The sequence below is a fragment of the Urocitellus parryii genome, chromosome Y (assembly GCF_045843805.1).
Source record: "Urocitellus parryii isolate mUroPar1 chromosome Y, mUroPar1.hap1, whole genome shotgun sequence".
NCBI lineage: Eukaryota > Metazoa > Chordata > Mammalia > Rodentia > Sciuridae > Urocitellus > Urocitellus parryii.
The window spans coordinates 16,098,742-16,170,830 of NC_135548.1; the positions used below are offsets into that span (position 1 = coordinate 16,098,742).

Below are 72,089 nucleotides of genomic sequence, written 5' to 3' on the forward strand. Positions count from 1 at the left end.
ACTGTATTTATGTGGGTTAGTCTCTGCATCCTATATTCTGTACTATTTGTCTACCAGTATATTTGGTGCCAATACCATGCTGTTTTTGTTAATATTGCTCTGTAGTATAGTTTAATGTCTATTATACTGATGCCACCTGCTTTACTCTTCTTGCTAAGGATTGCTTTTGCAATTAATGACATGCAAATCAAAACTACCCTAATATTTCATCTCACTCCAGTCAGAATGGCAGCTATTAAGAAAACAAACAACAAATAAGTGTTGGTGAGGATGTGGGGGAAAAGGAATAGTCATATATTGCTGGTGAGACTGCAAAATGGCGAAGCCAATATGGAAAGCAGTATGGAGATTCCTTGGAAAACTGGGAATGGAACTACCTTGTGTGGCCCAGCTATCCCACTCGTTGGTTTATACCCAAAGGACTTAAAAAACAGCCATATCAATGTTTACAGCAGCACAATTCACAATAGTTAAACTGTGGAACCAACCTAGATGCCCTTCAGTAGATGAATAGATAAACAAAATGTGGTATATATACACAATGGAATATTACAAGGAATGAAAGAGAACAAAATCATGGCATTCTCAGGTAAATGGATGGAGTTGTAGAATATAATGCTAAGTGAAGTAAGCCAATCCCAAAAAACCAAATGCCGAATGTTTTCTCTGATATAAGGAGGCTGATTCATAGTAGGGTTGAGATGGGGAGCATGGGAAGATTAGACAAAATGTAGATAGGGCAAAGGGGAGGGAGGGAGCAAGGGAGTAAAAAAAAGATGGTGGAATGCGATGGACATCCCTACCCTAAGTACATGTATGAAGAAGATATGAATGGTGTGACTATAATTTGTATACAAGCAGAGAGATGAAAAATTGTGCTCTGTATATGTAATGTGAAGTGTAATGCATTCTGCTGTCATATATAACAAATTAGAATTTAAAAAAAATAAAAAAGAAATTCTTATGTTAACCAAATTAGACATATTATATAGTCTCATAGAAGATCTTTTGGTTATATTCAATATGTAATTATAAAGAGGTTTCAAATAAATCCATTTAATCATCACATATTTTAAGTTCTGTAAGGAAATGTCCTGATGATGTTTAACATTTAGTAGTTCTTTATAAGATTGCTGCTTCTGCCCCAACGACAGAAAAGGTACTGGGGCTGATCTTCCTGAATCACTAAAAATGCTACAGAAAATATACTTTAAAACTCCACGAATGTATCAACAAATGAAAGAAGTCTCAAAAATAATATGTATGGCTGAGAAAATGAGAACATCCAGAGAGATGAACAGAAGGCCAAAGTCAGCTTTCAGCTAAGGACCTCTGTCCAGCCTACTTGGCAGGACTATTGGATTCCATTGTCCTATAGGTCTCAAAGGACAGAAGACAAAGTCTAAGGTATGCCAAAGCTGGGAAGTCCAATATAATAACTCCTCAGAAAACTGGGAATCCAATGTATAAGAAAAAATGAAAAACTCACACCACTTTTTCGTGGACAAAAAGTAAAATGGAAGCTTGAAGCTTAATAGACAGAAGAAAAGCAAATATTTTCCGAAACCTCATTAGCAAAAGTCATTCTCCAAGTAGGTTTGTGTTCTGCATTGATGTTATTATGACAGCCAAATATATTCAAGCAGGGAATTTAGTTTAAAATGGTCCTAATAGAAGGGAAGAAAATCCTCTTAAATTCATTAAGAAAACAATTAATTCCAACCATCAACAAATATTCCCAAGTATATATGAGGCTAACATAACTCTGATACTGAAACATAACCAAAAGAGTAAAAGAAAGAAAATTTTGAGTCAATTTAACTGATGGTGAACATAAAAACAAAAATCACAAAGTATCAATAAATAGAATTTAGCAATACAAAGAAAAAAATATATTATGTTCATCCCAGGAATACAAAATGGTTAATATTAGCAAATAAATTATTGCAACTGGCCACATTAAAAGCTTTTTAAAAAGGATGATTGTATGATCTTATTTAATGTGGAGTTTTTTAATCTGAAAAAAGCTATCTATATTTTCATGATATCAAATTTATCATAACTGATAAATAACTGAAAGCATACTCTTTCAAATTGGGAACAGAGCAAGCTAAGCTTCAACTATCATCATTTTTATGCAACATTGGAAGATTCTCAATAAAGCAAGTAAAGTAAAATTTTAAATTAATTAAAAGCAGAGGGATTGAAAAAGAAGAAACAAAACTATGTATTTATTTGCAGATGACCAGGCTGCCTATGTGAAGAATATATAAATTATTAAAATTAATAAGGGATTTTCAAAGATTCAAATAATAGGTAAAAATGTCAAAATCAAATGAATTTGTTCATAACATCAATAAAGGCTTAAAAGGAAAGATTTTAAAGGGTGTATTATGTCATCAAAAAGCACAAATAAATTAATAAAATATCAAAACGTGTCAAAAATTTCCAGATAGAAATATTCAAAATTTATTGAATAGTTTTAAAGAAGGCCTAAACAAGTGTAGATGTATACCATATTCATGGATTAGAAGGTTAAATATCATAAATATATTTCAAAAGTAATCCACATATTCAGTGTGATTCCAATCAATATCTGAATGGTGAGACCTCGAAAACTGTGTTTAAATCAATATGGAACCAAAGTCCAAATATAACCAATACACTCCTGTAAAACAAACATGAGGGGACATTATGAACATCGATAATGAACATCAGTATGTTCATTATTATGTTCATCAATATGTTCATCATATGAAAATCAATGTGTTCATATGATGTTCATCAATATTATGAGCATCAATAATTACGTGCAAACCAGTGAGATCTGAAAAACAATTTCATTTGCTTCACAAAAACACAAACTGGGTTTTTTATTCCATGTTTCTGATCTTGCTCATTTGGATCACTTTCTATGCAATTACTAAAGTATGGAGTCACTAAGAAGTTCTCTTTGACTCCTCCTTTGCTTTTATTCTCTTAACCATCCCCAGTGTCCATTCAGATAGTCTCTGGTTTCTTAAATGACTCTTTTCTACTGACTCAGTCTAAATACAAGCACTCACAGGTGCTTGCCTCTGCCTTACTGTAAACTAACAGAACCCCTGCTCCCACTAGCTCATCACTTCCTTTACCACCTACTCCAAAGCATCCTCTACATCCTCATGTCTTTATAAAATAAGACTCATTGAGCCAATGGTGTGCTTTGAAATTTTGATAAACCCTCTTCTCGCTGCCACAGGATCAAGTTCATAACCTGGACATTAAAGATTCTTTACAAAGTCTTTTCTGGAATCACTTCTTGCCAAAACATAAAATTTTACACATCCTCTGTTCTGTCCACATTAAACTAATTACCACTTCCTGCACTCTCATAAAAGTCATGAACTTTCACAGTTTTAACTTTTATCTTAGTTACTGGACTCTAAAGTCTTAGCCCATCTTTACAGCAGTAAAAACATTTACAGAACTTCAAGATCCAATTCAATCATCTCTTTCTGTAACGTGCTTTCTCTATCCCAAATATAATTAATGCTATCATAATATTTTGCTTATGAACTTTCATATTGATAAAGTATTTGCTGCTTTTTTTCCTTGTAGATATTGAAATCATTACAGAAAAGGGCACACCTCATGTGTATCCTTCAAGTATATTCCTGAAACATATCAGGTGCAAAATATTGTTTATATTTGTTTATATCAGTTCATCAAACCTTGTGCTTTTAATTCTTACATGTTTTATAAACAAGGTATCATTATTCCTATGTTACAAGTGAAAGGATTTATGATAAAAAGTGATACAGGTATATTAAGTCAATATAATTAAAGACCAAGAGCCAAGAGCATATCTAGGTCTCCTACACAAGATTCAGGGCCCAAGTTAAATTGTACCACCTAGATTCATGCTACTCATTTTAATTGAACTTTGTTCTTTACACTATAAAAAAACAACTCAGGAATAAAACATCCTTTGGCAATGCTTTATTTGAGAATTTGACTCTTCACTTAAATGGCATATTATACACAAAATAAGTAAAAATGACAAAAGAATAATTCCTTATTAGATAATTCAGATATACTGAAGGTTTATGGAGATAATTAAACATATACACTTGTGTTAAGTGGAAGAATGTTTTCAATGTTATATACAAATAAGTAGCTGGTATAAGAATATATTTTAATGTGTCATATATCTGGTAAAAATGTTTTAAGCCAGAAAAAAATTTCCTTACAATTTCTTTACCTATAGCTCTTATTCTCTCCATTATGAACACTGACCTCACCCTGGAGAAAACTGGATTTTTCCCATCACTATGTCCTGCTAACCTAGCATACAAATCATCTTCCAATTGAGCAAACTTCAACCCTGATGGTAATATGATACTAACATGCTCAAAAATAGGTTATAGCCACATCCCTTGGCACTGTGGGCAGATTTTTTTTTAAACTGCTGAATTGAGGTGGGAAAAGAAAAATAGGAAATTAGCCATAAGTAGTTTTTCAGGCTAATTTTGACAAAGGGAAGTCAGGGAACTACAGGGTGTTTTGCAGTTCCAGCCTGGTCACTGCCATGATTTGCTTGGAACATTAGGACCTGAGAGCTTAGCAAGAGTGACTTCAGGAGAGGGGTGGACACCTTCCCTTTCCTCTCAGCAAAGGTGTAGCCCATTGGTCCTGCAACATCCTGGTACTACTTCAGGGAAGCTGTGCTTCAGAGAAGCTATGCTTGCAATGTCAGAGACACCAGCAGTTTAGAGAGCTTTAGGACTTTTGAATAGCCTTAGAGATTTCCAATGCCCAGCAAAACTAAGACGTATCCCCAGGGTTACACACAAATACAGCATCAGAGCCAGTACTGGAATTTATATTTCTTGACTACCAGTCCAGTTTGTTTTCCAGTTGCCATATCACCACACAAATTGGTTTATTTAAAGAAAGTAAAACTAATATTTGCTTTTCAAAGCCACAGTCCAACAATGCAAGGAAAAGAACATTCTTTCGTTTAATTTATCATTTATTCTGCTCTTCCTGTCCCATAAATATAGAGAACCACAAATCTTTAACCATATTTAAGGATAAGGATACAGTGTGGAGAACAGAAATGTACTCTTAGTAGATAATATGAGAAAATATGGCAATTTTAAATTTCAAAATCAAGCTATTTGAGAAAAAAATAAGTGGAAATCATAATTGCTAATCCAGAGTACTTCTAAATAATTTCATAAGTAATTATTGGTAACATCCCATCCCAGGTTACTGCCAAATATCAAAATCCACAAAATGCTTACTTAAGAGTTGCTATGCTTCCTACAAAGTTTTATTCTTCATAAATGTTGAGTAAAGAAAGACTCAGGAAAAATTTATAAGAACACATAATCTAGTTATCATAATTTATTACAGTATTGATTTTCAAATATCAAATTTGAATAACTTCAGCATACAACTTTGTGATTAGTATATAAACAACCATTATACATAAGTCATTATCTACTAGCAAAAGGTAAGGTAAAGACTACAATATTGAACCTTATTTCATGCTTATGAAATCCCAAAGATTAATCTGTTTTGTTCATAGTAAGTGTTCCATAAATATTTAATGAATTAATGAATATTTGCAGCTTAGAGCCATGTGCTCAAACTTGGTTCTCTGTAAACACGGGTTGTGAGTATGTAAGCTCTTTGAGTCAATCCAGATGGCAGATGAAATCTCAACATTTCAAATTGTGAACATTTCAGAAATTACTGAAAGACTGTATAGCTAAGATTCTATTCACACTTTAGTCAATGTGAACAGAAAATTCTCAATATATTTTATATAAGCTGTATGAGCTCACAGTCAAGAATAACACATAAAAAAATTTTTCATGGGTTACTTCTGATATCTTTCCAAACAAAAGGCCTTATTCAGGGGTTTAATTCTTTCACAATTGCAAGTTTTTAGAGTACTTGAGAATGAATGTGTTTTTATACATGGCAAGAAAAAAAAAGACCTTTATCCCATAAACTTTTTATAAAGATCATCTTCCCACAAATAAGCAATTGTGATTTTAAAAAATCCTCTACATCTTATGTATTTATGCTACTCTAAAACAAAAATAAAAGTGTTTGCTAAGTTCCAGACAAAGTTATGTGCACTTTACATTCATTTAAATCTTAGAATTACATCATAAAGGTTATAATATTAGCTCCATTTTATAGATCAGAAAACTGAGCATGAAAGTGTTAAATAATTCACCCAAGTAACAGTTATTCTGTGGGGGAGGGAGGTTGTTCAGTGCTAGTTTGGTATTAGAGTTCACATCCATCTCACTCCAAAGCCCAAGTTCTTCATAAATCATTATTCTATGTCTCTGAAACACTAAAATAATTTTTGAAGCCAACTCCAATTTTTGCCAAAGTGTATCCATATGAAAAAAGGAAGAAAGAAAACTGTGGCAGCACCTGGAATCCAAAATTGTGGATTCAAACTCTGATCTATCGGGGTGATCTAAAAACACTTAGCTACAAGTGTCTTTCAATAAGAAAATAAGATGTATTATAGGATGCTTGCTTTTGAAGTAAACAGTTTTACATATGAAGCCCCACTCCATGTCAGAGTTCCATTACGTGTGCTAAATATCATTCCCATGACAAATATTTGAATCCTAAGATACACTGGAGGTGTTCCCTTTGTTCAATATCTTATTTCTGTGTGTTAATTCTTGGTCACTAGTTTACCAAGCAAACTGCTCCAAAGAAATCTCTTTCTAAACAGAAACATAAGGTAACAGGAGGCCCCTGATTTAGTTCATTCCATCCGTTACCCATTCCAGATGGCAAATCCCAATTATTCCAACCTTGATGACTGATAGCTTGCCAGCCACACTCCACTCAGGTCTGGATATGTACTACCTGTTCTTCTGAAATGGGAGGAAAAAATAAAATGAAAAATTTCCCTGGTTGTTAGATTTAGAAAAGGGACAAGAAAGAAAAGGCTTGTTTTACCAGATTTGTGTCTTATCCACTTGTTAGATAACAAGTATAAGCAGGAATTCTTACTCCTAGAAAGCATGGTAATTCGCTAAAAGCAATATATTTTTTTTCAAAGAAATTATAATATAGTCAACATTACAGATAGTACGTATTTTGAATATTCCAGACTGCCTACTCTTAGGAAATCATACTAGAGTTTCAAGAAGTTTACTTGACCCATTATTCCTAAAAGTTTTCAAGCATTTGCTCTTAAGACTTTTAGGTAAGGCAGACTTTTAGATAAGATTCACAAAGACGAAGTTGTTTGAGAACCTTTACACAACATATTTGTTTTCTCAAAGGCATTCACACATCATTTACATACATAATGTACACTGTAAACCATGTTCTTGAATCGCCTGCAGTTGAAAAAATATTCTTCACACTCTTCATGGGCTCAAAATCACGAATTCAATGAACATTCAAAGAGCAAATCTAAAGTGTGAAACAACTTCACACTTTACCACGCAAAATGTCAGAGCCTGTGCCAGCAACACACCAATACCGAAAACCATTGCAATCCAATTAAATCACTGCCTTAATGGACATGGAAAGCCTGCTGTCACAGTTTATATACTAGGAGCAACACGTAGCAGTGTCTCCTCCACATTATTGAGCACTTAAATATTTTCACGTCTATTAGAACTAGCCATATGCATTTTTATTTGTTTCATACATAACTAGAGTATTTCATTTATAATTCTCTACACTTAAAGAATACCCTCTTAAAAGAGAGGAGGGCCCATCTATAATTTACTCCATGCAATTGAAAAGTACTGGTCTTATTCTGACAACACAGTATATGGCTTATAAAATACAAAGATGTTGATGGTAAGATATATTCTCTGTAAAGAAAATCACAATGGATGGGTTCCTATGGCACAAACACCATCACTTCAACTGACAGTCATACTATATATATGTTGGCTGAAGAACGAGCGTATGGGATCTAACAGAGAAAGGCATCTGGAACATACAAACCTACGTTCAAGTTCTCACCGCCTTCCCACTGTGATAACAGCCCTGACACTGGGCTCTTCTGATTCCCAATTTCTGTGCATGCCCCAAAGAGATGATTATGTTACTTGAAGGGGATACAGTGAAGATAGGAGACTCTAGATTTTCCTTGATTTTAAAATGTTACCCACATTAATATGACATGAATCTTGGAGATGATTTCTGGATAAAGGGAGGTACATGGAATTTCAGGACACATTATCTTGGGTGTTACCCCCTTTCTATTTTCTAGTGATTCAGGGTGTCCCTCCTGGGGTATATTAAAGGTTTTAGCTTCTGTGCCATGAGGTGCAATCATGTGTCACTTAAAAATGGGAATATGGTTTGGATAAATGAGTCACCATGTGATTTTGTGGTGCAGACATCATGAAGGGTACTTATGCAAATGATATAGCTACTACACCTTATTATAAGAGATATAGATTATAGAGAATGTAATCTATGGGACCTCTGTCAAATACGTGGTCCATCACTGACTGAAATGTTATACTTATATATGTACATTCATTATGCTGTTGTAATTACATATGACCACATATACTTCATTGTCTTAAAATGCAATAATCTGAGTACAAAACACAAAATAACCATAAACCCTCAACTATTAGGCATTTGTGGTCAAAAAAAAATAGGGAAAAGGAACAGAGTTCTATCTTTCCAGGGTGGTCAATCAACTGCTATACTGACATGGAGGTTTCTAACACTGCATGAGAACCTGAGATTATCCTATTGAAACTACTCATGGCCAGAGAAAGAACTCAGAAGACATTGATACCAACAGCCAGGCCAGGAGCCAGTAGAGGTGACTCTGTAGTACACAACCCACGTGTTGACAGTTCAACATGGATGAGAAATGTAAGGAATGAGCAAACTATTCTACCCTGTTACACTTCCATCTCAGCTCTCCCAAAACATCAATTAAGTGGTATCGGGAGAAAACTCAACAAGATGGAAGACATCAATGCTGATAGTAAATATATGGCTTTATCTCAGTATCCATAATGAATCCTCTCACCAGTAAAATGACACAGAATGTTTTAAACTGTTGGAATTTTTTTAAACAGAGTTGAACGTTTTGCACAGCGTAGTAACACATAAAGTTAGATCTGGTGGGGGGATAACATATTTGGAGGTGCTTCTGACCTACTTAATGCAAGGTTTTGCTTTTTTATAACTATCATTTTAAAAATTTTTAAATTAAATTAAATTTTAAATTTTTAAAATTTTTAAAAATTCAATACTATCTACCTGGTTCCAGAAGAATTAAAGGCTCTTTCCAATAAATTACTATTTCAGTACCACAAAGACTGAGGGGACTACAGGATTATTAATGTAACTACAGGCAAGTGAGTTTCAAGTTTACATCAAGAAAAATTGCTAAGGTATTCAAAAATAGGATTAATATATACACCATGTGGAAAAGAATATGGTTTCTGTGGAAGAAATCATATATATGTGAGTGTGTGTGTGTGTGTGTGTGTGTGTGTATAGAGAGAGTATGTGTTTATATTAGACTTTTACGAGATTTTCATAGAAAAGCAAGCTATCATGAGGAGAAGAAGAAAACATATTTAATTATATGTCAACTGTTTGAAATAGTTACATGTCAGCTCTTTCAAAAAGTTTTGCATATTTTTTCATTGTTTCACTGTGGACTCAGGAAGCCTAAACAGAGAAGGTAGGTTTAAATAGGCATGCACTTTAACAGGAACCACAAAGATTCCATGCACTATTACATGAAGTAGCTAAGAGGAGGAATGAAACATCTCTACAATAAATTGCAGTAAAACACTGATGAGAGAAATTGAAGAGGACACAAATAAATGGAAAGACATTCATGTTCATGATTGGAACAATTAATAGTTAAAATGTTCATACTACCCAAAGCAATCTACACATTTAATGAAATCTCTACCAAAACACCAATGAATATTTCTCTGAAACAGAAAAAAGAAATCCTAAAACTTGTATGAAACTACAAAATACCCAGAATAAGAAAGACATCACAGTATCACACATGAAAATATACTAAAAAGCTCAAGAAACAAAAACAGCATGCATAAAATTAGACACACTGGCCAAAAACACAGAGAATTTAATAAAAAAACCACACACACACACACACACACACACAAATTATTGACAACAAAAACTTCAAGAACAAACATTTGGGTAAGAACATGCTCAACAAATGGTGCAGAGAAAAGTGGAAGTCCACATGTGGAAAATGAGACTAGACCACTCTCTCTCAGCATACAGAATCCACTCAAAATGGATGAAAGACCTAAATGTAAAACCCAAAGCTATACAACTACTAGAAGAAGCTGAGTGTGGTAGATCATGCCTGTAATCCTTACACAGTAGGCTGAGGCAGGAGGATCTCAAGTTCAAGACCAGCATGAGCATCTTAGCAAGACTGTTTCAAAATAAAATAAAAAGGGATGAGTATGTGCAGTGTAGCTCAGAGCACTTGCCTAGCATGTGTGAAGACTTGGGTCCAATCCCCAGTACTGTAAAAAAAAAAAAAAAAAGAAGAAGAAGAAGAACGACTAGAGAGAAACATAGTAGAAACATAAATGACATATATTGATCTAAGCAAGGATTTTCTTTTTTAAATCAAAAGCACAGGGCTGGGGATGTGGCTCAAGCGGTAGCACGATCATCTGGCATGCATGCGGCCCGGGTTCGATCCTCAGCACCACATACAAAACAACGATGTTGTGTCCGCCAATAACTAAAAAATAAATATTAAAAAAATTCTCTCTCTCTCTCTCTCCACCTCTATCACTATCTCTTTAAAAAAAAGCACAGATAACAAAGAAAAAAATAAACATAATAACCAACTAAATAGCTTCTACACAGCAAAGAAAATAATTAACCAAGTGAAGATATAACCTTGAGAATGGGAAAAAATACTCATAGACTCTACATCTGATAAGTGGTGAATATATAGAACATATAAAGAATGTAAACAACTCAACAGAATATATATATATATATATATATATATATATATATATACATATATATATACATATGTATATATATATATATATGTGTGTGTGTGTATACAAAACAAACAATCCAATTATGTGTTGAATTATTAGCAAATCACACAATTCTCTTCAGAGACAAAAAGTGAGAACAGATCAGGAGTCTATGTTATGGAGAGGAGAGGAGAGGAGAGGAGAGAAGAGGAGAGGAGGCAGGGAAGAGGAGGGGGGGAATGGGAGGGGAGGAGAGGAGAGGAGACTTTAGTACTGGCCTATCCTGAGGGAATATATTTTTTAAAATTATTTATCTTTTCCATACCTATAACAGTAATTGCCATTGGTGAACAGAAACATCCCTCAAGACTAGGGCTACAGAGTTACTGCTGGCAAGTGAAGAACAGAGTTGAAGTATACAGAATATAATGCCTTATCCATCCCTTTTGCAAAAACTATATTTTGGCCACTTCTGAGTTGGCACGAGAGGCAGAAAGAAAAAAAATATTCAAGATCTGAGGAATGAAAACTAAAACAGAAGTGACTGGTTAGGAGTAGCAGCTCTATGAAATGCATTTTTTAAATGAGAGCTTGGCAGTCTGAAGAGGCGAGATGGAGGAATAAATGTTTGGATACTTAAAATCATGATGGCATAAAGTAGACAGGGAGTTGAGCATCAAGTTCTGAAATGTCGTATCCAAGAGGTTGCCAGCCCAGCCAGAAAATACAACATAGAGGACCAAAAGGACAAACCATCCTACCTAGAAACTATAAACATAGCAAAATTATCCCAGATCTAGCATAGTAGGATGCTAGGGCACTGGTTGAAACAAAAGCAGAAAGAATCACTAGGATGCCAAGAGCCTATTGGGCAAATAGAACCTTGCATTTACTGACCCTTAATCAAGCTTGGATTTTTTTCCAAGAGGAAAAAAGAAATCATTTAACCTGAAGCTTCGAAGTGAAAAGTCCTTTTTTCAGGGTACTCACATATGTCTATGAGGAGGAGGAAGAGGAGAAGAAGAGGGGGATGAGGAGGGGTGAGGGGGAGAAGGGAGAAGGGGAAGGGGGAAGGAGGGAGAGGACCCCCCTTTCTGGTCAAACATTTCACTTCATCAATTATCTAAACTTCTAAGCTTTCAAAACACAAATTTAATCAATCCACTACTAGATATTATATTTCAACTGCCTGAGATTTCCTAATATCACCTTGACTCCAAAAAGGAAAGATAGAAAGAAGGAAGAGAGGGAGGAAATGTATTCATGCAGAGTTCAGTTCATCAGGCCTCTGTTTTTCTAGGTAATCTCTACACAGATTTGGCAACTTGTAAACTAAATTTACCCAGACTCTTCACAGATATTAATCCTCAGATTAACATTTATTGCTATAGTACAACAATGAAACAAACCACCTCAATCCCTGCTCTAAAATGAACTTCTGCAGCATCAGCTTCTTTAATGTCCCTTGGGACCCTTCTAAACCTGAGAGAAAAAGAGAATATGATTGCATATTCAGATGACCCTGTACTGCATTGAAGAACGTCTGCCAGACTTTCCTTAGAAGTATTTCCGTCTTTGTGTACAGATACTTATATATAATGAAGTACCTATGTTCTGTACCAATGGATTTGGTTATATCCGTATATCTGAAGTTATGGCATACTTTAACTTATACCAAAAATAACTAAATTAAAGCTCATCCAAGTTAATACAAGGCTAACTTTCTGTTCTATAGCTTTATGGATTTAAACTCAGAATTCTGATAGGTATATAATTTCATTCTACTTCACAAATATATTAAGGATGGCACAATTTTTGACAAATTATAATTAGCCATACTTCTTTCTGGATAATGTGTACTTGATCTTGTTTGGAATAGGAGTCTTTGGGTGGGACTATTAACGGTTTATAGATAATGAGAATGTTTTGAGAACATACTAGATTCCTAAAAGTGGTAATAGAGTAATCCGCCCCTCTGACAAACATGAAAAATGTGTTATGATCTCTGTCCTCAAAGATTTAGGTTTGGAAAATGTTAAACTATGTTCTTAAGTTACTTCACTCATACCAGATATGAAAGTAACTGCAGTCTATTAGGACTCCAGGAAAATCTGGACAGATTTCTACTTTTACATCTCAAGGAAGGCCTCCAAAAATCTAGATATGAATGCAATTCTGAATGTTAAATGCAGTCAGACTGTGCTGTCAAGAATTAAATTCTGAATAATATTAACAAAGGCATTCACTCTCACACATAATCTATGGTTCTATCTGTATAATGGGAAGATTGATAAATTCAACCATACTGGGTTTCTGTGAACTCCAGCTGAAACAATGTACCCAGAAGTGTTTTGAAACCATAAAACTATTTTTGACAGGATGACAACACACCACTGTGTAGTTTAAGGAATACTGGGGTTCCCTATGAGAGAAATTCAGAAAGGGCCCTGTATTGCATGAGTCATGCCCTGGAATTTGCTATATGACCCAAGGCAGACCCAAGGTGCCCCAATCACCTAGAAAGTACCTCTCTTTTGCTTTAGCATCACTACCTTTCAGACACCCATCCCCACCTTGCTGATTTCAGTGAACTTCTTTTGACTCTTGTTTGGGATTTCAATGTACTAATATTATTCCTATTATTTCAACTTTGATTTTATACAGTACCAAAAGTGAAGCACTGAGATTTTGCCATTCTTCAGCCAACAGAGTAAATTAAACCCTTTCATTTAACTAAATTTAAATACAAGGTAGATCACCTTTAAAGGAATCTCGGGTTCTGCACATATTTTTTAGCCTTCCACTTGGGCCATTTTATTTTCTCCCTCACCACACACACAAATAGAACACACATACACTCATAGGTATACCTCTAACCAAAAGATAGGGAAGAAGAATAATTATCTACTCAAAGTTGTTGTTTGTGTTGCTTTGATTTCAATAGCTATATTCAAAATAAACTTGTACCTAAAGTAAATAAAAAGTAAATGCTTTGAAAGTTCTTTTTCACTGCCTTAGATGTTTATTTCCCGAGGAAAATAAACATCTATGCTTGAGGTATGTTTAAATATACTTGGTGCAGGATAGGGATGTACCTCAATGTTTATTCACTTGTCTAGCATTCAAGATGTCCTGGGTGTTCCATCTCCAGTAAACACACACACACACACACACACACACACACTCACACACACACACACACACCATATGTATATATGATATATATGAGCTCCTATTGAGAGCGGGTTGAATCTTTCACACAACAGATCATCAAAAAGCTGTCTTCCTAGACAATCTCAGGAGGACTAGTTGGAATTGAACTGACTTCATATTTTTTGGGAAACTGGGGCTTTCTCTGAGACCACTGCAATCATGATCTCCTTTCTGTAGATCTTAAACTTTTAACCCCAGGATACAGAGCAGACAGCAGATTAAAAAAAAATGTTCAATGAGCAGGTGGAGGCATTGGATTTGAAATCTCTTGCTGAGTCATTCTCAGATTCTTTTACCCATCCAAAAAATGTTTGCATAATTAATAATAGTGTTGCTCTGGTGCAGGGCTAAACAAGAATGTGTCCTGCTTAGCCCACTGAGAGCTCAGAAATTGAAAATTTCCTTTAGAGAAGCCCTGCTCTTGAGCTGCTGACAGTATCTCCACTTGCTACCCCAGACCCTAAAAGTGTCACTTATTATTTTAAATGTCTGTAAATATCTCCTTAGACTCTTTTATCATATGTAACTTTCCAAAAATTTGTACCTGGAGTTTGCATAAATATCACTCACTCTGTCAGGAATGAATACATTTTATTCATTTATTCTGAGGACAATGGTACCATATAGGAACATCTGCTTTATTATATAATGATATATATTATGCTTTCCTTATAGATTCATCATTGCTTACCTTTACAACTTATAAATTTGCAATCCAAAAAGTTAGAATGATTTACCTATTAGAACTTCAGAGCAAAATATAGAACTGTTTCTTTATGACTAAAATGCTTACAGAGAATATTTATTTATCATCACAATATCCTAGGCCTCAAACCCTGATTTATTTTTAATATTTTAATATTAAATCTAAGTCTGTTTATAATAATAAAATTATAGACATTTAAAATTCATTTGTTTCCTTAGATGCTATGATTATAAATTAAAACTAGATTTTTCCCTGTTCATAACAAAAAAAATTTTCAAGAATATGCCTATGATTAGGAAGTTGAGTGTTCTATTAGAGTGTAGCCACTGACATAAGCAGTATATGAATCCAATCTCCTCATGAAAATGAAAATGAGAAATTCATTCCCTCAGTAAGATGTACTGATGTCACCTTGTCTTTAGGTGGGAACCACTCTTGCCCACCCCGCACATGCAACAGGAACTCATCAGCTTCCAAAAACAGTAAAGAATAAAGTCACCCAACATTGCCAGAGCAAGAGGCAAACTTTATGCCAAATGGTATATCCAGTTTGTTATCACAGTAATTAAAATAAAGTTGACTTTTAGATATAGGTAATGAGAAATGTCTTTTATTTTGGGGGGAAAGCAGACATTACTGGGTATTGAATCCAGGAGTGATTTACCACTGACTTACATGCCCAGTTCTTTTCTTTTTTTTTTTCTTTTTTGCTCTGAGACAGGGTCTTACTGAGGGTCTCCCTAAATTGCTGAGGCTGGCCTCCAAGTTTCAACCTCCTGCTTCAGCCTCCCAAATTGCTAGGATTACAGGCATATGACACCTCACCATGCAGAAATGTCTATTTTCTAATCTGGTCAATTTGTGAAAAGCTAGATATGACTGTTAATGATACCAAGTAATAAATGAAGATATTCCCTTCATATCCCTTATAAATAAGAATTACTCAGAAAAATAATAACTTCATTCAGAGTTAATGAATGAAGAATATTCATTCCTGCAAAGCAAATGATGTCTAGGCAAACTCAAAGTAGAAACTCTTCCAAACTTTCATATGGAATCAAATGTGAGTTTCCCTCCCTCACCTGGATCTCACGTTTTCCTCTGAACTAAAAACTGTTAACCAAGTAGTATGTATATAGATTGACTCCTATGAAATTATCTAATCTGTGGATCAAATACAGCAAATACTGACAATTTCACATTACTTTAAAGCTTTTAAAAAAATCTTGTTTGTACTCATTGTTCTTCTGAATGCAATTAGGTACATCTGGTTCACATACTCTTACAAGAAGGAATGATTCTCTGAGCATCCATGAACTTTGACTTCTACAATTTCTTCTTTTTAAATTTTATACTATGGCTTTTTGATTGATACATTATTTTATGTATCACCGCTGCAGGATACTTCCAAATCTTGCTAATTAGTATGACCCTATATTCAAAATCTGTCCTTATCACTATTTCTTAAGAAACAAATAGAGTGTCACTTATGAATAAAATGAGCAGATGGCAATGTTTGCTTCACCACGAATATTTTAAAGAAAGTTTTTGTTTGCATGTTAAAGAAGACACATATATGCCTCCTGGGATGGAAATAAGAGCCATGGAAAAAAATCTAGATTTTTTTTTTTGAGTGGGGGCCACTAATGGAAGTGTCTGCTAAATCAACTTCGCTGCCATGCCCTCACTATGGGGGACAGAGATGCCCACTTTCTTATGGCTTCATTTCATTCTGCTTCATGGATTAAAAAAAAAAATTAGACACTGAAACCCTCAATAAACATACCATGCAATGAGAATAACTGAATTTTTTAAATATTACAAAAAAGTAGTATCAACTTCTTATGAGAAAGGAAGACCCAACTCCACAAGACCAATTCTGAAGACCAATCACTTGCCAAAGTTTTTTATTATTTTGTGCTCTGCTAAAGATGGAGAATACATGTTAAATGTTAAAATGAGTAAGCTATTCATGAACACTGTACTATCACCTCATAATATATAACCTTCTACTGACTCTTTCAGTTGCCCACTGATTGAGGGGACTGCACTTCTGTTCATATTGCTGACAAGTTTTGATCAGTAGAGTATTTATTTTAGGTATAGATGGACACAACACAATGCCTTTATTTTTATGTAGTGCTGAGGATCAAACCGGGTCCCACCCGAGTGAGGCGAGCTCTCTACCCCTGAGCCACAATCCCAGCCCCAGCAGCCATTTTTAAGCAAGGCCATATGCTAAGGGAGGATCATTAAGCCTGTTGAGTTTATTTTAATGACTCTAGAAAAACTTCACAAGTGACACAACTTCTTTTTGTTTTTGTTTTTTGATACTACCACTGATCTACATCCCCAGCCCTTCTTATTTTTTATTTACAGACAGGGTCTTGCTAAATTGCTTAGGGTCTTGCTAAGTTGCTGAGGGTGGCTTTGAACTTGCGGTCCTCCTGCCTTGGCCTGCCTGGTTGCTGGGATTACAGGCATGGGCCACTACACCCAGTGTGACATGACTTATTAAAGAGAATGAGGCTCATTAGTCAGTCCCTCCTGTGGGTGAGAAGATCACTCAAGATGGCTGACTGCATTTGATCATCAGAATAAGCTTAATAAGATCAAGAAGAGGGTTTTTTCTTTAGTGAGGACACAGAATTATAGAATAGATTCGCTCCTTCAGAAGCCCCTCTTGTATCAAGTGTCGCTGCAGCAATGGTGTTAAGAGGTGGGACCTGGAGAAGTGACTGGGGGAAGGTGCCCTTAGAGGAGCTCGGTGCAGGGAACGTGCCTTTCCCGCCCTCCTGCCTTCCCCACATGGGCCCCAGCATTCCTCTTCTACAGAGGAGCGACACAGTAAGAAGCCGGATACCAATTGCTGGTGCCTTGCCTGTGGACCCCAAGGACTCCTCCTCCAGAGCTGTCGGAGGTGACCTGCTGCTGTTGCAGGAGTCGCCGGGCTCAGGCACCAGACAGCAGCAGGGACATTAGGCCACAGTGCATGGGGCCTTGGCCAGCTCCCTCCTGTGCCACCCTCCTGTGGGCCATCGGTGCTGTGGTGCTGTCCTACGTGTCTGTAGCCGTGGGGCCAGGCCCTCCAGTTCTGGATCCTTCCAGTTTCACCCACCACCACCCACTGGCACCTATCCAAGGCTGGGGTCCTTCCCAGGGGCTGGAGTCACCCTGAGCAGCGGCTCCCCCTCCTTCCCCTGGCATTTCCTGGCTCCTGCCCGCCCTCCGGGAGCAAGGCTACCTAACTGGAAGTTCCTCTTGCCAGGCCACCCTCATAGGAGGAAGGGGTGGAAATGTGAAAGAAACCCCAGGAGAAGAAATAAACTTCCCAGCCTCCCTATTGAGAGCCCAGTGACCCGCACCTTAGCAGGAATCGCTTTAAACTCCCTGAAACAGGACAAGGGGGTCGGGGGCACCGCGTTGAGCCTCCTGGAGGTCAAGGTGTGTGGCGGGTGTTAACAAATCATTTGGCCCAATCATTTAATGTGAGTGTTTTTAAATGCAGGGCAGAGAGGTGCATTGAATCTGTGCTGTGTCTTTCAGATCTGATTAGTCACCCTATGCTGGCCACCTTCCCCCAGCTCCTGGAGCAGCCTGACGTGATGGACGCCCTCAGGTGAGTAGACAGTGCCCATGCACCTGCTGGCCAGCTGGGTGCAGCCAATTAGGCCACAAGCTGTGCCACGGAGCACACACGGAGAAAGCCATGCAGTCTGTTGCGACATAAAGGAAAAGCACCTCGTTTGGGACACACTGGGTATGTGTAGGTGGTGTATCCATGGAGAGAGCTGCATGCGTGTGTGCACGTTCTTGTGCAGGTGTGGGTACATGTGATCACGTGTTACTTACACACGGGGGAGGTCTGTGAGAACATCCGGAAGATGATGCTCCAGGAAACTACCGGTGATGGCCTCTGGGTCATGGGTCATTTTAATCTGTATTTTCTTAATTTTTCCATAGTGAATCTTTGATAAATAATAGAAATGGCAGAGTGTTTGCACCACACTCTCCAGCCTTCTGCCCTGACCTGTTAGTGTGACAGGACAAGCAAGGCTTCGCCAGCCGCCCACATGGGCCTGGCTGGCTTCTCACTCATGGACCCTGCCCAGCTTGGGTCAGCGAAGACCCTGCTCCATGGTCCCCCAAGAGTGCGGGCTGGCAGAAGCCCACCCTGAGGGCATCATCCAGAACTATAACAAGCAGCCTCCTCTGCTGCCCATTGTCCCTGCAGGAACAGGGAGAGGACGAAAGGAGGTTTGTCCTTGGGATGTTCACAGCCTTCGCCCTGAGGGTGCCTGGGCCAGCAGTAGTTCTGTGGGCTACCCGACTTGAAGGGAGCAGGGGCAGGGGCTTCTGTCTGCTGCAGAGAGGAAAAAGGGGCCTGGTGCAGAGCAGGGCTGCGGGAAAGAGCTGACCACTGGCTGCTGCTCAGTGAAAGATGGCACAGGATGTCACCAACAATTGGCAGAGTTTACCACAGAGTCAGTCTAATGCTGCTCAGTGATATTCACATTAACCCATATTGTCTTCAGATTTACATGATGAAGTGTGTGTCCCTCTTGATGTATTTAAATAAGTGCAGTTTTGATAGTTTTTTTTTTTTTTTTTTTTTGAGATGGGGTCTCACTAAGTTGCTTAGGGCCTCAAACTTGCAATCCCCTTGCCTCAGCCTCCTGAATCCTGGGATTACAGCTGTGCACCACTATGCTCAGCATGTGATTAGCTTTTAATAATAAGAATGGTGCCTGGCCTGATTAGTAAAGTATTATGGCTCTTTAAGGGGCCTCTTCAGGCCTTTGAGGACCTCCAGGCAATGGTGAATAGTCAGTAGTGTGGGGAACCATGGTCCGATGAGGCAGTGAAAACTGAGCACTCCAGAACCTTCTCACAGTGGCTTCATCTGTGATCACCCCTGGAGCAGCCTCTCTGTCCTGGAGACTCTCTTTCCTGGCACCCGTGTCCATGAGCACCCCAGAGTCTCCCTCCCGAGAATGGGGTGCTGCCTGCAGGTGTACCACAAACCAGGTCCCGGCAGGGGAAGCCTCCTGCACCCAGGCCGGGAGGCAGTCCTGAGGCTGGCCGTGCTCCATCCAGGCTCACCAGCTGCCAGGACCGGGGCTGGGAACTCCAGTCCATACCCCATGGGATGAGTTACCCCGGGGTTTCCTATTTCTCTAAAGGAGCTTTTGTGAAGCCTGTGGGCAGGCTGGGAATATAGCAAAACTGCTTCACTCCATCTCCCCCATCCATGGGCATCTCATGGCAGCAGGACTGTGGCATCTGGCAGTGTTTTACCTTGGAAGCTCAATGCTAGCTCATAGCCCTAGCCTGTGGCAGTGCAGACCGCACAGCATGTGGCTGCCGCTGGTTCTCTTAAGTTGGTTCTGACCTATGAGAACTGAGCTCCTGGGGCACCTTGCACACCTCTGCCGTGTGGGTCTGGTACCTGGTGATTAGCAGCAGGTGCATTGGGTCATTCCGTCACTCCATACTGTTCTTAACCCTGCCCGTAGGTTCCCTCAGAGACAAGCTGCAGAAGTGCTGTGGGGACACGGGACTGACCTCTTTCTATTCGTTTTTCTAGAGTTCGTGGGCTGAGAGAGAAAGCATGTTGAAAAGATCGGAGAAGGCAATGTGGTTTTTACACTGACACTTACTTGCAGCGCTGTTGTTTGCATTCAAGTAATGCCTCCTCTTTTTTTTCCCTATATTTGATTAGTTGTCAGTAGACTCCATTTGTTTGTATGTGCTGCTGGGGTGGAACCCAGTGCCTCTTGCATGCCAAGCAAGCGCTCTGCCACTGAGCCCCGCCCAGCCCCATAATGGCTCTTCTCCAGCCAAGTGGCCACAGTGGTGCTTGCTGTCCATCAGGGAAACTGTGTCACTGTGGTCACAGTGCACATTCCAAGAAGGGTGTGCATGATCGGGTCTGAATGTGCAAAGGCATCTCAGGTCACTGAGGCTCATTGAAATGAAAGAGTTTCTGAACCAGCCCTTCTGGCTGGCTCTCCAATGTTCCTTACTTTTAAAACTTCCTCTAGCTCTCAATACCCATAGCAGAGAAAGAGAAGGAGAAAGGAAGCCAGCCTAAACTGCGTCACGTATCGGAAATAGTACTTGCTCTGCCTTCTGTTGAGTGGTAATCAGCACGTGGAACTTGCAGTGTACAGTGGACCATGGTGGGGTTTGACTTCTGTAATCCAGGATTTGGCAGCCTTTTTCTTTGGGGGATTGGATGGAACCCAGGGACTTAACCACTGAGCACATCCCCAGCCCTTTTTATTTAGAGACAGGATTTCACTTAAGTCCTTATGGCCTCGCCAAGTTGCTGAGGCTGGCCTCACATTCGCAATCCTCCTGCCTCAGCCTCCAAAGCCATTGAGGTTACAGGTGTGCACCGCTGCGCCTGGCAACAAACTTTGTGTAAATGGCCAGATAGTAAATATTTCTGGCTTTGTAGGTGTCATTGCCTCTGTCAGGACTGCTCAACTCTGGGTGGGGGTGAAGCTCATTTGTAGAGCACAAATTTAGCACATGTGAGGCCCTGGACTCAAAGCAGCTGCTCTGCTGTGCTGCAGAAGTGGCCGCAGACAGGGCACATGTGGCTGAGTTCCCTGTGTCCCTGTGAAGAGCGAGAATGCTGCTCGGACCTGCAGTCCACGGTGGCCAGTTCCTGAATGGAGGTGGTGTTCACCTGCAAGGAAGCTAATGCCCCTAAACCCAGGGGTCGGGGTCGAGACACTGTCCTGAGTCCCATAGGACGACCCCAGTGCTCGCATGGGCACAGCTGGGGACACATCGTGGGCTCTGCTGCATGTGACAGCTCTGCCCTGGGCCTGCTGGGCCCTCTGAGACCCACCGCAGCTGGTGCTGGTACGCATCACTCTTGTCACTGGGAGCTTTGGACACCCTCAGGACTGAGGGCCCCCACCCCACCTAGGCATGGCTGCAAATCTTGTCCTGGGGTCTCCTTTCTCTGGCCCCCATACAGGACATGGCCATCCCCAACACCAGGGCATGACCATGGCTCTGATAGGCTGTGGTGGAGCCGAATCAACAGCTTTGCTGTGTTTGGTTGTCTAGCCTAGACCGTGCCCTGTCACCCATCCTACCGCAGCACCCTGGTCTCCGGAGCTCTGGAGGCTTGGGCAGGGCCGAGCTCCCCTCCTTGCCCACCTTGCCGGGCCCCAGGGCACCCTCCACCCCACCCCCAGGTGGCTGTCGTGCCTCAGGTGCAGCAAGTGGGCCGTCCTGGTCACTTGTGGTTTTGGCATTTTCCCAGAGAGACCCTGAGTGCCTGAAGGCCACCTTCCTCCTGGTCTACCACGACTGCACGGGTCCGCTCTTGTGCTCCACGCTGCTGCCCCCGCTGCGCTGGGCAGAAAAGGAGAGCGAGGGGGCTTACTGGAGGGCCATCACTGACTTCCTCAAGCAGAACCAGGAGCATGGGGGTGCCCTGCGCGCTCTCCTGTCCCCAGATGGGGCCCACCAGCCTTTTGACCTCTCAGAGCAGGCCTATGACTTCCTGGGCGAGGTAAGGAAGCTGTCAGCCTGACCCAGCGGCCCAGCCCCAGCTCCAGAGCCAAAGGCCCATGGGACTCGGGTCTCACCCCCTTTTTGGGTACAGATTGTGTTTTTAAAGAAATAGTTATATAATTTGAATAGGTTTTAAAACAATAAAATAAATTTTATAATAAATACTGTCGCATCTAAATTTTAAGACTTTAAAAAATAGTTAGTTGGCAATGTCAATTTCTATAAAGGAAAGATTTTATCAAAAACAAAATTTATGACCATTTAAGAAAGTGAAGGGACAGTGCACTGGACAGGAGAAGGTATTTCCAAGCCACATATCTGATAAGAGTTTAGGATCCAGAATACATAAAATGTATGATCGTTCCTACTAAAATTTTTGTTGTTTGAGAAATTAAGTGTATTTAAGCACTTAATTCTGTCTGATATTTGAATGTTATTTATTCCTAATTAGGTACAAAAGCAGAATTGTTTTTTTCCTTTTCAAGTCAACATAGCAAGTGCTCTGTCAAAAAACAAGAAAAAATCCTTCCAGCCTGGTCCCTTTAGAGAACAGAGAGGAGTTCATTCTGTCTTGTGTTTTGAGTGAAATTGTGACTTCTGGTGGAAGGTCCTTAGCCTTTGCTGTTAGAAGCAGGCAATAGCAGCTGGCATTAGCTGAGTACCTACTGTGTGCCTAGCGCTTGGGTTAACCTGCCAGTTCTCCCCACTACTACTGAAGTAACAAGCCAGGCGGGATAAACAGTTTTCTTAGGACAGAGCTGGCAAATGTCACAGCTGACACACAAGAGAAGACACCATGGTAAGTTTCTTCTGCCTACCATGTTCTGCCTCATCCATGCAAACCTTTAAGAAACATGCGTGCAAATAAAATTTGAGAGAGCTATTTGAAGAAAAGTGTGAATGAATTAGAAAAAAATTAACTTAAACTCTTAAAAAAGTACCTATGAGGTACTTGTGTTTGGGCAGCATGCCATCTTAAAAGAGGCTTTTTTAGAGGTTTATCATATTATGAAACTTATGGACTACATCTTAGTTAACTTACTCAAAGCCCTTAACCTAGACTTGGTCCTTGTATGGGTTAATTTCTGTTACTATAACAGAATACCTGAGGCTAGGGGCTTATGAAGAAAAGAGTTTTATCTAGCCCACAGCCCTGGAGGTTCAACAGCACAGCACTAGTACCAGCTGGGCTTTGGTGAGGGCCTCACAGCAGATGGCATCACAACAGCAGGAGCTAATGCATGAGAGAGGGTGCCAGGTGAGAAGGGAGCCCCCGGGTGGGGAACCACACACTCTCTCGAGAACTAACTCGGGCCCCACAAGAGCCACCCGCTGCTAGCAGGCCCCACCCACTCTTCACATGGCCCTAGGGACCAGGCTTCCAACCCCTGAAATTTGGGGGACTCACATTCAAATCAGAGCAGCCTTTAACTTCAGAAGTTAGCCTTGCGTGAAGGGACCCCAGCGGCGGCTGCCAGGTGAGAACTTGGCCCAGAGAGCTTCCACTTATCCCCAGGAACTGGATTCCAGGGTGCGCCCCTATGTGTCCCCTTCTGCCCTCGGTGACAGGAAGAGGCAGGAAGACCCTCTCCTTGCCCATCATGAGGCAGCCTCAGCGGACCCTTCCCAGTGGCACCTCTGCTCTGTAGAGGTGCGAGCCCCCGAGGGACTGGTTCCTGCCCTGTCACCAAGTCACCTTAGTCCCCGAAGGCCTGTTCTCAGAGGAACCCAAGACTTGCCCCTGCCCCACTGGGAACATCGCTCACTGTGGGATCTTCTTCCGAAGTCCCACCTTTTTATTTTTTTAAGCATTGGCCTGTTCTCGGCCCGAAGCCGGGTGGGGCGTTGGGGTGGAGGTGCCGGCAGGAGCAGGAGTAGGACTGGTCCAGGGTCCCCGCTGCCTCCCTGCTCATCTGAGGAGGTGTCAGGAGTTGGCTTCGAGTTTCTGAAGCACAGGGACAGGAGAGGGGCCAGAAGATGAGGGGCACAGGAGTCAGCCTGGCTGGCGGGGACAGGGTGGGGACAGGCCCAAAGCCAGGCGGCTGCTGCTGAGGGCCACCTCCTCTTCAGGCAGCATGATATTTTTTTTTTCCCAGCAAAACCTCTCTGAGTTTTTAAATGCCACTTTTGAGCTTCCACAACAGGAAGGGGTTGTCAGGGCACCAGAGACATCCTGGCCAGGAGCCCGGGTTCCTGTGGGGAGCACTCCTTAGCACTACACTAGCCACAGTGGGTGACTGCACGTCCTGCCTGTCCTCCCAGTCCTCCAGGCCCTGAAGCCAGGGACCCCACACCAGAACCACATCCCTCTCCATCTCCTGACCTCCCAGCGTTGGTGGGGTCTGCTGGAGGTGAGAGTCACGGCTGTTCCCTGCCTGGATGCCTGGGACAAATGCCAGGGCAGAGGTACATCCAAAACCACTCAATGGCACCCATAGCTTGGCCTCGCCATCCAGTGCAGTGGGAAGGCACTTGCTCCCACAGGTTCCAGTAGTGTCACCTGTGCTGCTGGGAAGTCCCCTGCTCCCACCGGTTCCAGCAGTGTCCCCTGCCAGCAGCAGGGACTGGCTCTGCTTCCTTTGCACAGCATCCCCAGCCAGCCAGAGGGTGTTCTGGGCAAGGAGGTCGTCAGAGCTGGCGGTCACCTCGCTGCCTGCTGTGGGCGCCATTTCTCAGAGCTGGCGGGAACAGGACCGCCCTTGGCGCTGCGCTCTGGGGCTTCTAACTGTTCACTCCTCAACTCCACACGTGGCCACATCACAGGCTCTGGGCTCCAGGCACAGCACAGGAACCAGGGGACAGCAGTTGCCCACGGCAACTGGAGGCAAGGGTACTCATGACTGGGCGGTCCTGGCCCTGTGTTTTGTTGGTGTCATATTTAAACCCACCAATCCTGTGGCCTGGGAGGTTCCCGGCCTCATGGTGGCGAAGTCAGGGGCGAGGACACAGGCATCCTTCCCCTCTTACCCCGCCCACAGCTCCCTCGTTGGCTCTTGGGGTCCAGGTGACTCCACAGCTCTCGGAATCCAGTTGCGGGGCCCTGGTGATTGGCCACGGGAACCAGATGGGTGTGGGCAAGGGCTGGGCATGGACATAGGAAAGCGGAGGGTGGACCCATGGGCCATGAGGCCTGGGTGGCTGGGTCAGCACTGCTGGCTGACCTCTGGCCTGCAGGCCCACGAGCAGCAGGAGAGCCCAGAGATGACCAATGGACTCCAGCAGCTCAGGTCCTGTCCCATTTTGAGGACAGGGTGGACCTTAACCAGCCGCTCCTGTCGGACTCTGCCAGCAGCCAGTGCTTCAGAACTTTGTCCTCGCAGAGCCACACTGAGCTCCTCTGGGTGGGTGGGTGGGGGGGGGTATCTGGAAGACTCGTTTCCCGTGAGTCTGTTCTGCTAGCTGTCCTTTGACCCTGGAGTGCACCAGGCTTGCTCTGACCATTGTTAGGGACACTGGGAGCCAAGTTCCCTGGAGACAGCACTACCCTCAGCTCCTCAGCCTGACCTTCCTGCACCCTGCCACCCAGGGAGTGTTGAGGTGACTGAAGTAAAGAGATTATCTGTGTCCAGCTGGGCCTATGTCCTGTGACGTCAAGGGAACAGACTGTGTCCTACAGCCTCCACTGTGTGGACTGTCAGAGTGGACAGAGTTCCCAGCCCAACATCCACGTCCCCCTTGCATGGCTCCCCCCCACCTTGGGGCAAGGCCTGAGTCACTGGTGAAGTCACCTGAAGACAGTTAACCTGCACTCATCACTTTCCTGACTCATGACTTCCCCTCCCTGGGAAGGAGGGAAATGGGTCCCCTAAGAACTGGGCCTCCTGGCACCGGCTGTGGAAGGATCCTAGTGGACACGACAGTCTATTCTTCTCCCAGCTCCCTCTGGCTGTCCTGTGGCCTGTCCCTGTGTGTTGGTGACTGACCAGTAGGTCATTTCTGAAGAACATGCAGAGCATGTGTGGGCAGGAGAGGATCTAGGGAAGGAGAGAGAGAAACAGTCATCCCCAAAGTCCTCATCACTAAGGTGGATGAGTCCTGAAGAAGCACTTACCGGGTGTCTCGACCCCTCCCCGGCAAGGGAAACATGACACAGGATTCTTCTTTCAGCAGTTTACTCAGGACCTTTGAATCATGACGAGAAGACAGGAACAAGAGAAGAAAGCGCACGCGCAGGCGGTTGGTCTGCCCTCACTTAAGTACCCAGTCCTGCCAATGAACCAGCACTACGTGGAAGAGTCTAATAGGTGCAGCGCAGCGGAAGCAGGCCAGAGCCCAGCTCACAGCCCAACAAGGAGTTGTTTAACAACTCTAACCACTGAGTCATCAGAAGCAGGAAGCCAGCGCCATTTTCAGGGTGTGGTCGCCAGCTCCCAACAGTCCCCCCTTTCTGTTTTACAAGCAACAGGTAAAAGTACAGGTCCTATCTCCATTGTGCAAAAGTGGCCGTAAATAATGGCACACTCCTGAGGGGCGCCTCCCCAGGCGAGTCACCATTCCGACCGATGCCTTTTTTATGGAGGTGGGACGTCGACATCAAACCCACAAGCAATAGGACATGCTTTTCTTGGGACTCAAACCTAGAGCTCCCAAGTGCAGTGCCTTGCCTCGCATCCTGTATCATGACGATGGTGAATGAAGGGGGACAGCTGAGGCTGCCTTCGTAATGCAGACAAAATTAAGCTGGCAACACTCCAAGAGAAAGGCACGGACAGTAGAGAGGGGGAGAAATTCGGTTGTAACATCTGCCATTGTTAGATAAAGGTCAAGACATTCCCGTGGAGCACATATGTCATGGCCTTGTGAGCTGGCCACCTTGACATGCAGAACAAGGAATTGGGGGCTGGGCCCCGGGGGCCAGGGAAGGCCTGCTACCAGCAAGTCAACCTCTCTTGCATGTCAAAGGGAATCAAGTAGCCCCTGTCTTAGGTCGTTCACTGCCCCTGCACTGCTTACCCGTCTCTGGGAAGGCCCCATTCCCCTGTCTTAGGTTGCAGTGCAAGCGTGGAAGTTGCCCGTCACTGGGTACTACAAGATCAGCTCAGGGTGTCGTGGCCAACAGGACATTGTTATGGTAAATGTTCAACCGCCTCCAAATACAGGACCCATGACCATCACCATCAAATGGCAGGTGTAGTTGGACCATAAGATTAGCTAGCAAAGATCCTAGTGCAGAAAGGCAGGGAGGAGAGATATGCACAGAGGAAAGATCAACATGTACAGAGAAACACAATGTGTCAAATAATGAAACAGTAGAAAAGTTATCAATAGCTGCTAGAGTATCCATAGGCAAGGTCTGCCAATCCAGGGTGGCAGAGTCATTAGTAGTGAAGAAAAATGAAAGCGCACCAGTCCGAGAAATAACGGGCAATGGATATGGCCACGTCTCTATCACCGCCCAGAGGAGTCGTTCTGCAGTCCAGACGACCTCATGTCCGATCACCATCAGGAGAAGCATCAAGCACCTCATCTTGTTCATCTCCATTCCTCCCTCCTGACGGGGCTTGAGGAACTCTCCGCACGAGACGCTCTGGCACCCACAACAGTTCCGCTTGATCCTGTGGGAAAACACAGACAGCACCTCGTGCCCATGCCAGCACGGGATCAGGCCCATACCATTGTCCAGAAAGCACATCTTTCCACTTAACATGCCCAAAGTTCAGGGCAGAGGGCGAACAGTGCCTACTCACAGCAGAGCGCCCTTGGATGTCCAGATTCAAAAAATTAATAGTGAATAGAGCCAGGGAGAGGTGCTCTTTTGGGGTGTGGCCTAAGCCAATTCCCCCTTTTTGTTTTATTAACATCTCTTTTAGAGTCTTATGAACACGCTCTATGATACCCTGACCTTGTGGATTGTAGGGCAAACCATGGACAAGCTGGACACCCATTTGGTTGCAAAAGGAAGAAAATTGGCGTCCAGTATACGCTGGACCATTGTCCGTCTTAATAGTCTGTGGTAATCCCCAGGCTGCCCAGGCTTCCAAGCAATGTGTGATAACATTTCCAGCCTTTTCACCAGACAAAGCAGAAACATGGATAATGCCAGAACAAGTATCTACAGACACATGGACATACCTAAGTTTGCCAACGTTGGGAACATGAGTGATATCCATTTGCCATATAGTTAAAGGCCGCAAACCATGAGGATTTATGCCCACAGAAAAGGAATGATGCAAAATGATACAATTAGGGCAATCCAATACAACCTGCCGAGCATCAGCACGGGAGATAGTAAAGCGCCTCTGGAGTGCTCGTGCATTAACATGAAACTTACCATGAAAGTTTCTAGCTTGATCCAAGGAGGAAACAGGGAACACCCAAGAAGAACGAGTAGCAAGATCAGCTTGGGCATTGCCAGCAGAAAGAGCACCCGGTAAACCTGTGTGGGCTCAAATATGCAAGGGGTAAAAACAGGCGGAGCGATTCCAAATCAATGTTTGAAGATGAAGAAAAAGGGAAGACATTACTCCTAATGTGTGTATGGGAGCCACTGTTTCCAACACCTTTAAAGCTTGAACTACATAAACAGAATCTGAGATTAAATTAAAAGGAAATGGACATTGTTCAAATACTTTTATGACAATTTGCAGCTCCACCCATTGTGGATTGCCAGGAGCAAACTGATGTTGGATAGGAGGTTGATCATTTACCACATAGGCTCCAATACCAGTTTTAGATCCATCTGTAAAGATATTTGCAGCTCCTGGGATAGGCGTAGAAGAAGTGATTTTAGGGAAAATGATAGTATGTTCCTTAACAAATGTAATAAGAGGATGTGAAGGATAGTGATTATCTATCTCTCCTGAAAAAGAGCATCGTAATATAGCCCAATTATCCAGGTTAGCACACAAAATTGAAGAGGCTTATCCTCTTGAAGCCTGCAAAGGCTAGCATGTTGTATAGCCTCTTCCACCTTAAGCAACGCTGACCTGGCTTCCTCAGTAAGATGTCGAGGGGAAGTAAGATCTGAATCACCTTTAAGAATTTCATACAAGGGTTTTAATTCAACATTGGGAATATGTAAGTAACCCCTAATCCAATTTATGTCACCCAATAATTTCTGAAAATCATTTAATGTATGTAAATTATCAGTTCTAAGAGTTATCTTTTGGGGTGTAATAGTTTCGCAAGAGATACTAGCACCAAGATAATCAATAGAGTCTACTGTCTGTACTTTATCAGGTGAAATAAGCAAGCCCTTCAATTGTAGCAAATGCACCAAATCAGTGTAAGCCGCTCCACCTGAGTAAGAGTGAAAGCAGCATCTATACCATAAGTACGAACAGATTCTGCCAAGGCTTCAATTATTTTAAAATCCAAAGGCTCATGGTATCCTCCCCTACTAGCGTCCTGAAAAACCCGGGTACGCCAGTCCCATGTCTGTACTAACTATTCTCCAAACCTGTGCATGAAAAGTTCTCCCAGAGCCTTGGACTCCCCCCCACATATGATGCAACAGGCACTGCATCTTCCTCCAAATTCTCAACCTCTTCCTCAGAATTAGATTTATCAAAATTAGATTTATCCCCCTTCTCACGGTAGGCTTTCATACTTTGTGCCTTCCTTTTTTTCCTTTTCATCTTCATCTTACTTAGTTGTTGTAACAATATATCAAGGTCCTCAGAACTCTCTGAGCCGCTTGTGTCTTCAGGTGTTTTTAATTCAGTCAAGTCTGGATAGAGCCTTCTCCTATTTTTATTTTCAGGCTCTTTTGCCTTTTTACCACTCTTACTCCTAAAACTCTCTGCCACTTCACTATGTGACCCCTCAGATTTTTCCTCATGTAGTTGTTCAAGAACAGCCTGACCCTCACCCACAGCTTCCTGGCATTTACCGTCTGCTATACATTCTCTAACCAATTTCCAAAGTGGTAAAACGCCATCCTCCAAAGTACCTTGCTCATAAGCGAAATCCAGATCTCTCCCTAATTTGTCCCAGCTGGGAATTGTAAGACTCCCTGAAAAAACAAACCAAGGAGCCGCTATATCAGCTTCTCTTAAAAACATCCGCAAAGTACTCTATTCCACTCCAAGTCCTTTTGAATGCAGCAGCCCATCCAGGGCCAAAAAAACTGGGCTTGAAGAGGTAACACCCATAATATTTTCAAAATTATGAAGAAAATGAAAATACAAAAGCCCCGCTCTCTCTTTATCTACAGAGGAGCGTCCTATTTTATTATTTTTTTTTCCGCTCTCTCTTTATTTACAGAGGAGCGTCCTATTTTATTATTTTTTCCCGCTCTCTTTATTTACAGAGGAGCGTCCTATTTTATTATTTTTTTCCCGCTCTCTCTTTATCTACAGAGGAGCTGCCCCACTTTAATCGCGGATCCCACTCACCTGGGAATTATTCCAGCTCTCTCTTTATTTACAGAGGAGATGCCCGCTTTAATCGTGGATTCCCACTTTACCTGGGAACTTACCAGTGCACCACCCTTACTCCTGAAAGTTCTGGATCCTGGGTTCCAGGAATATTCATCCCCGTTCTGGCCACCAACTGTCTCGACCCCTCACCAGCAAGGGAAACATGACACAGAATTCTTCTTTCAGCAGTTTACTCAGGACCTTTGAATCATGATGAGAAGACAGGAACAAGATAAGAAAGCGCACGCGCAGGCGGTTGGTCTGCCCTCACTTAAGTACCCAGCCCTGCCAATGAACCAGCACTACGTGGAAGAGTCTAATAGGTGCAGCGCAGCGGAAGCAGGCCAGAGCCCAGCCCACAGCCCAACAAGGAGTTGTTTAACAACTCTAACCGCTGAGTCATCAGAAGCAGGAAGCCAGCGCCATTTTCAGGGTGTGGTCGCCGGCTCCCAACAACCGGGGTGCTCTGTGTGCCAGAAATTCAAGATGGCACAGTGGCCATGGTCCTCCACAAGAGCCAGGCCATTGCTGCCCTGAAGCCCATGTCCCAGGGAAGGGCGCAGGGGAGGGTGGAGAAAGAACAGGCGAATGGGTAAGCGAGAGGGACTGGGACAGTGATGAGCAGGGGATGATGATGGCTGGGTCACTTCAGCTGTGATCAAGTAGAGAAAGCTGTCCCTCTCTGCCACCAAGTGCAGCGAAGGGCCTGGGCAGAGTGCATGCAGCTGCTCTCGGGGGACCCCCAGAAGCAAATGGAGCAGGATGTGGAAAGAACCAGATTCAGGACACTACCCAGCTGGTGCTGAGCATCCCGGTCTCCCAGCCTGGACTCAGAGGCATCTGAATCCCAGAGCTGGACAAGACACCAAGAAAGACATCTTCAGAAGAAGCCCTCGTATTTCTGGTCCCAGGAATTGGAAAGAGACCCTCTGCAGGTCAAAGAGAGTGAACATCCCCTCTCACTGTTTCCTGTCCCAGGCCATGTAATGACAGTGGCAAGGCCTGGGGCAGCCGGGAAAGTACCTCTAACTGAGGAAGAGGACTGTCCCCCAGCAGAGGAGCCCTGGTCCTGAGAGCACAGGGGGATCCCCGTTTCTTCCTCACCCCCAAACTGTTTGTCAGCCCCTGAGATAGACATGGTCACAGGAATGAAAACCCTGAGTTTTGTCCAGAGTGTGGAGGGGCAGGCTGCTGGGACCTGGGAGGTGTGTGTGTGTGTTGGGGGGACATAGCAAGGGAGCTCAAGAAAATGGTCCCATAAAATAGTAGATGACTATCTGAGCTCACCCCAAAGCTGACCCCAAACAGAATCCCAAAGGCTTTCAGAACTGAGTCACAGGGACCCAGGCTGGTCTCAGGCCCAGGATTGTCACACTAACCAGATCTGAATGACCCTGCAAAGCTAAGAACATCTCACACTGAAACCACAGCCCAGAGCAGGCGAGGGACCCTGGCAGGAACCCAACAGGCTGCCTGCCTGGACAAAGTCAGTATCAAGGGACTGGGGACATACTCCGTGATAGAGGGCTGGCCTCACAGGCACAAGGCCTTGGGTACAATCCCCAACACCACCAAAAAAAACAAAACAAAAATCAGTTTCAAAACAGGATTTAAACACCACTCACAGCACAAGATACCATAGTCATGATGTCCAGGATATGATCCAAAATGACAGGAAAATCTCAACATCTCTGAAGGAAAAATAAAATCAGAGACATCAAGAGACCACTCCAAGATGGCCCAGTGTGGGACTGAGACCCTGAGGCAGTGGTTGTGACCATGCTCTAAGAAGGAAGGGCAGCCTTTTACAGTGAAAGGGAAGACAGCCCATTGCACAGAGAAACAGGAGAGAACTGAACTGAAATTTGAGAAAAAAATATAAATAATAACCAAATGACAGAATTTAGTAACAGACTCAATGCACTGATAGAGCCAGTCCAGAGCGCAGGGGGCCTGAGTCAGAGGATCCAAACACAGGTCGGTATGAGGAGTTATCCAGACTTAACAACAAAAGGAAATCGATTTAATAGATGGAAAAATAAACTCACAGGTCTTACAAAGCCAAGAGTCTAACATTCCTCAGGGTCTCAGGAGGAGGGAAGAAAGGGTAATGAGGAAAAAAACACTATTTTTTTCTTTTTTGTGGTTCTGAGACTTGAACCCAGGGGAGCTTTACCCCTGAGGTACATCTCCACCCCCCTTTTTTTGAGTCAGGGTCACACTAAGTTGTGCAGGCTGGTCTCACACTTGTGTTTCTGTCAGCCTCCCAGGTCACAGAACATGCCCTGCTCAGAAAAAAAATTGAAAAAATAATGACTGAAAATGTCCCAAATTTGGTAAAAGCCATCAAGTTAAAGATTTAAGAAACTCAGTGAGCACCAAGCGAGATAAGGCCCGGTGTTACAATCAAACTACTAAAACTGAAACCATGTAGAAACATTGAAAGCAGCCAGAGAAAAACAATGCATAAAAAAAGTGGAGTTGACTGTAGAATGACCACAGAGTCCTTATCAGAAACCACCGGGTGGCCTGGCTTTTTTGTTTTTGGTTTTGGACTTTTTTTGTTTTTTGTACTGAGAATTAAAATCAGGGGCACTCAGCCACTGAGCCACATCCCCAGCCCTATTTTGCATTTTCTTGTGAGACAGGATCTCACTGAGTCACTTAGCACCTCACTTTTGCTGAGGCTGGCTCTGAACTCACCATCCTCCTGCCTCAGCCCTGAGCTGCTGGGATTACAGGCGTGTGCCACTGCACCCAGCTGGATGACATTTTTAAAGTGGCAAAAGAAAAAAAAATACATAAACCTGTCAACCCAGAATTCTCTACTCCATAAAAATGTCCTTTGGGAATGGAGGTGACCTGAAGACACTCTCAGATGAAGAAACACTAAGGAATTCATTGTGGGCAAACTTACCCCAAGAGAAGTGCTAAAGGAAGTTCTTCAGGCAGAAGGAAATCGCACCAGAAGAAAGGGATATGAATGGCAACCATGTGGGCCAATATGATAGGTTATTGTTCTCTTCTGCTTTTTAAAACATGTACAATGGTCTTGGATTTTTATGTCCCTTCTACGATGACAGCTACACTGAAAGACAAGAGGGTGAAGACATGCACAGTTGTGAGGTCCATCTGAAGTGGCAAATGTCAACACTGAATGAACTGGGAAGTCACCTCCCACAGCAGCTTCTGCATACAAACTACAAATAGTAAAGAACTTAGTAGGCGAATTAAAGTGAGAATACTAAAATATTCAAAAATCCAAAAGAATTCAGGAACAAGGAAACAGGAATGAAATACAGAGCAAACACACACACACACACACACACACACACACATATCAAAGTACACATAAATCCAAAAATACCAGTCATTATATTAAATGTAAATTAAAGGCAGCAAATTTCAGAACTATATCACAAACACACACACACACACACACACACACACACACACCCATCATAAATACAGTGATAGAGGTAAAAGCAAAAGAATAAAAAAACATACCCTGGGCAAACACCAATGTATCATAATACACATGCAGACACCAATCATAAGAAATTATAATTTGTGTACATTGTTAGTGGGATAGAAATGTCTCAGCAGTTTTGGAAAGCAGCTTGACATTATCTGCTAAAAACAGGTACCACGTGACCTGTAATCCCCCCTTAACATATTCCAACAGAAATGCATACACAGATGCCTCTAAAGACTATTCTAATTGGGCTGGGGTTGTGGCTCAGCTGTAGAGCACTCACCTAGCATGGCTGAGGCCCTGGGTTAAATCCCCAGCACCACATAAAAATAAATAAATAAATAAAATAGGAGTATTATGTCCAACTAAACTAAGAAAAAGGGACTATTTTAGAATAGTAATAACCCCAAATTGAATGTTAGCAATAACCCCAAAGTGAAAGAACTGAAGGTCCATCAACAAGAGAATGAAATGTAGCTTGTTCATTGAATGTTCGTGGAATACTATAAAGCTCTGAATTAACCACGGTGACATACAATGACATGGATGGTTCCCACACATAACCGGAAGTGAAAGAAGTCAAACACAAACGAATCCTTTCAATAACAGACAAAACCAACATGTGAGGTTAGAAGTCCAGGGCGGTTATTTGGGGAAGAAGAAGAGAGAACTGGTTGAGGGGCACCTTGGCTGCCTAGGCCCACCCAGGGTTTATTGAGAGTCCTCAATAAATGGTCTTTGTTGGCCACTCTGGGAACAGGGATGAGCCAGGGAAGGGACTGTCACCTGCACTCGGTGCAGATGTCCTGGGATTCAGAAGTTCCTGGGGCCTGACCGTCTGCGAAGACCCGGTCCCCGCCCCATGCAGCCGGCACCTCTGCGCCCCGCTGTGCGCTGTGGTCCCCAGGGCTGCTGGCTTCGCGAGTGGAAGGACCTGCTTGACGGGAACGGTTTTTTCCTCCTGGGCGACGTCGTCCGATGGGTGTGTCGGCAGGAGGAGATATTTGAAGGCTGCGGGCTGGAGCAGCGCCACGGAGCAGGGGCGCCAACAGCGGGGACAGCATGGCAGCGAGGGACCCGCTGCCCCCCACCAGCTACGCGCCGCCCGACGTGCCCCCGGGGGGTCGCGCTGTTCCTCACCATCCCCTACGCCTTCTTCCTGCCCGAGCTGGTGAGTTCCACTGCCACCTGCAGGAGGCGACGGGAGGTCGCCCAGGGACTGGACCTGGCAGGGACAGGGACCTGGCAGCGCCCGGTGGTCAAGGTCTCCACACACACTGAGCCTCAGGCGCCTGGCAGGCTGTGTCACCTGGGCTTGGATGGCCTGGCGGGGATCCCTCCCTCCATAGGGAAACCCTCACAGGAGGGACAAGCGGTCACTTGGTGGATGGACACTTGCGTCCCCTCCTAGGCTAGCGGGGACCTCTGGACCTGTTGCCAGTGGACTTTTCTCATGTGATTCCTTTTCCCCACTCGGGTGCTTTTCTGAAGCTCAGAAAGTGTGCAGGGGGCTGCTCCAGGATCCCAGGGGCCTCCAGTATCTTCCCAGCTGTCAATCAGCCGCCTTGAACTTTGATTTATGTAGCCCTGCACAGAAGGCTGGGGACAAATCCACCATAAAACAGCCTCCAGATTCCCTGGGTACACCGGGATCTGATGGTGACACAGCACTGGCACTCAGACCTGTGCACAGCTTCCCCAGAGCCCCCTGTCCCCGAGGTGGCTGCTGTCCCCTCTCACTGAGGGGCGCTGGAGCCTGGCCAACAATCCAGGGCCAAGAGGAGCTGCGTTTCTGGATCCTTCTGAAGCTCCCCGTGTGTGTGTGTGGGGGGGGGTATTTTCTTTCCTACTTAGAATGTAGCCAAGATGGAAAGTGGACTCACCCACAGAGATTGGACCTGACTGTCCCTTGCCCCCTCCCCATGCACCAGGAGGGTTGGGCGGACCGAGTACACTTCAGGCAAACTGGTTAAAGGGCGGCCATCCATGTCCTGAAGCCAGGCTGGGCAGGTCAGCATGGGGGGGACTCTAGCCGAAACTCCACCCAAGGACAGGTTCCTGCCAAGCCTGCCACCCGCAGGCATGAATGTGGGCATCTGGCCAGACTGATGACATCTTAGTGCTCGTATGAATTCTGTGGCCAAGGCCTGGGTGTGTCCCTCACCTTGGGAGATGGGCTGCCAGGATTGTGGTGGCTTTACCACTTTTTATTGAGCGCATGCCTTTTGACAATCAGTCACTGTAGACACTGGTGGCCGGGCCACTGCCTGCCAGCAGTCTGTCGGGCCCTTCTGCTGCGGAGGGATTCAGGGGTTTTCCTCTCTGCAGCCAGGCTGTCTGTCCTGGCCAGCTCAGGGTGGGGCCCAGGCCTGTCCCTGGGAGTTGGACCTCAGAGGAGTGGCTAGATTTTCAGACTGGGAGGAGGGACAGAGGAGCTCCAGCCGCCAGGAAGGAAGAGGCCAGGAGGCTGGGCGGATGCAGCTTCTGAGTCAGGAAAGTACCCGGGGCTGACCACGTGCCTCCACGCCATTCCTGCAGTGGCACCTGAGGAACGAGGCTCCTGCATAGGGTTCCACGTGCCCTCCGCCCAGCCTCCTCTGGGTCCTGACTCCCTGGTGCGGCTCTCATGGTCAGGAACTTGACATGGATACCATGGTATCCACTGTTCGTTCACGACCCCCACCGACGTCCTCCTTCTGGTGCAGGGTCCAGGTCAGGGTCTCACATGGCATTGAGCTGTCCTGTCTCCTGTGCCCTTTGACCTGAATGGCTCCTAGCTCTGCCCTGATTCTCTGGAAGGAGTGATGATGAGGCACATGGTGCATGTGTTCACACGCAGACACAGATGCATGTTAAATGGGGTGTTCTCTACTATTGTTCTGCTTCTTAAAGGAGCGTGCCTCACATGGAATTAGAGCAGGGTGTGCCTTGGACTCTGGGAAGGGATGAGGAGGGAGGGCAGACTCAGCCCAGCCCAAGTCCTCTCTGGCTTGGTGGCCTGGTGGTGTCGCCTGCTGCTGTGACAGCACCAGGCTTCGGGGTGTGGCCAGTTCGGTCTCGGGGCTTTAGGCGTCATGGACAGGTATATGTCTTTCTAAAGATATGAGTCCAAAGAGTGGGGTGTAAAACTGGGGCTCAGGCCAGCAAAGGTGCAGAGAGAAAGGGAAATCCAGTAACTGGGATCCCAGTGAGGTGGGGACAGCCCAGGGAGGACATGGCGTGGGTGGTGTATTCAGTCACCCTTCCCTCCAGCCTGTCCACAGAGCAACACTGCGAACCCAAGAGCAGCCTGTCCTGAGGGCCTGCCCAGGTGCACACGGAGCCTGGATGGTGCCCACCAGCACCATCCCATGGGAGCTCAGATGAGGCTCCCACTGGCTTTCCTAGGGCCACATGTCACCCTGGCTGGGCAGGGGCAGCCTCTGGCCTTCTGTGGTTCTTAAGGATGACATTCTAGGATGACCCAGGTTCCAAAGGGGCTCTGCAGTCCCCACCTCTGGTCCCCTGCCACCTGCTCCTACCGATCTCTGTCTAAGAAGGTTTGTTTTCAAGTCTTGGACATTAAAGCTCGCATTTTAACACTTCTAATGCCTCAATATAGAGTCAGAGGAAGTTGCCGGGATGGGGCAGGGGTGATGGTCATGTCTCTCTTGATTAGAATCCAGGGTCAAAACCAGGGAGCTGGCCTTGGTAAGGTGGATCTCAACCTCTGTGTCTCACGGGCAGTGAGTCACAGAATCCAAATGAGGACCAAGGTCAAGGACAGTCCCCTCACCATAGCCAAACCCCATCCATCCCACCCTCTCTCACCCTGCCCTGAATGCACCCCAGGAAACCACCATTCTATCACTATGATTTTGTGATTTCAAAAAAGTTGTAGAAATAAACAGGGTCACACAGTGTGTGGCCTTTTGAGACCAGCTCCTTCGCTCAGCACTGTCCCTCAATGCCCACCCAGGACATGGTGTGTCCTCTCCTGCTTTCCTTCCCCTCTCATGTTGGGGACTGGCTGAGTCTGTTTAACCAGCCACCCACTGGGAAACAGCAAAGCTCTTCAGAACGTTCATGTACAGACTTTTGTGTGGATCTAATTTCCATCTCTCTGGGGAAAATGCCCAGAGCAAATGAGCAAATGCGTCCTGTAAGTCACCAAGGGTCTCCTGAGATGAACTGTCACTCAAGCACCAGGCTCCGCCCCTGGGGGGGGACACAAGAACCAGAAGCTAAAGGGGGGAAAGGGGGGACTTGGGCCCTGTCTTTACAGAGTGGAGCAAGTGACACTGCAGGGTGGACTAGTAAGAGACGGTTGTGGGTTTTGTTGGTGGCGATGCTAGGGACTGACTAGGAAGGAGAGTCCAGAGATGCGGCCAGTTCAAAGGGGAGATGTGTGAATGCTACTGTTAAATCTCTCTGTTTCCACTTCTCCACTCTCCCACAGACCATCAGAGGGAAATGCTAAGGTGCTCTTAGAAGTTCATTCCAGACTCCTCCAGCTTGGGAAGTTCATCCTTATGTCTTACTCAAATCCCCAGTATGGGAAGTTCATCTATTCTTACCTAAGTCTCCAGTGTCACCTTAGTTTCCACCTCCTGCTTCCTCTGCTCTGTGTGTGTGAGCCTGTCTGACAATCACTGCAGCCTGGCACGGTTCCAGGTGCTCCCCCTGGGAGCACCTCCAAGGCCCACTCTGCAAGGACTGAAAGTGATGGGTTGGGGTAGAGGAAGAATGAGGCCCTCCCAGGCCCCGTCCCCTCCCTAGGACACGTCCTGAGACACTGAGTGTCCTGGAAGGGAAGTCCACTCCCCACTGCCCTATGCCTGTCAGTCCACCTCCGGCTCCTGGGGCTGCTGGGGTTGCTCAGGGCGCCAGCCGCATCCCACCTGCACTCCCCACCCTAAAACCCTGCGGCAGCCCCCGCCAGTCCCGTCCTGCAGGACATGGGAAGCAGCGCCTTCCGTGCCAGGGTACCTGTGAGCCCCACCAGATCGGTGCCCAAGGACGCCCATGGAAGCAGGTGATAGGGAAGGGAGGACAGAGAGGAAGGGATGTTACCAGGGCCCAGAGGAGCGTGGGGCAGGAGGACACTGGACAAGGTGGGGCAGGGCTGTGGGAGCTTCCCCAAAGCCCCCTGGGCTACCCTGGCTCCCTGCACCAGGCCCAGCCCTACTGGGAGACCCCCAGTGCGTCTGGGGTCAGTAAAATAGAGTCACTCCTGAGGGGGTCCAGGCCTGGCTCTGCTTCTTTGATGCCATGAGACCCTGGACAGGTCAGTTAATGCTCTGGAGCCTCACTTTCCACGATGGAAGGAGTGACATTAAGAAAAACAGGGGTCTCCTAAGTCAGCTGCACGGGTTTATAGGAAGGGTCAACCTCACCAGTAAGGGCCCCAGAACAGTGGCCCCCATGACTGAATTGTCATTCATTGAGAAGAGTAGGTCTCTGGGCAGCAAATGCCTCTGGTAAGTCACCAAGGTCTCCTGAGATGAACTGCCACTCACACACCAGGCTCCACCCCTGGGGGACACAAGAACCAGAAGATAAGGGGGGAAAGGTGGGCCGTAGACTCTGTCATTACAAAGTGGAGCGACTGACAACCTGAGAGTCCCCAAAACAGGGCAGAGCTGAAGGAAGGGGACAGCCATGCGGCCCAGAGGCTCCAGGGCCAGAGCATGGTCAGGGCACCCCTGAGAGAGGAAGGGGCTTGGATTGAGGGGAAAATTGGCTTGTTCATACCTGGAGCAGAGGGAACAAGCCTGAGTGTGGGTGTCAGGAAAGAGTCGCTGTCCCCTTGACCCCCAATATCACACTCCTGTATTTACTGAACACTTGCTCTCCGCCGAGCACTGGGCATCTGGCAACCCAGACTGGCCCTGCCTTGTGGAGTTCAGTGCCTGATGGGAGAGACAGTGAGGAGCCAGGAAGACTGACCAGTGGTGCTGTGACCATGGTGCAGCAGGAACCCTGAAAGGTGCTTCGCGCAGAAGGGATTCAATACGGGGAATTGTTGGGAGCCATTGAGAGGCTCAAAGAGCAGAAAGGGTAATGAGCACATGAAGTGGCCACCATCTACCCCCAGTTAGGGCAACAAAAGGGACACCGTGGCTGGTGCTTAAACCACTAAGAAGCCTTGCCTGGCTGTGTTCGGGTCGCTGGATGGGGGCCGTGAGGCAGTGGCCAGCCCAGGGAGGGGACACAGGGATCTGCTGCTGGAGAGACAGCGACACATTGGGAAGGGCAGTGGGAAGGCCTCTCTGCTCCCAGCCAGCTCCCTCCAGCCTCCCCCTAGGCCCTGAAGAGGCCCCAGCTGTGCGAGGAGCTGCTCACAGGGGCTCGAATCCTGCACCCACCCCAGCCCCTCCGCCCAGGGCTGCACTTCCAGGCCTGTGCTGGCCCTGACTGTCCACCCCATCCCGAGCAGTCCACTCTCTCCGCTCAGCAGACAGACAACCAGCCACACTGCAGGAAGGCCAGCCTGCCTGGACCGTGGCACTAGAGAGCAGGCTTGCAGGGAGTCACTCCTCGCAGGGGTGCTCCTCAGAGGGGCTGCGTTCTGACCCGCTGGACCCCAGGGGCTCCCCGATGAGGAGTGTCCATTCTCTGGAGGGGCACTGCTTCTTTCCAGCATTCCCAGGGGCTTTCCCAGCAGAATGTCCCCCAGGGACAGGCAGATCTGTGGGACCCAGAAGATACCTGGGCCTGGGGCTGCGGTGTCTTCTGACCTACCTCAGGGCCACCTGGGCCCACCGTCGCTTTCTCCTCCACCTGGTCACAGCCCCTGGGCCTCCCATCCAGGTGCTGTCTGTCCTGTTGTGGGTGTATTTATTTGCATGTGGCCCTCTCTGACAGTGCATTTCTGGGCCAAGTTGGCATGATGAAGGGCATAGGGAGGGATGGGGAAGAGGGAGATAGGAAAGTCCTCCCGGGGAAACCCATCTGCCCTCGAGGGAACAGGCCTCCAACTGGGAGATGATGGAGCAGGACGTGGTGGGCATGTCCTCCTCAGTCCAGGCTCCTAGCAGAATCTCAGACCATAGCTGGGCCACTGTGGTGTCAGAAGGTGTCAAAAGTTTCCCTGTGCAGAGCTGGCTCAGGAAGGTGAGGCTGTTGACAGCTGGCGGGGGTGTCCACACCTGCTGTCCACCTCCTTTCTCAGGTGCATGGGGTTGTCCTGTTCTGTTCCGGGCTCTCTGCCAGACTCTGGGGACCCCAAGACCTCAGGGTGTGGTCCTGCTTCTAGGAGCTCAGGGGTCCTGGTGGGATGCAGCAAAGTCACCACGAAAGTGGAAAGACACCCTAAGGACGGTCACTTGGCAGTAAGGAGTGGCTTCTGGACGAGGTGACGTTGGTCTGGTCCGGTCCTTCAGGGCCTGGTGAGGCTGGGACTCGGGAACTGGTCCCTAAGGAAGAGCAGAAACACAGTCCTGGTCACACTGTCTGTGGGATCCTGGAGGAAGAAGGGCTTCTCTGAGACCCCGGGGACAGGTGAAGGGGCGTGCAGTTAATCAGTGTGAGAGGGTCCTGGGGAGGTGGGGAGTCCTGTCCATGAGCGGGGGGGGGGGGGGTCTTTATTTCTAACTTTTCTAAAATCTACAAGAAGAGAAGTTTTTTTTTAATTCCCCCAAAGTGTTTTCTTTCCTTTTTTCTTTTTCTTTTTTAAAGAGTCAAAACTGAAAAGCCCTTTAGACTCTGGTTAGTTAAGAATGTTTTTATTATTCTATTTTATGTCACACTATAAATCTGTGCTATTTGGTCAGTGAACCTGGGCCCCGGCGGCTGAATGCAGCAGAGGCAGGAAGCTGCAGGAGGAGGGAGGAAGCCGGTCACTCAAGGAAGGTCCTCGAGCTTTCTGGGCACAGGGCCAGCCAGCCTGGGAGCACTCCTGGGCCTCAGTGATTCGTTCTTCCAAGATCCATGGCCCCAGAGCTCGGGCCAGAGCTATTGTTCCTGGAGCCACCAGGATAGGACTTAGCCCTCGAGGGAGCCTTGGTAGACAGGGCTGGCAATTTCCTGCCAACCTGGAAACCAAAGGAACTTCTCCCCTGCAACTCAGGACAGAGTGACTCAGTGTTTGGAAGTGTCCCAGCCCGAATTATGGAGCATGGAACTTCCATAAAAGGCTGCTTGTCTTGGGGTCCTCTTGGAGTTCTGGCCTGAGGCCTTTGGGGCAGACCCAGGACAGTTTCCTCCCCTGTGCCAAGGAGGGACGGGACCTGCATCCTGGGCTGTGAACAGCGCTGGGTCTTTGTGTGCCCACAGGGGGCCTGCGGTGATCAGGGCCTGCCCAGGAGCACCCAGCCCCCTTGGGTGCGACTGCTCCGCCTTGCTGGGTGCCTGGCCTTCAGCTTGCCACTTCGAGCTGGAGCCTGCTCTGAATTCCAGTCCCCTGGAGGGGCTTCTGCAGCAGCAGCCACTGTGGTGGCCTGCCTGGGTGGGCCCTTACCCAGGGGGTGATGCAGGCCAGGCAGGGTGGGTGGAGCCAGGGCCCCATACTGACTGCAATCTACAGAAAGAAATACCCCTTTATCGCAACCTGTAACGCGCACATCTGTGTGTGTGTGTGTTGTGTGTGCGTGTGTATGTGAGCGTGTGTGTGTGTGCGTGTGTATATGTTGTGTGTGCACGTGTGTGTGCATATGTGTGTGTGCATGAGTGTGCATGTGTGTGTGAGTGTGCGTATTTGTGCGTGTGTTCACAAAAGACTCAGGAAACAGCACTTCCCTTCCCATGGACAACACCTCCTGTATTTTCACTCTGTTCAGTTTCATCTCTTGTTAGTGACCCACTAATACACAAGTCGCGACCCTCAGATGAGTCTCGTGCACTGGTTGGCAGCCCCAGGGTGGGGGCTACTGGCAGAGGTTCAGGGAGCCCAGAGCTGCCCCAGCTCTTCCCTGGGCAGGCGGCTGGGCTGGAGGGTGGGGCTCAGGTCCGCGTTTGGCCTGGGAGTCTTGGTCACCAGGGAAGTGACCTCAGAGGGACCAGGGGTGTGGATGACGTGGGCAACCTCCCATTGGGGGTGGTCTTCAGCGTCCTCTGGCTGGGCCGTTGCTGGCTGAGTCTGGCTTTAACACAGGAGAATAGACTGAGGTCCCGGGAAGTCTGGAGCTCAGTGGGCGGATTCTTCACAGGCCCAAAGCCATTGGCCACTGGCCCGTCCTCCCCTGTCCATGGCTCCAGCCTTCACCCACACACAGCAATGACCAGGGCAAGAAAGGTGACCACGGGCCCGGTGTCCCCTTAGGAACAGGTAACCTTACCTGGGAGTCCCCTGCGGACTTCCCTTGGCATCTTGTTGGCCAGGACTAAGTCACACAATGTCCCCAGCCAGAGGCTGTGCTGAGCCTTGCTGGAAAGAGACCTCTATGCCCCCTCCCTGCCCATGCTTGCCACCAATAAGCCCAGGTGGGGACTTAACAAGTGGCTGGCTGCCCCGTCCCCTGTAACAGGAATACTGGCCACCAACTCACCCTGCAGGTGGACCCCACGTGGTGAAGGTCTCATCACTGGAGACAGTAGCTTGGACGTTGACAGGAAGGGGGACTTGTCACCCCTGCAGCCTGTTTTCGAAGCCACACACTTGCTGACTGTATTTGTTACCCTCAGGTTAAGACTGGGCCTCTAAGCCATTCATGGACCTGCAGAGCCATGAGATGTGAGTTCCCCACGAGCCACGTGCACGCTGAGGGCTGGCTGTGCACTCCCGGCTGAGATCCACCCCGCAGGGTCCTCCCTGGTCTCAGTGCCCACTCTGCAAACGCACATCCTCTTCTCTGTCCTATTACTACTCCTTTGTTCTTGGTTTTGTGCATTGGAGGGGTTTTGCTGCTTAAGATGCACCCAGTGTAATACCAAAGTGCCTCTCATGTCCCTAAGGCAAGAAGGCTGGCATGTCAGAAATGCACGTGGTAAGACTCGCTCAGTCCACGTTAAGCAGCATGGCCACATGCTTACGTAATATGCTCAACAAGGCATATTACGTAAAGTGCCTCTAACCAGAAACAAGGTTATAGAATAATTAGGTGGCAGGAAAGTGGGACCGGAGGCTCCCAGGGGCCAGTTACTGTTTCCCCCGGAGCAAGTGTTCAGTCTCTGCAAACCCAGTGTCCACAGGGACTTTAAAGAACAGAACTGCTGTCAACAAGAGCCAGCAGTTAAACCGTCCAGTAAGATAAGAAGATGTAAAAAGTAGAATAAACAATGTATGTGATCCATGATTTACAGTTTTATTAAAATAATGTCTGTCATAGGACTGCGCCTGGCACAGTGGAAACTCTCGTTGCTGTTGACATTATTTCTACAGTCAATTTAAAGTCTAGTTAAAGAATAATTATGGCCACTAAAGTGCCCAGAGTCAGGGGGGCATTTTGATTGGACAGTGCAAACTCCCCAGAGCCCACTCCAGCCCCATGGCTACTGCAGGGGCACATCTGTTGGAAGGAGCTGTCACTCTCCAGTGACATGGGAACAGTCCACAACAGGCTTGTCTTGGTTTTCCCTTTTAAAAGGTGTTCATCAAACTACATCTATTTGCACACTTGTGTTCATAGCAGCACTGTTCACACTAGCCAGTAGTGCACAGAGGAGTGGATAAGCACAGGTTCTGCAGCTGCCTCTGGGCTCACCACAGGGCCACGCCCTGAAAACCCCACTGTAAGTTGAAAAGGTGGAGTCAAAAACATACTGGAGCCACGCGGAGTCGCACAGGGACTGGGGAGGCTGAGGTAGGAGGATAGCAAGCTTGATTTTTCCTCTGATCTGGGGCTGACTGGGAGCTACAGTTCAGGCCACTGCCTGTCATCAAGGGAGAATATCACACCACACAGCACTAGCCCAGGAAAAGTTCGAAATGCAAACATGGAAGTGCAAATTCTACAGAATTTGCTCACAAATATGAAAATCTGTAAGTTGCACCATTGTGAGTTGGGGAACATCTAGAAAACACACAGACACACGCACACACACACAAAGGAATATTATTCAGCCTTTAAAAGGAAGTTCTGACTCATGCTCCAACATGGACAATGTTGAAGACATCATGCTGGGTGAAATCCAGCAGTCACAGAAGGGCAGACTCTGCGTGATTCCATCTCTGCCGGGTGCCTGGAGCAGTCAAAGTTGCAGAGGCAGAAAGTAGAGTGCTGGTGTTGAGTGTCCAGGGGAGGGGAGGGAGTTTGTATCCAGGGGAGCAGAGTTTCTGTTTTGCAAAATGGAGGCACTCAGGGCTGGACAGAGCAAGATGCCTCCGAACTGAGCGTTTACAAAATGGCTAAGATGGGGAATTTCATTATGGGGACAGGATTTTTAAAAGAAGGGCAGGTGTACAATAGTCGAAGCACCTTATCTGCCTGCACCTGAATGCCTGACATCCTTCATCTTGACACTCCACAAAGCCACAGAGAACCTTGCGGAAGCTGGGGTTCCCTCGGTGTGCAATGCTGACCACTCCCTTGAGGAGCCCTTTCCTCCCGGGAGGTAGGGGTCTCAGGGGCCTGTTAACTTCAAGGGCCTCACCTGTCTTTTTTTTGGGGGGGGGTTTACTAGGGATTGAGCCCAGGGGCTCTTGACCACTGAGCCACATCCCCAGCCCTTTTTGTATTTTACTTAGAGACAGGGTCTCACTGAGTTGCTTAGCAGCCTTGCCATTGCTGAGGCTGGCTTTGAACTCGCGATCCTCCTGCCTCAGCCTCCCGAGCTGCGGGGATTACAGGCTTGGGCCACTGCGCCGGGCTCCTCACCTGTCTGGAGTTGACTATTCCCTCCATCCTGAGGTTACCGAGGCTCAGCCGGAAGCTGGGGTCAGCAGCTACCAGTGAAGGGAAGGAGAGGGGAGTGGCCGTGAGCAAGGCCCTGCGGAGACACCTCCGCCCACGATGCAGAAAAACCTGCCAGATCCCCACCTGCTCCTCCGCTTGGGGCTCTGGCTTCTGCCTCACCCTGAAGCCACGGCCCCCGCCACAGCTGGAGTCCCCACCAGGCAGGTCTGAGACTGCAGCGTCCTTCCCACCCCCTGGCCCTCCCCCTGGGGCCCTCACCCAGCTAGCGTCCTCTGGACCCTCTCAGGGTGTGAAATGCCACCCCCCAGCAGCCTGGCCAGTGCAGACCCCCCGCTGCTCAGGTGGCTGTGGCTACTCTGCCCCATGGGCAGATCTCTCGCTCAGCTGCATCTCTTCCCGTTCCAAGTCTTTAGTGAGCTTGCATCGTCCAGCCCGGTTTCCTCCTTCTGGGTCTCAGTCCAGAAATATTCTGTGCATCCCAAACAAATGTGCATGGACACAAATGCACGTGCGCACACGCACACGCATGCTCCTTTCTTCTGCGTGAATCCCAGTGCACCGGGTATGCTGGCCTCTGCCTTTGAGAACTTCTGGGCTTGTTCAGGTTGGGGATTCAGAGAGCCTGCCTACGCTTTCTGAAGGCTGTGGGTGTTCTGCCATGTAGACATAACTGAGCTAACCCGTCCCATTATGATAACCTGTGGAGATCATTTCCTTGCTCTCCTGCAGCCTCCAAGACAGCAAGGACCACGGTGTGGTGTGTCTGTTCACATGCATCACTTGCAGGGCAGATTCCAAAAGGCCAAGTTACTGAAGGGGCCAGTAGGTGCCGACTTAATGTTTTGATCATTATTACTGGGGAGGGGGAGAGCGAGCATTTGCGATGGACAGCACCCTTACCTGACCTAGTAGTGGCAGGACTTCAACTGCATGGATGTCGGGAGTTCTCAAATTTGGAGGCAAAAATCATGTCTGTGTGCAGGTGTGTTTACTGGGTGGCTAACGTGTTCCTCAGCTCCTCAGGAGGGTCTGAGCCCCCTTAATGCTGACTCATCCGTCCTTCGATTCATCTCCCAGCCTTCCTTCCAGAAGTGAACTTCTCACCCTCTAGGGAGACTGGCTTGCACATTCCCTTCTCTGGATCTTTCTCACAGGACATCCCTCCTGTCCTCTGTGCCATTTCAGATGATTCCGGCTGCCACAGCCAACGGTCATTACCCGACACTCAGATGAGAATTGTCACAGAGAGTCAGGTGGGATGGGAGCCCACAGATCCCTTTGGCTTTTGGATGGTCACAGAGGCTCAGATCTGTCAAGTAACCTGTGCAGCAGGCAGAGCTGGAACTCCAAGAAAGGAGGGAGGGCGTGGGTGTGCGAGCGTCAGAGTGGGCTGAGGTGCCAGCAGAGGAACAGACTTGGGGCTTTGGGATGGGCTGCACCTTCTTGGGGAGTGGTCAAGGGTGCAGCCTCTCTTACCAGTTCCCACAGTCTCCTGGGGCTTCTCTAGGTCCCCAGAGAATTCTGGGGAGTAGCAGGACTCACAGTGCTGCCCTGAATACCTTCTCAGTTGTCCATGGGATTCTCTTGTTTTTCTGTGCTGGGGATGGAACCCAGGGTCTCGCACATGCTAGGCCAGGACTCCACCACCAGCCTCCCGGCCAGCCCCCACATATTTTAGAAACACCTTGCCTCTGTGCCATGCTTTTGTTTGATTTCTTTATTAGGCAGTTTTTAAAACAATAAACGTCCTCCAAAAGTGACCAAAGAAAGTGTGTTAAGTATCATCTGAACATCATGGATTTCAGCCTAGGTGATTTCAGTCCATTGTAGCTGCTGTCCCTATTTGAAGTTCAAATTGTCCCCTCCTTGGCCAGCAGGAGCCTACTGAGTCCTTCTGATCTGACCCCATGAGCCTGTGGGGTCTTACTGTGTGATACGTGGCCAGGTTCAGCCCCCACCCAGACCTGCAACCAGCTCCTTCTCCTGGCTGGATGTCATTACCCCAAATCTTGTATTCTTTAACCAGATTTCTAAACATGAGGGAGCTGTTCTCCATGAATAAGCAATCAGATCTGTGACTGCACTCGCTCGTACCCCCATGATCCTTTCAGACCTCAGGTTAGACTTTCAGCAAGTGAACTCACAAGTGAGCTTTATAAGAAAAAGCCCCAGCCAAGGCTGAACTTGAAACACAAGTGTTGACAGATGTCTAAATGTGATGAAATAGTCTTCCACTTCGAGGGCCAGCCCCCAACCACAGAAAAAAATCTCCTGCTCTTGGGGAAATACACAATGAAGACTTAAATGGAAGGGCCGTTGAGGCTTCCAGGAAGAATTGGAAAGTTAAATACGAGTTTCTTTAAAAAAAAAAAAGTATAAACAAATATTCCGAGTTCTCAACCTATAAAGATTCAACCAATAGAACTTGAAGCAGAAATGAACCAACAAATTCCACTGGGTTTAATTCACCTGGAATCGCTCCCTGGCCCTAGTCCAGGCCACAGTTTAGAAGGTAGAGGGGCGTGGAAATGAAAAGCAAATAGCATTTCTCTGATTCCACTGATTACACAACAGCAGAGCCACTTCAAAAGATTCCCACACATTTTGAGTGGGTTTCCAAATGTTTGGGGGGCTTTGGCTTGTGTAAGAGTAAAAAGTGGGACCTGGGATCCCCCAAACACAGCAGGGACCCAGAGTGGGGAGGCCAGGGCAGGCCCTCTTGTGCTGCAGGTGGGAGATTCACACAAAGGCCTTTATTTCTCCCAGTAGGCCAACCTGGAGCACATCCTAGGAATGTCCAGGCCCTGTCCTTGAGGTGTGGGATCTGGCTTGGGGACACAAGTATCCTCCCCCATATGCAGCTTCTGCACATACCCTTCCCTCTCCTCCTCACAAACTAGTGAGGATTAGGCTGGCCAAGGCAGCCTCTGATGGCTGGAGAGGGTCGGGGACCCCTTCTCAGGCCCTGACAGGGACAGAGAAACAGAGCCATCCAGGCCGACTCCCAAGCCTGGCACAGGTGAGTTGGTGGTCAGCAGTGGAAGGGGTCTGTGGTCTCTCTAAGGAAACTAGAGTGGGCAGGCCTTTCATCACCTGTGAAGTGCCTGGGGACTCGGAGGTGGTCTTGAAGTTACTACAGACTCATGCCAAGGGGGGCACGTCAGCACCCCTCACCCCACGAATCTGCAGGCCCTGTGCTGGGCACCAGGTAGACATCTGTGAATGATAGGGACACTTCTCTGCTGGTCCCATGTGAGTCTAAAATCCTACAAGTTCTGGTGCAGCCACTGGTCCTACAAGTCCTAGGTGGCATTCTCTCTAATTGCTACCATGGCTGGTTGTTGGACATGGGAGCCACATTCTTGCACCACACTTGGCATGTGGCCTAAAGCTGACTCCTAGCACCTCCCTGCAGTACCAGCATCAGCAGCACCTGTCACAGGGAGCGACGTGGGAGAGCCCAGTTCAGGGGAGCTAAAGAACAAAGCTCCCATCCCTCAAGACCCCCCTGCTAAGGACAAGTCATCCCACCCAGCCGCAGGCAGCCCCAAGCCCTGCTCCCATTTTCCAAAATTCATCTGGAGATTGACTATTAGGGCCTGGGGGAACTTGCCCATAGAACGGGCATTTTAAGGGATGGCCAGGATTCTGGAGCTGTTTCCCAGCCCTATTAGAGCTGTATGCATACTCCTTGCATAGAGATCCCAGCCTGTGTCCACTTCTTATTCTATACTTACTTCTTACTTTCCCTTCCTGTTCTCTCCTGAAAGCCTATAAATTCTCTATAATTGCAAAAGTGTCTTTCCTGCTAAGACAATGGCAGGGGGAGGATAGGGTGACATATCTGGAGCTATCCATTGGCTAGTTGTAAGTTAAGAACTGCTAGTCCAGAAAGCCAGGCATGTTATGAAAAGCAGAGCCTGAAGGCTTGTGTCTTTCTGTTGAGCTAGACAAAATGCGTGAAATTGTTTTTCCCAGAATTTCTCTAAGAGTATTATTCAGAACTGAGCGACTGCCACAGACATGAACTGCCAATCAGAATTCACTAAATATAGGGGCAGACAAGTGTAGAGTAATGAAAATCAATGGAAGCCACAGACTGCAGAATCCAGCTACCAAGGACAAGGTGATTAAATGTTTGTATATTGAATGTAAAATTAATATCAATCAGGAGTAGTACAAAGATATTCCTATCTCAACACACTGTATCTCTAGTGCATGAACTGAAGAACGCCAGCCAGAGAGAAGACCCCAAAAGTGGCCAGATGCCAATGACAGACACCTACAAACAGCAACATTTCACCCGAGCTGTCCTCTTGACCACGACAATGGAAGCCAGAAAACAATAGGATTATATGGGAAAGTGTAGAACATGGTGGGCATAAGAGAGGAGATAATTTTCAGGGGAAAATTAAGGCTATTTTACAACTAATCAAATTGAGGATTAACAAGTTACTTTCACTAAAGAGACCACTAACATGTACTTGAGGAAGAAAGAAAATGATCCTAGGAGAAAAGGTTGAATGCAAGAATACCTCCATGACCCAAAGTAGGGAGGAATTTCTGAAACTTGTGGCAGAGCATGATCTATAAAGGAAAAGATTGACATATTCAATTGCATTGAAATGAAGGGCTTAGTTCACCAAAAGTCATCATAAAATATATGAGATACGTGCTAGCAAACTTTATCTGAAACATGTATAATAATCAATAATACCTACACTACTGGGAAGAGTCCCTATAAGGTAAAAAAATTATGACCAATAGAATCAAAAATTTTCAGAAGAGGAAATATAAATGGCCAACAAATAGATAAAAATACACTCTACCTCACTGATAATCATTAACATTAAAACCTAAAGAGACACATTAAAAGCTCCATGAAATCTGACAAACTGCAACAACAAAACAATCTTTGAACTAATAAGTAAGCTTAGCAAGTTGCAGGAGATAATGTCATTGTGCTAAAAATCATTTGTATTTCTCTCTAGTCGAATAATTTTAAAAAATAAAAGTACTTACAAGAGCCCCCCCAATAAAATAATTAGGCATAAATAATAACAAAATGTGTAGCAACTATATGCTAAAAGCTGCAAAACATTATAAAAGAAGTCAAAGAACATATTCATAATAGGAGAGACATACCATATTCATGGATTGGAAGACGAGACATAGTAAAAGATGTCAGTTCTCTGCAAACTCATCTAGGGATTTAACAATAAAAATCTCATCAGAGAGATACTAAAAAGATACTAAAAGATACTACAAAGCCGATTCTAAAATTTATGTGAACTGGGGAACAGAACTAGGGAAGGAGATGAGCTGTCTCCTGAGAAATTCTCCTGAGAATCACATGCACTCACAACTCTTCAGATTATTGCAGCTTTATAGGAAGTTTTAAAATCTGGTCATGTGATTCTTCCAAACCACGTATTCGAGAGTCACCTTTGAGTCCCTTCCCTTCCTTTCTGCCATCATCACACATTTCCAGTGATCTCACAGTCGACAGGCTCTTATCTTTTTCAAAAACATTTTATTGCTTTATTAAAGATGAGTGCTCTGTGCCCACGATGAGCTGTAATAAATAGCCATCTTCTCCAGGAGCCTCTGTTTCTTCATGCTAAATCCTGTTATTCTCTCTCCCGGATGAGTCATGCTAAGTGGGTTCTGAAGGAATTTGGGAGGGGCATGAGTTCAGACTTTGTACCTGTTGGATTTGAGGAGTTTGAGGGGCAGGTCCAGGCTTGGGGTAGGGCAAGCAAGGTACAGGGTGCAAACTTTAATGGATATTCTCAAGGGCAGGCAAGTGCAGAGTCAGCCCTGCAGAGGGACTTCCACATAGAGACATCTGATGGGCAGGTGCCTGCCTGGGACTGAAGGCCACAGGGAGAAGTAGGCAGAGGTGAGATGATGAGATCACCAGCCAGTGTGGTGTTTAAAAGTACAGATTTCACAGGACCAAGATCAGGACATGGGAGGAGGCTGCAGTGACATCCTAAGCAAGGGAAGGGGAAGGTCTGAGAAAGCAGGAGACAAAGGACAACGGAACCTCGTGTCTGGTTGACCTTCTCCCCCAGGCCTCTAGCTGGACACTGAGTTCCTACCCTGGCTAGCAACACAGGGGCCAGCCCAGCCTAAAAGCAAACAAAAGCTGAGCCCAGAGAGGATAGGGAGAGGTAAAGGCACCAAATCTACCAAAGGCACATCAAATCTCAGGGCAGAGCATGGAGGCTGTCAAACTGGAACCCTATCACCCAACTGGGGGTGGGTCTCAGGGCATCAGCTGCTCTGACCTAGGGCTTCAAACCATGTGCCCTTAGGGTCAGGCAGGCATTCAGTGGGGGGGGGGCAGGATCCATGGAAGGAGAGGGCTATGCCACCATGTAGGTGAGCAACAGGGCGAGTCCAGAAGACGGCATGGGGTTGGTGGGGAGGGGGATGTGGTACACTAGGGACTTCAGGACCATTCTAAAGAGACAATCACAACACATTCTAGCCTGAGAAATGGGTATGCTGTGTCCAAAACCATGTATTTCTCAAGAAATATCCAAAATCTAGATTTTTTTTCATGTGAAAAATCTTGTTTGAATGTTGGCGACATATTCAGAATATTTTAAAACTGAACATGCCAACACCACTTGAGCTCAAAAGGTACAGCCAGACTTGATGGGAAGTCTTCCTTTTGAACTTCTGGGTCAGCCCCTTAAATTTTCTAACAGGATCCAACTTGACCATGGCTCAGAAAGGCCACCTTTCCTCCCTGTTCCATCCTGGGTCTTTCCAGCTTCAATGGAGCTTTTGACCAGAGACAGGAGAAAAGAGACGCCCTCTGAAGGCACATGTCACCCAACATGGTGCGACGTCCCTCACGTCACGCTTTTCTCTTACAGGCATTTGTGTGCTTGGTCTGGATCCTGGTAGCGGCCACCCATGTAGCCAACCCGCTGCTTCATGGATGGGTGATGTACATCTCCCTGACCTCCTTTCTCATCACCCTGATGTTCCTGCTCTCTTACTTGTTTGGATTTTACAAAAAAATTGAGTCCTGGAGAATGCTGGTAAGGATCAGGGCTGGCGCCCTGGACTGGTGTCCTGGGAGCTGTGGGCACAACAGACCCTTCTGGCTGGGGAGGGAGAACCAGAGAGCTGGGATCAGAGGCCCTGCCTAGGCTGGACCCTTATTGAGCTAAGGCTGGTGCTTTTAGTGTATGAATTATGAAGCCAGACCTCTGCAAGAGTAGACCTCTCCTGTCTTCCCTCCGCCACCTTCCCTGCTAGCAATGTCTGCACCTCCTGGATTAAGACTATCTGGGAGCTGGGTGCAGCCATGCAGCTGCCTCAGGCTACTCGGAGGATGGCTTGAGTCCAGGGCTTCAGGCCAGCTTGGGCAGCAGTGAGAGGCTCTGCCTCTTCATAAACAAATCCACAAAACAGAAGCAATATTCCGATGTGTTTTTCCTCAATTTGACTCATGGTAAAATAAATCATGGCAGCAGTGTTGAATAAAATGCTAGTAGGGAAAAAATACCTTGTCACACTCACTGATCAGCTCATCCTCTCATGTGCCACATGGATTTGTGCAAAATGGACATGCATTTGAATCACACTGAGCAAGCAGCATGGGGTGGATGCGTGCATTTGATACAGCATGGTTGATTTTTCACGTTACCCCATTATCTTGTTAACCATTTGGAAGTGCTGTGTGTTGAGCAGTTGAAAACAGACAAAAGAACAGAGAATTACATTGGGACCCTCACAGCCCAGATTCCAGAAAGCAAGATTTCACCATGCTGGCTTTGTTCAGACTTTTTATTTTTTTCCCTGCAGAATTTTAAAGCAATTTCAGCCTAACTGTCATGCTATTCCACACATGTCTGGATCCCCCAAAACATACACAGACTTTCTCACAAGCTTTCACACACCAAGTCAACAACAACTCGGTGTATTAAGACCAAGGTTACCTTCAGATCTCCCAGTTATTTCTGGAATGTCTTTTTGCACTTGGCTTGTTTGAGCTGGATCCTCCCAAGGGGCCTTGTGTGCCTTGGTTGTTAAGTTTCTTGGGTGTTTTAGATCTAGACTGACTAAATCTGGCCCTGCCCATGACCTCTAGGAGAGAGGAGGTCCACTGTCCTCCACAGGGGACCCTATTTTGGATCTGTGTGTGTGCCTCTCCTGGTGTGATCTGACTTTCTGCTCTCTTCACTGAGTTGACAGTAGGCTGGAAGTTGGCATGGAGGGCTTTGACAGGTGGGCAGTGATCCCTCTGTGCCCAGCACAGTGCCAGTGGTTCAAAGCCAGGAGTTAATCAGCCTCCATTCAGACCTGGCCTTAACCTTGAGCTTCCATCTCCTTAAAATGAGACCAACACTGAGTGCAGGCGAGCCTCCCTGGTGGTTGGCAATGTTGGCGAGAAACACTCCCGGTGCCGAGCAGGCCCTGGGCGAGAACCCGTGGGCCTGGGACCTGCACTGCTGTCACTGCTCCACCGTTATTTGCTACAAAGAAATCTTATTAGAAACTCTGCAGAGAAGCAGCAGGAGTTGGAGGGGGGAACCTCACCCCTTTCCTCACTCTTCCCTGCTGTGTCACAAGAGAGGAAGGTGCCTGCCCAAATGACGGTGGTGGTGGCCTCTGCTCTGCGTTTCCAGGACAGCCTGTACCACGGGACCACGGGCATCCTGTACATGAGCGCTGCTGTCCTGCAGGCTCATGCCACCATCGTTTCTGAGCTCCAGGACCAGAAAAACTACTTCATCAACACTACCGCCTCGGTGAGTGGGCCGGGCCAGCCGGGCAGGGGCAGGACAGCCACAGTGGGAGGGCATTTTTTTTTAAATTTTGGTACTGGGATTGAACTCAGGGTGAGTAATCACTGAGTCACATCTCCAGCCCTTTTAATTTTTTTATTTTGAGACTTAGTCTCGCTGAGTTTCTTAGGGCCCACAGGTTGCTGGGGCTGGATTTGAACTTATGGACATCCTGCCTCAGGCTCCTGAGCCGCTGGGTTGAGAGGCATGTGCCACTGCACCCAAATGGAGGGCATTTTTGCATGAGGTTTCAATCTGCCCCACATGTGTCAGATAACCCTGAGCTCTCCAGCTGCAGGAGGTGTGTGTGTGTGTGTTTGTGTGTGTGTGTGTGTGTGTGTGTGTGTGTGTGTGTGTGTGTGGAGAGAGAGAGAGAGAGAGAGAGAGAGAGAGAACAAGCATGCCCAGGCTCCAGGCCTTCTCTGGCTTCTGTCCATCCTGGTCAGCCTCGCTCACTGCCTGTCCCATCCACCACAGTATGCAGAATTTATTTTCCCAAAGTGCAGATTGAATAGTCTCTCCCCCCTGAACACCCCTCCATGCCCCCCATTGCTCTGTAATGAAGCCAGAGTCCCTGGCACAGCTAAGTTGTCCCCATGTCCGCTTGTTTCAGTAACCAAAGTCCATGGGGTGGCATTGTTGGCGGACCAAAGCCCAGGCAAGGTGGTCCCACCAAACTTGGGCTGAGCAGGACCCTGGGCATCTGGCGCTGGGGGCCTCCCTGGTCCCAGGCACCTCAACTCCCCTTTCTCTGTGGAATGGTGCCCCCGTGTGGCAGGAGCACACAATGACACCCCTTGTCCCCGAGGGAACTTCCAAGGTGGAGCCAGTGCTGCTGGACCCTGTCCAGGGGTGAAAGGCGGAGGAGAACTGAGTCCGCTGGCAGCTCCCCTGGATCACAGGCTATGCCAAGAGGAAGGGCACATCTGGGGTGCTGTCCCCAGTGCCTGTGTGTTCTGCCTGCTTTCCGCTTCTTGTTGCTACAGTGTAAGCTCTGGGCAGCAGGAGCCCTCTGGCGTCCTGTTCACTGTGACAGCCAGAGTGGTGCCCGACATAGAGCAGGTGCTCCAGAGACTGCTGAATGCGCAAGTGAGGACAGCCGGGCATGAGGGACGAGGCCAGTGCCCGGTGGTCTTGGCGATGGCCTCTGCCTGAGAGGGGAGCAGAGCCGCTGTGGTTCCAAGCAGGGTCTGAAGCTGTCGTGCTTCCCTGTTGTGGCAGATTATCAGGGAGCAGAGTAACAGGAGTCAAGTTGAGGTGTGGGGAATCCTCTTGAGGGATGATGAGGCTGAGACAGGAGCCGGTGCCAAGAGCCAGCCAGGCAGGGAGACCTGCAGACTCTGCCCTGGCTTTGGAGGTGGTGGTGGCCAGGGAGTTGGAGGGTCACAGGTTCGTGGCACAGGTCACCACACCAGGTGAGTTGGGGGCCGACTGAGCTTGTGGAAATGCCAGCAGTTCAGGTTGGGCCATTAAGAGCTGGGGCACCAAGACATTCAGAGCAGTTGTGGGCCATCAAGTGTGAATGCGGAGGCCACCAGGGCCCACAGGTACAGGGCTGCAGGGGGCTAGGAGACAGTGCCCAGGGCCACAGTTGAGAGGGAGGAGAGCCAGCAGGCCAGGTGTCGAGGACCCTCCTGAGGGTGGAGATGGAGCTGGCACCACTCAGAGCAGGACTCCAGGAGAGTGTGGCTCTAGGGAGGCCCAGGGATGGAGAGTCTCCAGGATCCAGCTAGCTGGCCGTGGTGGCTGCTCCCAGGTGGGGGGTCACTGAGGAGGATCAGGGCTTGGGGCCTCCTGGGCCTCAGGGCCCGTGGGGCTGGAGGGGGCGCTGGCACCGGCCCTCTAACGGCCTGGTCCTGGCCCTCTCCAGTTCTTTGCCTTCATCACCACGATGCTGTACATCCTCCACACCTTCAGCATCTATTACCACTAGGGCGCCGGCCCCCACCGCAGGATTCAGCTTCGCCATCTGGACGGACACAAGTTCCCGGAAGCCAATGTGGAATTGTTACGCCGTGTCCCCTGCGGGATGAGGAGGCCCACTTTGACATGTGTCTGGATGCCGTCTCTCTGTACCTCTGCCAGTCATTTCTGATGCTGCCTATGCCCCCATCCAAGCCTGATTCATGACACAGCACCTGCCCATCACTTCCTAGGGATGAGAGGGTGTGTGTGCGTGATGTTTCCATGGAGATGCTGGACCACTCCATACTGAAATTCAGCTACCAGGAACTTTCACTGACTGAGCGAACCCTGGCTGCACTGTGTGGGGGCTCATCTCTGTGCACAGTACAGGATGGGATTGTAAATTCCTCTGTCTCCCATGGGGGCATGTGTGTGATCAGAGTCACTGACTAAATACCTGGGGCGAGTCCAGGCCCCACCTAGATGCCTTTCATTCTAACTCACCTGCCAGGGGCGTCCAGGAAGGGCACTGGTTTCTGCACCCACAGCTAAAGGGCCACTCAGCACTGTCCTGGCCCCTCAACCAGCTCCCTGGCTCTGCCTGCCTTTCTGAGTCCCATTGACTCAAGACCATGCATTGTACTGGGCTCTGGAGCCTGGGGCTGCATTTCCCTGGGATGGAGCCAGGTGGGGCATCTCTGGCCCTCCACCAACCTCTGCCCTGCCTTGGCTGCCATACCCCAGTGCCCCCCAGGGCCATCCCTACTCCCTCATCCTCCAGCTCTCCCCATTACTGTCACCAACACTACTGAGACCCACCTCAGACACCCTCATTGCAGGCACGAGAAACCTTTCACATTTCACATCTAAGCAGCAGCTCCATCAAGCCCTTGGCTCCAGTCCTTCTCAACGCCAGACCCAGTGTTTCTCTACCTTTTCTTCCTCATCTCAACAGCAGCCCCAGTGTTTCTCTACCTTTTCTTCCTCATCTGTGGTCCAGAATCACGGCACAATTTAGGAATGCCCCCCCACCCCAGTCACCCCACTTCCCACTGTCCCCGAGCTCTGGGTTGTCAATTGATCATGTGGTCTTAGGCCCTGGATTCAACTCCCCAGCACCACAAAAGTAACTAATAAACAAAATGTGTGGTTTTGAAGTCTCCACACCTATGACAATCAGTGCCCCTGATGGATGTGTCCATGTTGGGTGCTGGCCTCTGCGGCTGCCTTACCCAGGGTCACGAGCCTCCAGGAAACGCCTTCCTCCAACTACTGACCAGAGTGAAGATATAAGAACCAGCTCCCAGCCAGGCATGGGGGAGCACACCAGTAATCCCAGCAGCTTGGGAGGCTGGGGCAGGAGGATCGTGAGTTCAAAACCAGCCTCAGCAACTTAGTGAGGCCCCAAACAACTCAGAGAGACCCTGTCTCTAAATAAAACATATATTAAAAAAGTCTGGGGATGTGGCTCAATGGTTAAGCACCCCTGGGTTGTCAAATCTGCAGTACCAAGGAAAAGAAAAAGAAAAACAGCTCCCCTGTCTCAGAGGAACACCCCAGCTCCTGAGTCCACTCAGGAACCATCTCCCAGCCCGGCTTCTCTGCCCTCTCTCTCCCACAGCCCTTGCTCCTGAGAGCACATGCCATGAGCCTCCTTCCTGGTAATCCAGTCTGTTTCCCAGAACTTGCGTTCCCAGATACTCCAGAACAGATATGGTGTCTGTCTTCTTATGACCTGCTAGGTCCTGCCCAGGCCGTCACCACTGAGCATCGCTGTACCTGGGTCCCCTTTCCTGGGAACACACAGCCCCTGGCTCACAAGTCTATGTGAAAAACCCCAAATCATCACCAGACTGCCTCCGCACCAGGACTGCCCCGTGTGCACCTTGACCTCCCAGGACAGCCAGAGCTCAAGGGCAGGGGAGGGCTCTTGGACATTTTGTCCTTTTCTACCCACCCCCAGTGCCCGGCACACCCACCCCTGGCTCTGCCAACCTCAGCTCTCAGTCCAGCCCCAACACTGTGGATAGATCCTGCAAAGACCATGCCAGCCACAGAGGCTGACCACAGAGCTGGCCGGAGACCCCAGGTCCCCTAGCCCACCATCCACATCTGAGGGCAAAGGAGCATTCTCCACCTGTCCCTGTCTTCCTGGGTTTCTAAGGGGCAGATCAGCTCCCTCCAGCCTGAGAGCCATCTGCACCATGAGGAAGAGCCCGGCCTGTCACCACCAGAGTACAGCCCGGCTTCCGTGGCCTCAGGTAGCTGGGCCTCATGGGCGGTAAGGCTACCATAGCTGGCCGTGCTGACCCCAGCTACAAGGAAGGCTGGGCTGCTGGGGGTGCCCAGCTAGATTCCTTACACCCCACAACACACTGGTTCTGAGCCCAGCACATAGTAGGGCTAATGGAAGAGCACTTAATGCCCCCATAGAGCCCTAGGGCCTGCATCAAGGGTGTCTTAAGGGAACCACTAATTCAGTGCCTCCAAAATGTCAGAGCCAAACTCAAGAGGCAGGTGGATTGGGGCAGGGAGAGTGGGGAGGGGTCAAGAGTGACAGTTGTGGCCCTCATACATGACTGAGCGGGGGTCTTCACCCTCTAATTGGAGGATGTGGACAGCCGCATGAAGCAGCTCTTCTTAGGGCTTTAGGGAGCCTCCTGGGGGGGAAGAGGGCAGCTTCATTTCTTGCATGGAGATTGTGGTATTGTGTTCAATAAGAAGAAAAAGAGCCGGGGTGGTGGTACATGCCCGGAATCCCAGGGGCTCAGGAGACTGAGGCAGGAGGATCACAAGTTTGAGGCCAGCCATCAGCAACTTATGGAGGCCCTAAGCAACTTAGCGAGACACTAAATAAATAAATAAGAAATAGAGTACCTAAAACCCTTGGAATCGCTAAAGTGACTGGCCCCCCAGGGGCTGGTGGGTAACCTCATGATGAGGGCTGGTTGCCCTCTAGTCATCAGCTGTGTGATTGGTTGGCCACTTTCGTTTCCTAGGGAAGGGAGGGGCCGGCCGAGGGTGGAGCTGATCACCAGGGGCCAAGGATTTAAACCACTGTGCATGCTCATGTCAGGAAGCCCTCATACCACTGCTGAGGACCAGTTTGGAGAGTTTCAGGTAGGTGACCATGTGGTGGCTCTGGAAGTGAGTCACCTCATGGGGTTGGAAGTTCCTCATCCTGCCTGCCCACCCCCCAATACCTCGCCCTGTGAATTTCTTTGCTGACTCTTCAGAGAAAAGAAGGAGAAGCAAAGGGGTGTGTTGTCCCCATCCCCAATGGGGTGGCTTGACAGTATTGGCCTTGTGAGAGTCGCTCCCTGTACCCACGGTCCTGGGCTCAGGGTGGCTCCTTTATAGTAAAGGGTAAGAGTGACTGAGCTGCCCTGGCTGATTCTCAAACATGAGGAGGGGATCCTGGGAACCTCCAGTACATGGGAAGTGGGTCAGAAGCACAAGTGACAATGGACCTTGCCAACGTGGGCAGTACTGTATTCCTGAGCCCTCAGGCTGTTGGATCTGATGCGAACTCCAGGCAGCTGGTGTCAAGGTTGAGTTAAATGGTGGCATACTCAGTTGGTGTCCCGAGAACTGGATAATCCGATGGAGTGGGGCAGTGTTGGGCAGGGGGCCCCCAACATGCATCTGGCATCAGAAGGGAAGCCCTGAGAGCCATAGGAGAGAGGAAACAGGGTTGAGATCCCAGAGACACCACCACCCTCTTCAGAAGGAGGAAACCCAAGTGCTCTTCACCTTGGGATGGGTTATGCCCTAAGAAGTGACTTTGGCTTCCGCTCACTATTGCCGGGCTGCCCGGGAACTGCAGCTCACTGTTGCTGCCCAGCATGACGGGAGAGTACGGGACAGGCATTGCTACCCAGGAAAGGACCAAAACTCCAAGTTCAAAGTGTGGATTCTATGGGAGCCATGTTGTTTCCCACCGTCACAGAAGCCAAGCCACCCTGAGTCCAGGACCATCAGCTCTCTCAACTCTCAAACCACCCATATGGGGATGGGGACAACAGGCTCCTTCTGCATGCCCTGGCCTTGCCAACACAGGCCACATCACTGCTGCAAGACTCAAAGGTTTGTGGGTATATTGGGATGCTCATGGACCCTCCACTACCGTTCAAAAGTGGCCAGCATGAGACACAAGAAGTGGGAACATCAGATGCGTGTGCACCACTGTGTGGCCGGGCTGGTGTGTCAGGAGCTGTAGTCACTCCAAGGTGGAGTTATGTTGGGGTGGACGCTGAGTCTGATGTGTCCCCACCTGCAAATTCATAGGTTGGAGGCCTGACACCAACTGAGACAGTATTTGGAAACAGGATTTTTGGGAGGCAATTGAAGTTTAATGAGGGCATAAGGATGGGGACTAATCCAACTGAGAGATACCCTTGTAAGGAAAGGAGCTACAGAGAGCCTGGCCTTGCCACCACGTGAGGGTGTCTGCAAGGTCCAAAGCCAACCTGGTCTTGCATATCCACCTCCGTAACTGTGAGAAGGCAAGGTCTGTGGTTCGAGGCTGGGTCCCCAGGTTCCTGCCTGGTACAGGGCAAAAGCGCATGCGCGGTAGGCCTGAGCGCCTAGGAGCTGTCATTGCTGGCCCGCATCATCAGACCTGGCGAGAGCCCACAGAGAGCCGTCCCTTCAGCGCCAGAGCAAACAGTGCCACTGTCCTTAAGATCAAGGACTTAGAATTAAGGCTCTTTTGATGGGAACAGGATTCAGGAGCCAGAGAAGCCAGTGGAAAGGTGTTGTTACCCGAGGGCTCCACGAGGGGGCGCATGTCACCACTCGGAAGCAGGTTGATCTGCGTCCTGCGTTGTTAGCGAGCAGCCCGCGAAAGGGGGACCCGAGTTTCAGGATCTTACCAGGGAAGGCTACCCTCCTGCCACAAGGGTGACACAGAGGTACTCTCCATTCTTGAGGCTTTGCCTACTGCATCGCATGTGGGCAAACGAGACCAAGGACAGAAAGTGACGTGGCTCAGGCTGCAGGTTGGGACAAAGCTGAAGCAAAGGAGGTGGGATGGCGCCAGAGACCCCTTCTGCCCCTCTCCTGTCATGGGGTGGATGGACGGCTGCGCCCAAGCCTGAGGGTAATGGTAGGTTTTGCAGGGAAGCAGGGAGGAGGGACATCTGCCTGGAATCTTGTTCCTGGCTGCTCATGTCCCCTGTTCCTTTGAGCTCAGTCACCAAGAGGCAATCCCCTGGTCCTCAGCAGGCAAGCCTGCACTGAAGCAGGAGGTGCAGAAGCTCAGCCTCCATTCCCCGGGCAGCTAGGACAGTGGGTGAGGAGCTGGGGTCACAGGATCAAGAAGAATCAAAATGTTCACACATTGTCCAAAACAGCTGTTCCTTCAACCAGCTGCTACTGTCCTGCATATGTCCAGGTTTCCAGAGCATCGTGTGGCACCTGACCTGCAAGGGCTCCCCACGCTCCTTCTCCAGGCCCTGAAAATACATATTACTACAGGCGTCAGGGCCTGTCATCTGGGCCTAGCCGCAGGGGAATCTGCCCCTGGCTCTGAGGAGCGGCTGCTCAGGTGCACGCCTCACACACGGGCCTTCTCTCCGGGCCTCAGTTAGCTGCTCTGTGGACTGAGGAGCTTGTCAAGATGCCCTTCAAGACCCTCCCAGGCCACTGCTTCCTCACATAGAGAATGGGGAGGATGGAGGAGAAAATTGAGCAGGGAGGCCCCAGGACAATTTTGGGAGTGAGAGGACAGGTCATGAGGCCCAAGCAAATAGAGGTCCCTTCAGAACCAGGCTCCACTGGTGTGGATTCAGGAGACCCAAGTAAGGAGAAACTGAGATCTTTGGGCACAGCCCTACCGGGCATCTGGACTCAGCCTGGTATTTGCTATTCACAAGGTTTGTTCTGCTCCGTGCACATCTGCTAAGCATCTGCAGTGTGCCTGTGCCTGGGGCAGGCCAGGAAGAGGGCGAGACAGAGGCCAGAGGCCACACTCCTTAGGGGAGGGCCACTAGCCCCACCTGGAGGTGGAGGGGAGGGATTTGTAAGGGCCTTTAGAAAGCAGAAGCCAGAAGGTTACTAGGATAATCAGTGGTCAACCACACTGACCCCCCTGGGCCAGAGCCCCTAGGCTTGAGTTCTAAAGGATGAAGTGCAGCTGGGTGGGAGGGCAGTCTACAGGGGACAGGGTAGGAAAGGTCCTGGAGGTTCAGAAGTAGCAGTCAGCAGCCAGTAGGATGGTGACAGCAACAGGACCACAGCCAGACAGCATTAGCTGTGACCATGACTCCCCGGCAGAGGTAGTGCCTACCTGACCCCGTGGGAGACTGGACACTTCAGAGAGCTGACCAGAGTCTTTTGGGGCCTGAGTTCATCTCAAGAATCTGTGCACTTTGAATTCTCCAAGAATTAGAAATTGTCATTTTGGATTGAGCACCGTGAGACACGGAGATGATCATACTAATTAGGTAATGAGTGATGGATAATCAATAATTAGGTGATAGGTAATAAGCAATGTTTTTCTTTCTTTCATTTGTTTCGTCCTGGGGATGGAACCCAAGGCCTCATGTAGGCATGGGTTCTGCCACCGAGTCCCACCCCCGCCCGTGGTAATGGCCACAGCAGCTCATGTTCTCATGGAGTCTGGAAGGATCTGAGCTCTCCTGTGGACGTTTCCCCCTTGGCCATCAGGACCACTCCTGTGAGAAGACAGGTATCAGGCGACACTCTCCCAGGTGTCTCCCAGGGATGGAGTGGAATGTCCTGGTTTGGGGGGGGATTCAAGGCAGGTGTGAAGTGGGGGCCACCACTCCAGAGCCCTGCAGGCCCAGCAGTCCTATTTCTGAAGACCCCTGGGATCTTTCTGGTGACCCAGGAGCTCTGAGAGGCTGCAGCTCAGTGACCTTGGTGGAAGGTTCCAGATACCTGCCTCTCCCACCCCCACAGGGGGCCAGCACCTACCTCCGCAGAGGCTGGGAGGCCTTGGTGTTGAGGTCACTGAGTCTGGGAATCCAAGGGGGTGGACAAGCACAGAGTCTGGGCTTGAGGACCAACTCCAGCTCACATTGGCAGGCACTTGCTGGGCACCTGCTGTAAGCACAAATGACAGAGCTGGGGACAATCCTCACGGATCAGCAGTGTCTCTTATTCAGCAGTGGAGTCGGGCATCTGAGGGGCTCACTTCCTGGGCAGAAAATGGCCACCAATTACAGGAGGGTTTGGGGTTTTGTAGGTTTCATTGAGGTGACTTGTCAGTTCAGGCATCTAGGAAAGAAATTGTGAAAACTTGAGACTTGTTTTTACTAGGCAAGGATAGGGAGTTCAGAGCTCAGTGCCCAGTGCCTACCTTGTCCTCTGGGGGTCATTGCATTGTCACTGGGACAGGATTCATGTGTGGCTTTCCTGTCATGGGGAAGAATTTGCTGGGAAAGAATCAGTGTTCATCCTCCTCCAGGGGACTGCCATTTTAGGACTGGTGTGTGTCTCCCTCCCAGGGATTGTCCTGTCACTGGGAAAGGATTTACTGAGGAAGGATCAATGTTCGGTCCTCTTCCCCCCTCCCTCCTCCTGGTCACACTGTCTTGGGGGTTGTAATTTAACATGTCCTTCAGTAGGCGTTCACAGTAGAGCTGTGTGTCGATGAATCCCAGGGACAGGGGCTGACAAACGCAGTGTGAGGGGATTGTTGTCACTGAGCCAACACCCCAGGTGTGCTTATGCCACCAAGACATCTATGCTGTCACTGGGGATATAATCAGACAGGACCATGGTCAGTGTATGCAGTCCACCATTGGCTGAAGCGTCACTGTCGCGTGGATGAAGATGCTCCCCTATCCTGGGTCCCAATGTCCCTGTGAGCCCAGTGTGGTGGCCTCTCTCCCAGCTTGGCTCAAGGCCACCTGTTTCTGTTACAGTCACTTAAAAATTGGTGCATCCCCTTGAGAGGGAAGCAGCATGGCCAGGGAGGAGCTGGCTGTTGCTCTCTTGCTCTTACAGCAGCACCTGACCAAGGAGAGCCAGCCGGGCAGTTCCTGGTCACCCAAAGCCTGCCTGCTCCTCCATATCAGGGTCAGCACCACCCGTGGGTGTTTAGAATGAAGCACAGGATTATTTGAGAATTAACCAAACCCATACTGGTAATTTTGCATGTAAAGTTCCCAAATTCTAGGAGTACTGTCAGGTGTAAAAGAATGTGGTCCAGGCCAGGCGTCGTGGTGCACACCTGTAACCCCTGACATGGGAGGCTGAGGCAGCAGGATTGCAAATGTAGGCCAGCCTCCGCAACTCTGTGAGACCCTGCCTCAAAATAAAATTAAAAGGCACTGGGAATGCAAGTCAGTGGTAAAGCACCTCTGGGTTCAATCCAAAGTGGGCCCCCCCCCAAAAAAAATTCAAGCCAGGAGAGTAGAAGTTTGCCTTTTGATTCTAATTTAAACATGTCATTGGATAATGTGGCATGCCTTTCATCCCAGCAACTTGGGAAGATGAGACAGGAGAGTTTCAAGTTCAAGGCCAGTCTGGGCAATTTAATAAGACCCTGTCTCAAATTAAAAAATAAAAAGGGCTGGGGATGTGGCTCAGAGTACAATTGGGGGCAAAAAAGAAATTGTCAATTGTCCGCTGAAATTAAATGTGGGAATGAAAACTAGCTGTTTGAATTGGTGAGTGTAGGGCAGAAGCTATTAGAATTATAAAGCCCAGGAATCTGGTTAATCTCTCCTGCACCAAAAACCTGCCTCAACCAGAGACGAAGGGGGCGGGCCTCTAGGGCAGGGTGCCCAGAGGTAGAGGGACCCCTGAGCCTGGGTACTGTGGGTGGAGTAGCAGAACAGGAGTGGCACGATTAAGAGGTGACTCAAACTGGCAAAGGCTGGCGAGGACAAAATATGCCAACCCCACCAGTCACAATCCTTAAATATCACTGTAAATTCGCAGTTTCTAGGCAACATCAAAATCCATCCTGTAATCTATTACTTAATAACCTGTTCAGTTTTTCATCAGGTTTGCTGGTCTGGACAGGAGCAGGATGGCTGGCCACGAGCTGTGACGCCTCGGCTTCCAGGCCCTTCCAGGGCCCCGGGTCTGTCCTGCCCTGGCGGGGACCAGGAACACAGGCATACCCTGCCTGACGGTTGGCAGATTCAAGGGCCTTTGAATCTTATTGACAGCAGATGACAGCAGAGGGGCTGTGGCTCTCTTGCTCTGACAGCAGTGCCTGACCACTTGCCTGGTACCAAGGGTAGGTTGCTGCCACAGTGGCCATGCGTTGCCCCAGCCCAGCTGACCACACCCATCGAGGGGGTCTCTGTCCCCCAAGCGCTGTCCTCCTGCCTCGAGCAGAAGTCCTCATGTGGCTTTGCCTGTGTTTGATTCTTCCTGGGCCCAAGATGGGTCACCGTGGGGCCTTGTGTGGTTTGGTGTATCAAATGCACATCAGACTTCGCTCCTCACACCGTAAGGCCTAAGGACAGAAAAGGTTCCATCTCAGAAACTCCCCCCTGAGGTAGCAGACCTGAAATTAATATTAACAATATTGAGTGCCTGCTGAAACCCAAGGGCCCTGAGTGGCCTGACCTCAAGTCCCCTCCCCACCTCTCTCAGGTCTTCTAGTCAAACACCCTCCCTTTCCAGGGCCCAGGCACATTTACTGCTTATTCCTATGGGGTAGACTCAGTGCCTTGTCAGCTTGCAGATTTAGTCACCAGCCAGCTGCACCCCCTCTTAACACCACAAAGCCTGCTGTCCCCCTGGTCCACCAGCCCTTGGTCCTCTCCCAAGCTATGAGTCCACAGGGCTATAAATTGTGTCCATCTTATCAGGGCCATCTATTGATGACGAGGTTGGTTCCTCCCCATAACCTCGGGCAAGACCCCTCCATCACCGACGGGTGAGATGACCACGGCAGCAGACCTCTCCCCCCAGGCAGAAGCTCCAGGAAGAAGGGCCTGGGATCTGAGTGAGCTCTGATCTTGACCCTGCTGGGTCACATGCTTAGGTGCTAGTAAGTGTTAGCCGGGGGTGGGGGTTACCACTATTGGTCTAGACCACCACTTGGTACGGGAGTCACCAGGTCTGGTGATTCCTGCAGGCCAGAAAGAGGTCCCGCCACCAGCACGGTTGTAAAACAGTTTTTTTTTTCTTTTTTCTTTTAATGAAGTGCATTGCTGGGCACTGTGGCACTCACCTGAAATCCCAGTGGCTCAGGAGGCTGAGGCAGGAGGATCTTGAGTTCAAAGCCAGCCACAGCAAAAGTGAGGACCGAAGCAACTCAGAGAGATCCTGTCTCTAAATAAAATACAAAACAGGATGTGGTTCAGGGTTTGAGTGACCCTGAGTTCAGTCCCTGACATCCACCTCCTACAAAAGAGGCCGGCACCCCAACACTTCCCTGGTAGGGACCTCATACTGCAGGCCACAGCACACCAGCCCCAATCATCTGGGGTCAGTTACCTGACAACCAGGGACAGCCCTGGCCCCGGAGGCTGCACCATGATTTAAACTAGCCAGCCCTCTCCAGTGGCCAAACACAAGTGTCCTGGACAGCCCCCTCGTGCTGGAGGCTGACCCTGGTGCAACCCTCGCAGGGCCCTGCCTGGCGGCCTGCTCTGTCTGAGCGCCTTTGTGTCCCCTGTCAAAAGAAGCTTTAATCCTTCTTCAACAAAGGGTGCTCTGAGTGGCAGGGCGAGGCCCAGGGCTGGCTCTGGCCGGGCCTCTTGGGGCTGCTCCCCACTCACTGAGGGGTTTCTGGGCCTGGAGGAGGAGGATGGGGCTGAACTGGAGCTTGATTTCCCCCGATCCTGGGTCTTCCAAGTCCCTCCCCGCCAACCTGAGCATGCTAACTGGCTAGGCTCTGGGGACTGGACACCAGCAGAAGTGGGGCCACCTAAGGGCAACTGGAGCAGCGGCCACTGGCATGGCCCTTCCTGGGTGCTCAGTGTTGGCGTTTCTTTATCACTCCTGGGGCCGAACCCTAATTCCTAGGCTTTCAGGGCCCTTCATGGAGGAAGGTGTTGGGTAGCATACCTTGTTGCTGTCACTAGGTCCTCAAGGACCCTCAGAGACTCTGTGGCAGATGCCCCTGCAGCCTCCCCTCCTGGAGTCTCTGGACCACCCCTGAGGCTGTGAGTGGGACACAGGCTTCTGGTGTAAGGAGCTGCCTCTTGGCTTCATGCTATTTCCACAGTGTCCACTTTGTGCTTTGCACATAGCCCTTGCTGCCCTGCCCTGAGACTTGTTCTTTAAATGGACGATTATTTCTCTTCCTCTCTCCCTGCTCCCCCCCAATCTCCCCCTCTCCCTAATTTCAGGGGAAACAGGATCACCTGTCTTCCCCATCCTAGGCAGAGGTACCTGTCCCTGAGCACACACCCACCACAGGAACAGAGTCATCCAGACTTTGCAGAATTCTCTCCTAGTTAAACAGTGAGTGTCAACTCCAGCAGAGGACACCTGGAATTCTGCCTTTGAGTCACCTCTGTGAAAGCCCCCTGTCCCTGCTGAGGGGCAGAATCCCAGCCTCAGGCACAGGAGTCCCCTGTGTTTCTCTTTTGCTAGTAAAGTAATAAACCTTCTTTTGCCCTTTTCTCAAAGCCGTGTCCTCCTTAATGGATTGACATTGGGGACAAGGACCAAGCTTTCGGCACTGTGGTTTAGATGTGAGGTGTCCCCCAAAAGGTCATGTGTGAGACAGTGCAAGTGTTCGGAGGTGAGCTGATGGGTCATGCGAGCCTAGGTGGCTGAACCCCTGACGGGGATTAACGGGGCGGTAATGCAGGCAGGTGGGGTGTGGCTGGAGGAAGTGGGTCACCAGGGGCATGACTCTGCGGTTGGTTGGTGCTTTGTCCCTGGCTCCCAGCTCTGTGTCTCTGCGTCCTGACTGCTGAGAGCCACACGCCTTTTCATCCTGAAGTCCTGCCACACCTCTGGCCCCAGCTGTGCAGTCGGCCACCCATGATCTAAGCCTCCGAAACCGTGAGTCAGAGGACACTTCCTCCTCCACTCTGTTTTGGTCAGGCCTGTGGGTCCCAGCGACACAGAAGCTGGCTCAAGCCCGGCCACTAGAGAAGAAGTAGCCGTCATCTACTGAAAATGAGGCTTGGGCAGCGCCTGAGCCTGTGAGCCCCACACCCTGGTGCCCATCAAGTTTCAGGTCACAAGGAAAGAACTGCACATACAGGTAGCCTGCAGCCCCCCTGGTGTGGGGTGGGGCAGACCTGGCCCTCCGGTGGCTGCCATCAAGAGTAGGGGTGGCCTCTCCTGTCCTCAGAGTGCTAGAGGATGTCACTCCCTCTGACTTCCTTGGTTATTAGGGGTCCTGAGATGGGCTGCAGGGGGAGTCCACAGGCCTGCTCAGGGCATTGCTAGCCATCCTCAGCCAGCATGTCCCTGGCAGGGCAGGACAGGACCCAGGGGTCAACACGATTAGGCAGACTTTGGGCAGCAGGGTTAGCACTGGATGCCTGGTAGGCAGAGAGCCCCATTTGCATGTTCTTATGGCTGATGGGGCGCTGCCTCGGAGACAGTCCACCAGGGTAAAGCTTCACAGACACCCCAAACAGGATCGACATCACGGTGTCCACATATGCAAGGCACAGTTCAGGCCTCAGCTGCACACCCCTGTCTCCCTCCTAAGATTGGGTTGCTACAGGTGTGACCAGGACACTCATTCACATCTCAGCACATGCAGGCTGGCTCTTAGAAAAGGTGACAGAGGACTGTCATTATCCTGCAGGTCTCGGGCAGTGTGGTTAATCACGAGGCCCGTGGGGCCCAAGGAACTCCTCTCTAAGTGGCAACAGGACAAACTCCTCTGGGTCCCTTTTTTATCCCTTAGCCTCTCTGTGCCAGGCTCCTGACCCTCTTGTGCCTCACTCTGACACTAAGAAGCTTCCCCATGACCTCGCTGTGGGTGGGGAGGGGGTTCTGCTTCAATGTCCCTACGTCTCATCACATGGGAGACCTCTTAGTGATGTCCCCCATGGCTGCCTGGATTCCCATCCTGCCCTGCATCAGAAGAGCTGGAGGCTGGACAGGCGACCACCATAGACTGTCTCAGGGGTCAGACACCTGCCCATCTAGGCAAGTGGAGTGTGGCTGGAGCCTAAATTTCCACCACCCCAAAACCCTTCTTGCATGTTTGAGCTCTTGGAGTGATGATCAATCAGACTTTCTCTCTGACCTTCTCCAGGGAATCGTGAATCCTAGGGCCATTGCCACATGCAGTGTGGACGACAAGAGAGATTTTTTTTTCTTTTTTCTCTTTGCAATACTGGGGATTGAACTCAGGGCCCTGTGCATGCCAGGAAAACTGTCTCCACTGAGCTATATCCCCAGCCCAGGAAAGAGAGATTTTTAAGGCTTCCCTTAGTAGATAAAAAAAAAAAAAATCATATTCCAAAGGCTGGAGACGTGGCTGAGGGGTAGAGCACTTGCCTGGAATTCACAAGACCTTGGGTTCCATCCCCAATTCTGGAAAAAAAAATCATTCCAGAATAACCTGAGGCCCCTGTGATAGAACCAACAGCTCCTCGCCTGTGGCTTCAATGTGGTTTGTTCCCAACTCAGGCAGAAGTCAAATCCTGAAGCCATGTGTTAATGAAATTAAAAGGGTGGAAAATTATCCCTGCTATGGACTTTAGAGTGTGGGGGGTTTGGAAAGTGATTAGGTTTAGGCAAGGTCACTGGGTAGAGCCCCCATGAGGGAACCCTGGTGGCTGTATAAGGAGAGGCAGAGAGAGCAGACCCTCAGACACAATCCCCGTCCCCCCTTGCAATGTGCCACCTCACAGTCCACAAGCAAGAAGGCCACCACCAGATCTGAACTGATGCTAGCACTACGCCTTTGAACCTGCAAAACTGTGAACTAAACAAACTTCTTTTCTTGATGAATGATCACCTCAGGTTATTTCATTACAGTGATGAAAAGCTGGCTGATACAACCTCCTTGGTAACAAATGTCCCAGAGGAAAAATAACACCGGATAACAGAAGCCTGTCAGGTGTAAGTGCTCACCATTTTATGTCAGTTATTGGTTTTGTGACAATTGATCCGGATGTTATCAGTTTGCAATCCAGAGGTCCAAATCCTCCAAACGAGAAATGATTTGGATCAAATGTGGTGAGTACTGAGGCCCATGTGCCATTCCACTGAGCAGGGCTGGCCTGTCTCTGGGGCCCATGACCTCACCATCTTGTTATGTGGACATTTTAATTGGTAAAGAACTTGTCCCACTCTTAACAACAGGCGCCCTAATCAGCCCATGTGTTCAACGACCTGCTGCTGCAGAGCTCTCAGGACCTGCCTGGGCAAACCCAGGCTCAGCTGGAATCTGCTGGACTTGGTCACCCTGCAGGGGACTTGAATCGTACCCAATCAGATCCTGGAGGACTAGTCACCGTCCCCTGCTAACTGTGCACCCACAGCCTCTGGGACTGAGAGTCACCGGCTGCTTCCAAACCGGTCTCTCCTTCCAGCTCCACCAGCAGCTCAGTCTTGTTATAAAACCATAGAGCTACAAACGAGGTCCTTGTCCCCTCCAGGGGCATCCACTGTGGAGGACACCCCAGGCCACATCCCAGACAACCCAGGCCAGCAAACTGGCCCTGGGAGAGCAAGGCCACCAGCCCAGTGGCCCCCCTGAGGCGCCCTCTCCTTGAGGAGCTGAGGAGCAACACACAGCAGGAGTGGCTTCTCTTCTGTGGTGACTGGGTATGTGGTGATGGTTCTGAGTTTGCCGTTGGCTCAGTTCATGAGCCTCTTGAATTCTTGAATCTGCCAAAATATGTGCCCTTGGGATTCCAGGCCTGAGGGAACCCTGTGGATGTCACCACTGTCTGTGTGCAGGGCCAGGACCTCCACTACCACCTGTTTCCCTCAGTTACTAATAAAGCACTAGACCACCTGCCACCTCCTGCTGCCCGGTACCTGCCAGACCTCCACCGTGGCCCGGGAATGTACCAGACACTCCCCTCCTGACCACGTCTCATGAGTCCACCAAGGTATCGTCAGATACCCCAAACTCTCAGCTCTGTTTTATTTATTTATTTATTTATTTATTTATTTATTTATTTATTTATTTATTTATTTATTTATTTATCTATCTATCTATCCATCCATCCATCCATCCATCCATCCTAGGGATTGAACCCAGGGGTGCTTAACCACTGAGCCACATCTCCAGCCCTTTTTGCTTTTTATTTTGATTCAGGGTCTCTCTAAGTTGCTTAGGGCCTTGCTGAATTGCTGAGGCTGACCTCAAAGTTTCAATCCTCCTGCCTCATCCTCCAGAGTCACTGGGATTACAGGTGTGCACCAC

General features: G+C 48.2%; 1 pseudogene; it reads left to right on the plus strand.

The window, feature by feature from the left end:
* The first annotated feature begins 35,370 nt into the window (after positions 1-35,370).
* Positions 35,371-56,825, plus strand: LOC144251197 (MAL-like protein; annotated as a pseudogene).
* Positions 56,826-72,089: the final 15,264 nt, after the last annotated feature.